The sequence below is a fragment of the Podarcis tiliguerta genome (assembly GCF_965153285.1).
Source record: "Podarcis tiliguerta genome assembly, chromosome: 5".
Classification (NCBI taxonomy): Eukaryota; Metazoa; Chordata; class Lepidosauria; order Squamata; family Lacertidae; genus Podarcis; species Podarcis tiliguerta.
Window position 1 is genome coordinate 4,137,838 of NC_139538.1, and position 71,311 is coordinate 4,209,148.

Genomic DNA, 71,311 nt, shown 5'->3' on the forward strand with positions numbered 1-71,311 from the left:
GCCAGCATGACTAAGCCGCTTCTGGCAAACCAGAGCAGCGCACGGAAACGCCGTTTATCTTCCCGTCGGAGCGGTACCTATTTATCTACTTGCACTTTGACGTGCTTTCGAACTGCTAGGTTGGCAGGAGCAGGGACCGAGCAACGGGAGCTCACCTCGCCGCGGGGATTCGAACCGCCGACCTTTTGATCGGCAAGTCCTAGGCTCTGTGGTTTAACCCACAGCACCACCCGCGTCCCTTTTCTTTCTCTCATAGAATCATATAATTCTAGCATTTCCAAAGATAAACAATGACCTGACATTTAGAAGATATCTGAAGGCAGCCCTGTTTAGGGAAGTTTTTAATGTGTGACATTTTGATCTATTTTAAATCTTCGTTGGATGCCGCCCAGAATGGCTGGGGAAACCCAGCCAGATGGGCGGGGTACAAATAATAAATAATAAATTATTATTAGCATTAACATTAGCAGGGACCCGAAGTGTCATCTAGTCCAACTCCCTGTGATGGAGGGGTCGCAGCTGGGCACTCGGTCAGCAATGCTGTAGCTGGTGTACAACACTTTCCAGATAGCTCATGCTGAACTTCAAAGAATTCAGGTGTTCTTTGGACCTGTATACTCTGGAAATCACAGCTGGCCGATCCCTAGGTAAAGGTAAAGGTACCCCTGCCTGTACGGTCCAGTCTTGACAGACTCTAGGGTTGTGCGCCCATCTCACTCAAGAGGCTGGGGGCCAGCGCTGTCCGAAGACACTTCCGGGTCACGTGGCCAGCGTGACATCGCTGCTCTGGCGAGCCAGAGCCGCACATGGAAACGCCGTTTATCTTCCCGCTAGTAAGCGGTCCCTATTTATCTACTTGCACCCGAGGGTGCTTTCGAACTGCTAGGTTGGCAGGCGCTGGGACCGAACAACAGGAGCGCACCCCGCCGCGGGGGTTCGAACCGCCGACCTTTCGATCGGCAAGCCCTAGGCGCTGAGGCTTTAACCCACAGCGCCACCCGCGTCCCTACCAGAGCAAAAAACACTGTTGAGGTTACATAAACCATAGCTGGTGTTTGGGTGACCCATCAGTTCCCACCATAATAGGATACCCTCCAACACTCCTCAGACCCTCCTCAACCCCCCATTTTTTTTATCCTGTCCCCCCCGAGCATTTACTATCAGAAGAAGAGCGAGGGCCACACCTCTACGGCCAACAGGACACAGGACACACGCCTTCCATTGTCTTAAGAAAACCCCTTGATCCTGATTTTAATCCTGTCACTTGGGACAAGCTCATCGTTCTCCCTGAGCTCAGCGGCGGCAGCACTGGCAGCGGAAATAAGGACATTTCAGGATCAAATCAGACGCTGAGATGGCTTTTGTTATTCCAGGACTGCCCCTAGAAAATCCAGACACTAAAATCCAGGGTATGGAATAAAAGACTAACACTTAGCAGGAAATCAATACATAACTCCTAAGACAAAGCTGTAGTCTCTGTCTAGCAGGTGACAGCATGAGATACTTGCGGAAGCTTATCTGGAAAGTGTCAGAAACTACCATTTTATGGAATAAACAGATTTAACCACTTAAAGGAACCAGGCTTCAGGCACTATAATGGACATTAAAGGCACCCCTCTAATCTCCTTAAAATAACAATAATCTTCTGCAATATGGCAATACAAAGGCTTCAAAGAAAGATTTTGGAGCAGGCTTCCTTTCCAGATTCAGTGTGGTGTTTTTTGAACTTGCCGCCTTTTCCTGCTGCTGTGCAGGCTGAGTTGTCCTGAGACACACTGAGAGCCAGTGTGGTGTAGTGGTTAAGAGCGGTGGACTCGTAATCTGGTGAACCGGGTTTGCTTCCCTGCTCCTCCACCTGCAGCTGCTGGGTGACCTTGGGCCAGTCACACTTCTCTGAAGTCTCTCAGCCCCACTCACCTCACAGAGTGTTTGTTGTGGGGGAGGAAGGGAAAGGAGAATGTGAGCTGCTTTGAGACTCCTGAAGGGGAGTGAAAGGCGGGATATCAAATCCAAACTCTTCCTTTGGTTTTTGGTGTCCCGGCTTCGCCAGTCCAATGCCCAACATCATATGACCTCAGTTGATGGACAGGTGGGCGTGGCCTCACCAGAACAGGTTGCTCCGGTATCACAGCACCCTTGGCAACAGATCAAATGCAAAACAAAATTTAACTGATCAGATTTTCCACAGAAAGGGCGACTTAGATTAAATTGGGAGGAAATGCAGATTGGCATTTTGATGCTAACACTGTGTGGATGCTGCAAAGAGCATGAGCAGCACTCATTGTGCAAAGATACCTGCTTGGAAGCACCCTTGTGTAATAAACAAAATATGCCCTTATTCCCTTATGGGAGACACAAGAGCCCTTATAGAGTCCTTTGTAGGTTCTCCATCGGTTGGAGAAAATAACAGTGGCCAACCAGAGAATATTGAGAAGCAAAGCAGCTAGTAAGCCTGATCTTTATTGATCTGTTGCAACAGGGTGTTCCCCTCACACACAGGAAAGGAGGAGGACCCCGAACAAAGGTGTCCCTGCCCTTATATAGACATTTTAAATTGGCCGCCTGGAGTCCAAGACCACCCCCAGAAACATCATACCTACATCACAGAAAAGGCGGTCTACAACAGAAATCTGAGTGCATTGTTTATCTTGTCTGACAGGTTACCTGTTAATGCTCACTTGATTGGATACCCTGGGGAGCCTGGCCAGTCCTTTGTAATGACAAATACTTAGTTCCTGAGCCAGGTCACAGGCTCACCCTATTCATACACAGGCGATACCCTTAAGACAGGATTTGTGAAGGAAAAGACTGTTAAGTTGTGGGCGAACATAGTAGATGACACAGTGATTTCTCCAGAGCAGCTCTTTATTGTAGCTGGACAGAACTGAACAGCAAACAGCTCAGCCGGCCTGCTTTTATAGGAGCCGGCTGTCAACATTGTATCAACAACAACCCAGGGTTTCCCGCCTAAAATAACTGACGTGGACCTGAGTGAAAACTATCTACAGTATCCCCCTGTTGGCCCAGGGGGAGAGCATCAGTACATAACAAAGACAATGGGGAGGCTTTTCCATTTTCCTTCGACCTTGCAGAGAAATATTTTCAGGACTTTTTCTGTGGGGTTTCAGACATGTGGTTTATACATGCAGTTATGAACATTTATCAACTATATCTATCTATATCTATATCTATATCTATATCTATATCTGTATATCTCCTTAAAAATCTTATAACAGTAACACAAACTTTGTGAGTGCTCACTGGAAGGACAGATCCTGAAGCTGAGGCTCCAATACTTTGGCCACCTCATGAGAAGAGAAGACTCCCTGGAAAAGACCCTGATGTTGGGAAAGATGGAGGGCACAAGGAGAAGGGGACAACAGAGGACAAGATGGTTGGACAGTGTTCTCGAAGCTACCAGCATGAGTTTGACCAAAGTGAGGGAGGCAGTGGAAGACAGGAGTGCCTGGCGTGCTATGGTCCAGGGGGTCACGAAGAATCGGATACGACTAAACAACTAAACAACAACAACACAAGCTTTGAAGCTGGGTTCACATTGAAGAAACTGCCTTAGTGCTTATCCTGACCCCAAGAGAGTTCTTACACTCCGTGGCACGATGGCGGTGGCTGAGGGGTCCCTGATACAGAGACCTGACTTAAACATTTCAGGGATAAGATCCAGCCTTGAAGCCACCCTTTGAGACAAAGAGTGCTCGCATTTTCTGAGGCTGTGATCTGGCAATAAGGAATTAGAAAGGAAGCACATCTCATAGTCACTAGCAAAATACTTGCAACCCATGAAGCAATGGATCTGAAACATAATTTACTCATTTCAAGCAAAAGAAGAAGACCCCTTGTTGTTTCTTTGTTTGATAGGTAGGTTGACGATGATTAGCTGTTGGGTCACTGTCTGGCCAGTGGAGTTTCTCCATCTACCAGATTTCCACAGTGACCCTTGAATTCATCCCAGAAAAGCTCAATTTCTGTGAGGCTTGGTTGGTACATATAGGAACATTTATTATACATATAAGACCTTAATTTTTTTATTACACTCGGTAGCATTTGCAGCTGCTTTAAAGGCGTTCCAAGCCAAACTGCTTTCCTCTGTCCTAACAAGCTTAGTTTTTTCTCCTTTTAATAAAGCTTTGAGACTGAGCCGTTTCCTTCCTAAACCCTGAATCTTTCTGGCTTCACACTGGGGCATTTGTTGCATCGGGCATATTTATTTTCCCATTTGTAATTACCAAGGGGCAACTGGCTCAAGGCGGTTGTGACAGGGTGGAGTGGAGGTTGTCTTTGCGTATGTGATAACTCCTTCTGGAAACTCCTCACAGCTGCCAGTTTGTTCGCTTTTAGAAAACCAAGACCATTTTCTTGTTTCAGGGAATAGCAGAGCTTTGTGCAGCACCCAGTCTCACCTGAAGCAGAGAAAATAGCCAAACCCTGTTTGAGGAGCTGGGATGCTTGGCAGAGAACGAAGAACTGGGAGAAGGCGGGATGGCGAAAACAATGGGCTACTTTTCACCAGGGAGAAAAGTTGGTGGAAGAAGATTGGAAGAAATTTAAAGACTATTTACAGAAATATTGTAAAATCAATGAATGTTAGAATGATGTTGGATTGAGGCTAAGGGTTTTTTAGTAATAATATTATGAAGGAATATGAAAAAATGGATTGTTAACAGGTGAAAATTAAAGTTATAATATATTAAGACCAAGATAAGGATAAAGGTAAAGAGGGAAAGGATTTGCTGAATAAAAAAATTGGAATACAAAGAGGGGAGGTCCGGGAAACAAGCGAATGTAAGATATGTCATGAAAGTTTGAATTGTTTTTAATTGTTTTTTTATTCTTGTATTTTTCTTTTTTCTTTTTTTTCTTTTTGTAATGCTTTGGAAAAATTTAATAAAATATTGTTAAAAAAACAACAATGGGCTACTTTTGACTTGTACTGTCAAGGATACGGTGGAACAGACAGGATGCGTGTCAGCAAATTTCTGGATTTCGTTGGAAGGTGCTCAGATGCTTCTAACCGGTTGGCTGGTTGTCCCAGCGCTGATTTCAAACAGAAAAAGGGGGACTGAGGGCTTTGAAGGATAAAGGGCAGCTGTTTGTGGAAGCCTCTGCCCCTCCCCTGCAAAACACACACACACACACACACACACACACACACACACACACTATGCACTCCTTGTGATTTGCTTCAGGGGGGAAAAAGAACCTAGTGTTATCCGAGTGTGCCAGAGAGCTCCCAGGGGCACCGAAGCTGTGAAAAGCGCAACAGTCTTCGGAGCCAAGCGCCGCTGAATGGAGGCAGTGTGTGGGGATGTTCAAGCACCTTCTGCAAGATGACTCAAGCAGACGGGCAAAGGCGGCTGCAGGGCAGAGAGAACTGCTGTGTTGGGGTTTGCAGATGCAGGCACACCCAGAACCCGGAGAGGGTGAGGAATTAAGGGCAGGGAAGCAGGGGATTAAGAGCTCAAGCAAAGGAGGCACAGTTCTTAAATCACTGCCTGCAAGACAAGCGCATTGCAGGCATTTGGTGCTGAACAGCTATCTTCTAAAGGGTGGTTCCGCTGTTGTAAACAAAATCTGGCCTTCTTCCCGTATGGGGTCTCCAAGAGCCTGTATAGAGTCCTTACGTAGGTTCCCTATCGGTAGGAGAAAATAACAGAGGCCAACCAAAGAATATTGAGAAGCAAAGCAGCTAGTAAGCCTGATCTTTATTGATCTGTTGCAACAGGGTGCTCCCCTCACCCGCAGGAGAGGAGGAGGACCCCGAACAAAGGTGTGTCCGGCCTTATATAGATATTTTAAATTCCCTGCTCTGGAGCTCAAGACCACCCCTCCGTATATCATACATACATCACAGAAGGGGCGTAGCTCAAGACCACCCCCCAGATACATCATACCTACATCACAGAAAGGGCGGTCTACAGCAGAAATCTGAGTGTGTTGTTTATCTCCTGTTGTCATTTACCTCCTGTCTGGCAGGTTACCTGCTTAATGGTCACTTGATTGGATTGCCTGGGGGGCCTGGCCAGTCTTTTGTAATGATAAATACTTAGTTCCTGGGCCATGTCACAGGCTCACACCCTGTGCCCTTAAGATAGGATTTGTGAGGAAAGAGACAATGGGGCGGCTTTTCCATTTTCCTCTGACTTTGCATAGAAAACATTTGGGCAGTTTGGGAGCCAAAATGGCTTCATGGCTGTTTTCCTGTACTGCTTCAGACCTGTGCTACATTGGTAAATTTATGAATATTTAATATATACCCAAGACCTTAAAATTCTTATCACACCACACAGTATGCAAAAGCTAGCCTTGGTTTGACTCAGCAGAAAGAGGCAGTCGATCACAGCTCCCCTGTATGAACCACATCTGGACACCAGAAGAACAGCCCGGCTGGATCAGACCCAGAGCATCCTCTCTCACAGCTGCCCATCCAGATGGCGCAACAGGAAGCCCTCAAGCAAAATGTGAGCATGAGAACCCTCTCCCCTTCTGGGCTATTCAGAAGCATTATTGCCTCCTGCTGTGGAGGCAGAGCAAGTCCTGGCTAGTAGACTTCGATAGCCCTCTCCTCCTCCACGAATTTCTCTTATCTTTCAAAGCCATCCTGTGGACATGAGTTCCGCAGTTTAATTGTCTGCTGCATTGGTCACATTTATTGTTGCTTTTTTTAACAGCACACTCTGAACAGCTTAGGTGTGGCGCTGTGGTTTGCCGATCTGAAGGTCTACGGTTCGAATCCCCACAACGGGATGAGCTCCAGTTGCTCGGTCTCTGCTCCTGCCAACCTAGCAGTTCCAAAGCACGTCAAAGTGCAAGTAGATAAATAGGTACCACTCCGGTGGGAAGGTAAATGGCGTTTCCGTGCACCGCTCTGGTTCGCCAGAAGCGGCTTAGTCATGCTGGCCACATGACCCGGAAAAAACTGTCTGCGGAAGTCGACAAACGCCGGCTCTCTCAGTTTGTAAAGCGAGATGAGCGCCGCGACTGGACTTAACTGTCAGGGGTACCTTTTGTTATTATTTAGTCGTGTCTGCCTCTTGGTGACCCCCTGGACCAGAGCACACCAGGCACTCCTGTCTTCCACTGCCTCCCTCAGTTTGGTCAAACTCATGCTGGTAGCTTCGATAACACTGCCCACCATCTCGTCCTCTGCCGTCCCCTTCTCCTTGTGCCCTCCATCTTTCCCAACATCAGGGTCTTTTCCAGGGAGTCTTCTCTTCTCTTGAGGTGGCCAAAATATTGGAGCCTCAGCTTCAGGATCTGTCCTTCCAGTGAGCACTCAGGGCTGATCTCCTTCAGAATGGATCGGTTTGATCTTCTTGCAGTCCATGGGACTCTCAAGAGTCTCCTCCAGCACCAGAATTCAAAAGCATCCATTCTTTGGCGATCAGCCTTCTTTATGGTCCAGCTCTCACTTCCATACATCACTACTGGGAAAACCATAGCTTTCACTATACGGACCTTTGTTGGCAAGGTGATGTCTCTGCTTTTTAAGATGCTGGGTACATTTACCTTTACCTTTTTACAACTAAGACAAGCAGGGAAGCTGTGGCAGTCTGAATGTTGTTGGACACACACACACACACACACACACACACACACAGAGAGAGAGAGAGATAGATGGTAGATAGATAGATAGATAGATAGATAGATGATAGATAGATAGATAACCCCTTTATACCCCTTTCTCCCCCATCTCTTAAGAATCTGACTTTTTACTATTGCATGCCGTGTTTTAAATTTCTGCTCATAATCATTTTTGCAGGAAGGTTTTCTGTGGGTGGGAATTGGTGAGGATCTGGAAAGCATAACCAAACACGGGTGCCATCTTTTATTCACACAAAAATTGGCACCTTGAACTTGGTTTCTCTGAGCATGGGCAGAGTTCCTTTCCATGAGGTCCAGCAGCAAATACATTTTCCTGGCTGTGAGCACAGAAAGCTGCCCTTTGCTGTGAGGCCACCACTGCGCATAAGCCGGTATTGTCTGCTCTGCGTGGAAGTTGCTCTCCAGGACGATACGCAAAGGACTCCCCCAGATTCTTTACTGATGACGCTGAGGATTAAAACTGAGACCTTACGAATGCAAAGCATGCTTATGCTATGGGTCAGTGGAAATAGGAGAAATGCAATAAGTTAAGAGGATTAGCATGAGCACGGCTATATGAATGCTTTGAAGAGATCTTGCGCTGAGCACCTGCTTCTTGGGCGTATGAACTGGCCATGTTGAGAATCGAACCCAGTACATTCCGCATACCTGTCCCAGTCACAGGCCCTTCCCTACAGACCCCCTCGTAGATCAGCAGAGGTAACGGGGGACTTGGCACGTGGAACTTGGCACCCACAGGAGCTTGGCTAATCTGGGGGACTCTCTTCCCCAGGACGTGTGTCTGGCTCCTTCACTGCGCAGTTTTCTTCATAAGAATTTGCCATGGCCCTTGAAACCTTGATTATTTTTCATACATAAACATAATGAAAAAAGAAAAAGTCGACAATAATAAAGGAAAAAGAATGAAACAGGAAAAAAAGAAAAAGAAAAAAGAATATGAAACATACAATACAACAGATCATCACTTGACTATCACTTAATTAATTAATTAAAATCCATCTTCATAAGCATATTATTTGGCTTCCTCAAATCTCTTCCATCTGAATTTCTTAGTAATTATATATATAGCAGTTTCCAATATCATTATTTCATAAACCATATCACAGTCCTTACTTTTCTTTTGGAACATTTTCTCATTTATATATTTAATCCCAATTTAATCCTAGGCCTAATTTATTATTTCAAGTGATTACATATCTTTAAGATTACAATATTTATTCAAATAGTCTTTAAATTTCTTCTAGTCTTCTTGGTGTTCCTCTTCTTACTGGTCGCGGATTCTCCCGGTGAGATCAGCCAGCTCCATAAACTCCATCATCTTCATCTGCCATTCTACCGTTGGCTCCAAGACTTTGGCCACTTCATGAGAAGAGGAGACTCCCTGGAAAAGACCCTGATGTTGGGAAAGATGGAGGGCACAAGGAGAAGGGGATGACAGAGGACGAGATGGCGGGACAGTGTTCTCGAAGCTACCAGCATGAGTTTGACCAAACTGCGGGAGGCAGTGGAAGACAGGAGTGCCTGGCGTGCTCTGGTCCAGGGGGTCACGAAGAGGCGGACACAACTAAACGACTAAACAACAACACATACAGAGCAGCTGCTGCATCCACTGAGCTGTGTCCCTTCACTATTAGCTTTCTAGAGCGCACCCTTTTAATCATCTTGTTAAAAAAAATATTGCCCCCCAATGCGAAAGACTTCTGGGAAATGATTTATAATGAATTGAAAAAAATGTTGAAATATACATTTCTAAAGAAACCAGAGGCCTTTCTTCTTGGAAAAACAGGTTTGGAATTGCCCAAGAAAGGTGTTAAATTATTTTTGTATGCCACAACTGCTGCTCGAATTTTACTAGCTAAGAACTGGAAGACCCAGGAAATACCAACAGTGGAAGATTAGCAGGTGAAAATGATGGAATTTTCAGAGCTAGCCGACCTGACCGGAAGAGTCCGCAACCAGAAGGAGGAGTTCCAGGAAGAATGGAAGAAATTTAATGACTATTTAGTTAAATATGTTAAGTTAAATTAGTTGGAAAAACCTTGCAAATACCGGACAGGCTTAGGACTACAATATGTATTATGTGATGGATTAATATGTTTAATACGGAATTGGGAAGAAAGAAAGATGTCAAGAGATAAAGTTAATTTTATAAGAACACTGATTTGGAAAACCGTTAAAATGATATATATTGAGGAAGTCACTAAACTATGTTAATTAAATCAAAGTTTATAAAGACTATGATCTATGTTTGTTTGTTTATATGTGTGTATTTGTTTGTTTAAATTTTTGTGAAAAACCAATAAAAATTAAAAATAAAATGAAATAAGATATTGCCTTCTTGGCTTGATATGAGCAAAGAATTTTATGGACTGTATGCAATCACTCTTAAATTACTAAGTGCTTAAGCTGGTGGTAATTAATTCCTGGTGCCTCCCAGCAGAGCCCTATGCATATATTTCCCAAGTGTCCTGCTTTCCTAAGGGGCAATCCCTCTTTCCTGGTTTTTCCCCCTGGCAAATCAATCTTATCGGACTCTCTTTTGTCTTTTAAATTTCCAAGCTCAAATGTATACATTGGGAGATTAGATGGTGCCCATTCATTGCAGATTGAATTTCTGCCTCCCCAGGACATTGTGAAAGGCGCCATTCTCCAATAAAAGGAGGTCCGTGGCGAAATTACTGAATGAGAATTAATTAGCAAATATGTTTAGGATTCAGTGGAGATCAAGTGCTTTCTCTCTCTTTCCCCCACTGCAGGCTGCAAATGGGAGCCCAGCAACAGCTAAGATTTTTATCGCCAAGATTTTGTTACCAGTTCCGTGTTTATCTTTTGTATATTTGAACTTTGCAGAAGTTGTCTCAGAGGGCCTAACTCTTGTACTTCACGACTTTGAGCCCATGCATTATTTTAATAGACTGATTGATAAAATTTATATAGCATTATATGGTTTACAGAAAGAATCGTCCAATCAATGTATCAGTAACAACGACAAAAAGTTAAAAGCAACTATCTAAAACATTAAGAAAATAATTAAAATTAGCTATAAGCTAAGACCAGATTAAAACACCTGCCATCGTTCTACATGTCTGGAGAGGCTTACCTAAACAAAAAATGTTGACAAGTATACAGTGAAGAAGAAGTTTGCCTGGTGTCAAGAGGCAGGGAGTTCCACAGGATGGGTGCTGCCAAGCTAGATTTTTGAATTCTTACAAATACAAACGAGAATTGTGCGGCACCCGTTAGAGTGCTAGTTCCACCAATCAAAGCAGCTGAGTGGGTGCGTATGGGGTGATAAACAGGTCCCAACCTTTGAAGGTTTTCGTGTACTAGTAGTAACCTGCCAGGGTCTCACTATTGGCAGCAACAGCGCTGCAGCATCCTTCACAAATACAGCTTCCAAACCAACTACAAGGCAAAAATAAAATAAATCACCTTTGGCAATATGTTGATATGCACCTCAGCCTCAGCCTTGCATCTCAGGCTTGTAAAAACCATTAGCATTATCTGAAGTGATATTTAATCTTCCTTGAGAAGATGCATATTGCGGTCTTCACCCTCAGGATAATGGCTCTTCCAGATGTCCCGGGCCCTGGCCTCATCCGTATGCATGCCCTTCCTGGAAAAAGAATCTCTTTGTTCATCTATATCAGAGACTGGCTTTAGCATCTGGGAGGGAATCCTGTGGAATTTCCCATCATCCTCTCCCCCTTATCCTGGGTGCAGCCCGGAATACCTAATTAGTCTTGGAGGAATATCTTACTTTTGGGAACTGATTTATCCCAGGTCGGAGCAGAGATGGAGAAAGAAAAGGGCCCATAATCAGAAGAGAACTGGGCTTTGTTTTACAGTTTCATCAGTCATTTGGCTTCCCCCCAAAATATCCAACCCCCTTTTCAGTGTGGTTCTCCCCACCCTCCGTCTCGGCCTCACAACAACCCTAGGCTGAGAGGCAGGACTTGGGGGGTCCAAGGTCACCCTCTGAGTGGAGAATTTAAAAGAAAACTGCCGGAATCACCATTAGACAAATCTATGGTGCAGCCAGGGAGGGAGAACTTTAAAGCGTTAAGATCAGAATGTGGAAAATATGAAAACAACGAGAAGAGGCAGGGATATTGGAGATATTCATCAGAGGGCCAGACTATGGGGAGCCCAGAAAAATTAACAATATGGACTGTAATTTGGTCGTTAATTTTAGTTTATTGTTTTTAATTGGATTATGATGTGGATATGTTGATAGGCTGTTTTTTTGGGGGGAAATCAATAAAAATGATTTATTTTTTTAAAAAAAGACAAATCTATGGTGCAACTGCAGTTTTGGGATATTGTGTGCCGTTCTGGCCGCCTCACCTGAAAAAGGATATTGTAGATTTGGAAGACGTTCAGAAAAAGGCAACCCAAAGGAGCAAGGAGCAATGAAGAAGAGTTGGAGAGTTGGGGACTTTTTAGAGATCCCCGACCGCACGAGTCCTTTGTTTGGGGTCATTGCATGCGTCAGTTGTTGTGCATAAGCCCTCTTCTGTGGCTGAAAACGGCCCGGGCATTGGCAGTGGCACATCAATTGGTAGTTGTGCAACATGGTTGGCGCCTACACTTCATGCAGCTCACAGTTAGACTGTGGAACTCCCTGCCACAGTGATGGCCACCAACCTAGATGGCTTTTGAAGAGGATTAGGCAAATTTGTGGAGGAGGAAAGGGTTATCGATGGTTGCTAGGCAGGATGGCTCTGGCAGCGGCACTTCTGAATCCTAGTTGCTGGAAACCACAGGAAGGGAGGCCTGATCCTGCAACAGGCTCTTCTTCTGTCTGCATGAACGTGGGTCTCTCTCTGCTCGCCCCCTGCCCCATCCTGATCTGACACTGTTGTAAACAAAAATCTGACCTTCTTCCCGTATGGGGTCTCCAAGAGCCTGTATAGAGTCCTTGCGTAGGTTCCCTATTGGTAGGAGAAAATAACAAAGGCCAAGCAGAGAATACTGAGAAGCAAAGCAGCTCGTAAGCCTGATATTTACATGCTGCTTGTGTGGAAATGAAGGGCTAAAAACCGGCGCTGCTCTCCAAAATTATCTGGTCCCTTTTAACTGGTTGACTGAAATCCCTTATTCTGGCTGCTGGTCCCTTATTTTCAAATCTGTAAATTGACAGCTATGCTGCAAATCATCCTCCACATTCCTCCTCATCTACGAGGGGCTGGGAGTGCTTGGACCGCCCCCCCCCCAGCACCATCTCCTGAAGTAGCTGCATTCAGGACGCAGCTGTCATAAGCTCACAGAGCCTGGAAACCACTAGTACTCGTGGAAAGAATTTCTTAATAAGTGCAGGCCCTTTTATTTTTACTGCAATAGGAAATGATAACCACGATTTTTACTGCACCGCTGAGGCACCAAGTCTCCCGGACAGCTCTCCTGCTCCCAGAGCCCCGAAAAGCAGCTCTGTTTGCAGATGTTGACAACGCCCGTCTTCCATCAGGAGAGCCCAGCGGATCAGGCCAGGTGCCCATCTAATGCAGCACCCCCTTCTCACAGTGGAAAACCAGATGCCCATGGGGCACACGCAAAGCAACTGGCATTCCCAAGCGTTGCTGACTCTGTCTGGAGAGGCAGGGCAGAGCCATCTTGGCTAGGAGCCATCAAGAGCATTCTCCTCCGTGAATTTGCCTAATCCTGTTCTGAAGCCATCTAGGTTGGTGGCCATTGCATGTCATGTGGCAGTGAGTTCCATAGTTCAACAGTCCACCATCCCTCTTAAATCCTGTCTTAAAGGCACATTTAAGATATGAATAGGGTGTGAGCCTGTGACCTGGCCCAGGAACGAAGTATTTATCATCACAAAAGATTGGCCAGGCTACCCAGGCAATCCAATCAAGGTAAACTGGCAGACAGGAGATAAACAACGCACTCAAATTTCTGTTGTAGACCGCCTTTTCTGTGATGTAGCTATGATGTATCTGAGGGGTGGTCTTGGGTTACACCCCTTCTGTGATGTATGTATGATGTTTCTGGAGGTGGTCTTGATCTACAGGGTCGCAATTTCAAAAGTCTTTATGAGGCCTTGCACGCCATTGTTCTGGGTTCCTCCTCCTTTCCTGCATGTGAGGGGAGCACCCTGTTGCAACAGATCAGTAAAGATCAGGCTTACTAGCTGCTTTGCTTCTCAATATTCTCTGGTTGGCCTCTGTTATCTTCTCCTACCAATAGGGAACCTATGTAAGGACTCTATGTGGGCTCTTGGATACCCCATAGGTGAAAAGGGCATTTTTTGTTTACAACAGGGGCCAACTCCAAGTTCCCCGGAGCGAAGCAATCTGCTTCAAATGGACCATGGGCCCTTCTCTGAAATTTCGGGGAAGGTAGAATTGATGCTTTTTAAAATAAATAAATAAATAAATAAATAAATAAATAGTAAAGATCCTCTGTGCTTCCCCCACTGGCCTCAAAAGCCAACTTTCAAGCAGGTATGAATCATTTTGCCTGCTAAAGAAAACAAGGCCTTTTGAGTTTCCACCTTTCTATTAAAGGCACAGGACAGGAGCCTTGCCCGAAAAAAGGTTGGCAGCTCAACTGCTTCCTAGTTTACCACGCACATTTTGAAACTAGGCATGCTTTGAAAGCAATAATCCAGAGTATCTGATTAAAATGACACCCAGCAGCCCTAACATTCCTCACAGAATTAAGGATTGAGCAAAATGGATTTCTGGTTTGATAAGGATCCTTTCATTTCATGCTGTGCTTTTGTGTTAACTGAGGAGTTTCAGGTCAGTGTTTTCTGCAGAATTTAGGCAGCAGTCCTGCACCCACTAACCTGCAAGTGAGCGGGACTTACTTCTGAGTAACCAGCCATGCAAGCTAAGCCTGCGGAAGTGAAAATCATAATTTACGAACAAATCTGGTCAGCGGTCTAGAATTAAAATGTTGCCCAGTGTGAGAGATTACCCAGTCTAGATGCTTAAGATGCCAGGGCTACAGGAAGGGGTTAAGAGGATAGATACTTAAAAAACAAATATATATAATGAAATAAAACAGTATGTCTGAGTCGGCTTTCTTTAACAGAAATATATTCAGCAGGTGCTGAGAACAATACAGCAAAAGCAGGGAGTTTGCATAGTACAGGCGCTGTCACACTAAAATACTGATTTTTATCCTGTGTGAAACAAACATTCTACGCATTTTACATTCCACTTGCAAAAGTGGCAGCTCTGCACTTTGCTAAATCTGGTCTCCTGCACAAAATTTGGAATAATCTGGTACTTTAAACAGATTTAATCACTTTGCAATTGCCCTCTGCATTTGTGTGGGGTGGGGATGCACTGGGAAAGAAAGGCACTCTGCACTCCAAGAGGAGCAGGAGTCTCTCAGAATTATTTATCTGCATATACAAACCACAGAGCCTAGGGCTTGCTGGTCAGAAGGTCGGTGGTTCGAATCCCCACAATGGGGTGAGCTCCCGTTGCTCAGACCCTGCTCCTGCCAACCTAGCAGTTCAAAAGCAAGTAGATAAATAGGTACCACTCTGGCGGGAAGGTAAACGGCGTTTCCATGCACTGCCCTGGTTTACCAGAAGCGGCTTAGTCATTCTGGCCACATAACCTGGAAGCTGTATGCCGGCTCCCTTGGCCAATAAAGCGAGATGAGCGCCGCAACCCCAGAGTCAGTCACGACTGGATCTAATGGTCAGGGGTCCCTTTACCTTTACCTTTACTGTCTACCCTGGTCCTGAATTAGGCGAACTCTGTAGAACAGAGCTTTCCAAACTTTTCATGCTGGTGACACACTTTTTAGACGTGCATCATTTCACGACACAGTAATTCTGTTTTACTAGTAAGGAGGAGGTTAAACTAACCCTTCTCCGGCCCCGAGAGGAACTCGTGGAGTGTTCACACGACACAACCACACACTATAGCCGACACACTAATGTATTGTGACACACAGTTTGGGAAGCTCTGCTGTGGGAGTTCTATCAGCAATCGGACCGAGGTCTGAGGCTTTAAATACAGGAACCGTTCCAGGGGGAAAAAACCTGAGGTTAATTTATTACAAAAGTCCACAGATAAAGAAAGCTAAATCCCCACCCAAATTTCTGATTCCCAACACAATGTTTGCTCATTGCATCATACAACACATATAAATCCTGGTCAATCACTAATCTTTAAGCAATGTTTCCTGGTTTGAGTAATAAGACCACAGTTAAAGCTAGATTGATCAGAGACCATTTTAAACAAACTGAGAGACCAGGTTTCTATGCTCTTTTTCTCTCGCTCTCTCATTAAGGATCTCATTAGAACTTTTCCACGGGATCCGGTAATGATCTGGCTGCATGTCAGTCTTTGCTTATTAATTTATATTTTCTTTCTCCCTTTCCACACTGGCCAAGATAGCTAACAAAACGGAAACACAAAACACATATATGGAACACACACACACACACAATCACCGGCCTGTGAAAACGCAGATCTTTAAACAACAACAGGCAAATGAGCCCATCGGGCTAAAGGTCTGTTCAAACCAGTGGTTCCCAAAGTTTTTCGTGCCTCTGACCTCATGGTTCCGAAAATTCATCCACAGAGCCCCCTGCCTGACCCTATAAAAAGCATGATTCAGAATAGTGGTTTGCATGAAGGAAGATGATAACACCATAAAATTCAAAACAGAAACAATTAATTGCACAGTGATTTGAAATCCAATCGAAACTAGTTAGTGTAATTAATCCAACAAAACGGATGAACTTGATCCAGGGATACCAGCTTCTCAAAGTCTGATACTCATTTACCTCTCCAGGTAATCTCACTGCCGCCCAGGGGTTGTACCTCTCACTCTGGGAACCAGTGCTTTAAAAGTCCAAGGCGGATCCTAGTTTGGCTAAAAGAACAAAGTTATTTCCAGTCATGTATAACTGCTGCATTTCAGTTTTGCCTGATACAGATTTCTGAGGATCTAAAAAAATGTGCACACCAAGCTAGACTGGTCCTTTATACATGTATAATTTCAATTTCTGTGTATCCCTGGGACTAAGAAGGTGACGTTGAAGCACTGAGGCTCTTGGCATTGGCTCTTATCTCTCATCCATGAGACCAGAAAACCCCTGCAGATATCATCTTTATCAGAAAGTCTGTTCCATACAATATAGGAATCAAGCCTTTAGTGTGGGACTCCCTCCCATTATCTCTCTATTGTCTTTTATATGTGTCTGTTGAAGATTTTCCTTTCTTCAACAACCCCTTTGAAGTTGGATATTTTATTTGTCCCAAACCATATTTGCATCAGACCAGACCTTGTTTTCACATACGAAATGGCTTTCAATATATGGAATTGTTTAAAGTTGTTTTTACGGTTGACGCTCCATGCAATGCGATTCATAAACTGAACTACTTTTTAAAAAAATAAATAATATTTTGTATCTTCAGGAACTAAATTCTACGCAGAAAGTATTCATAGCTCACGCTGCCTCCAAGCACAAGATTGGAATCCAGTTTCTGGTTCCTGCATATTTTGACCTTGGAATCTGGCCTTGTTACTGTCTCTCTGTAATTAAATCTATTATGAGGACTCTGGGTGGGAAGAGGGAAGTTTCAAATGCTAATGAGTCAAATGACTTGTTCGCAATTCCAACTGTATATGCATATGCTGATTTGACAGCCCGTCAATCACCTCCAAGAAACAAGCCTATTTCTGACAGTACCTTTTAAAAACCGTCCTCTTTTTAGAACTTGCAAATTTTGGCATAATATTGCAGGAAATGCGCCCCGTTCACCCAGAGCTTTTGGTGCTGCACCTTGCTTTCATTAACCTGGAAGAACAGGTTGGGTCATCTGTAAAAATGTTTGTTTGGATACATTGCTGGCTGGATCAGACCCAAAGCCCCATCTAGTGCAGCATTCTGTTCTGACAGTGGCCAGCTTTCCCATGCATTAACTATTTTTACACATACGTATTTATTTTAACTGTGAGAGCTAGACCATAAAGAAGGATGATCACCGAAGAATTGATGCTTTTGAATTATGGTGCGGGAGGAGACTCTTGAGAGTCCCATGGACTGCAAGAAGATCAAACCTCTCCATTCTTAAGGAAATCAGCCCTGAGTGCTCACTGGAAGGACAGATCCTGAAGCTGAGGCTCCAAGACTTTGGCCACCTCATGAGAAGAGAAGACTCCCTGGAAAAGACCCTGATGTTGGGAAAGATGGAGGGCACAAGGAGAAGGGGACGACAGAGGACAAGATGGTGGGACAGTGTTTTCAAAGCTACCAGCATGAGTTTGACCAAACTGCGGGAGGCAGTGGAAGACAGGAGGGCCTGGCGTGCTCTGGTCCAGGGGGTCATGAAGAGTCGGACATGACTAAACGACAACAACAATTTATTTTAACTGACTACAGATGATTTTTCCAACACGGAAAGTGGCATTAGATTAGGAAGAGAACCAGGGCTGATGTTCCTAGACTACAAATCCCATAATCACTGACCCCACTTGCTGGGGCTGATGGGAGCTGGAGTTCAACATCAAGCTGTTTCTCCCCTCCCAGCACTCCCCTCCAACAAGACAAAATCTTAAAAGAGCAAGCAATATATGTGTATATATTTAAAGTCCTCCACCTCCTAACGCAGCCTTTGCCCATATATTTAGGAGTACAACTCCCATTGGCCCCAGAGACACAACTGGAGGGCACTGGGTTGCCCAAGTCTGCAGTAACTCAACCCATTTAGCCGTGATTCCTGCACTGTGAGGGGTTGGCCTAGATGACCTTTGGGTTCCATCCCCACTCTACAATTCTATGATTGATTTTTTGAACAACAACAAAAAAGTCTTTTTGCGATTGTAACCGACGGAACCACCCGCCACTGTAGTCTGACTCCCCTTTCCAGGTATCACGGTGATGTAAAATTGAAAAAAAAAAAAAATCAATTCCAAAACAAGGTTACAATTGCCAGCCAGGCAATTCTACTCCCTGCCGAAGAATGCTGTGTGAGCTGCAAGCTTGCAGCTGGAAGCAGGGTTGGATTTAGGTTTGATGAGGCTCTAAGCTACTGAAGGTAACGGGGCCCTTTATATGTTCAGCTGTCCTTTGTCAACAACAAATTGTTGCTGTTTTTTGTGTTGTAAAGGTAAAGGGACCCCTGACCATTAGGTCCAGCCGTAGCCGACTCTGGGGTTGCGGTGCTCATCTCGCTTTATTGGCCGAGGGAGCCGGCGTACAGCTTCCGGGTCATGTGGCCAGCATGACTAAGCCGCTTCTGGCGAATCAGAGCAGCGCATGGAAACGCCGTTTACCTTCCCGCTGGAGTGATACCTATTTATTTACTTGCACTTTGACGTGCTTTCGAACTGCTAGGTTGACAGGAGCTGGGACCGGGCAACGGGAGCTCACACCGTCGCGGGGATTCAAACTGCCGACCTTCTGATCAGCAAGTCCTAGGCTCTGTGGTTTAATCCACAGCGCCACCCGTGTTCCGTTTTTTGTGATGAATATATGCTATATGGCAATTGATGGACCTAATAGGTACCTAAAGCCATTTGCACATAACAAAACATGTATTTTATCAAAGTATCTGTTGAATTGAAATACAATTAGGAAGAAGTATATTAATAGTGAAATAATTATTAACTTAAAACTAGAGCTTGTTCAGGGAAGTTTTTAATGTGTGACATTTTAATGTATTTTTAATCTTTGTTGGAAGCCGCCCAGAGTGGCTTGGGAAACAAATAATAAATTTATTTATTTATTATTATTATTATTATTATTATTATTATTATTATTATTATTATTATTATTATTATTATACTGTACGTCAATCCGGCACTGCCTGGAAGCTCCTTCCCCGAGATGCGCTCGCTCCAGCAGCCGCCGGGTGGGTGGGCGCGCGCGCGCGCGCACATGGAGCCCCGCAGCGGCGGAAGGGTTAAGCACCTGCGGGCGAGAGGCGCGCTCCTTGCTGGCTCCACCTTTCGGCCGAGCGAGAGGAGGGTCCGGCGGCGGCGGCGGCGGCGGCGAGGCGCTTCTCCTCCGGCTCAGAAGCTGGTCCCATCCCCAGCCGCCGCCTGCGCTCCGCGTGGGGACCCCGAGACGCCTCTCTTTGTGCTCCTCCGACCCAGAGAAACTTCTCCCGGCTCCGAGGCGTCCAGCATGTTCCAGTGGTGAGTGCGGCTCTTTCTCAAAAGAAACCCTTTTGATTTGCACCTTTTCCAGCTGTGCGTTGCTCCAACTCCGAGGGTCCTTTTTGGGCTCTCCAGGACGCGCGCTTCAAGAATCACCTCTTTCCTTCCCATCTTTCGCTGGCTAAACTCAGCATCCCAATTCAAGGCTTCTTCCTTCTTCTTTTTCAGCACGAGTTTTTCCTCATCCTCCCTCCTTCCTTTGCCTCTCATGCTAAAACACCATCCTAGGGGTTGTGATTAAAAGCCTGGAGCAGAGTGGTTTTCTTCAACTCCAGCTCTTGTTTTCAGAGTAACCCACCCCAGTACAGTGGTACCTCGGGTTAAGTACTTAATTCGTTCCGGAGGTCCGTACTTAACCTGAAACGTCTTAACCTGAAGCACCACTTTAGCTAATGGAGCCTCCTGCTGCTGCTGGTGCCGCCGGAGCACGATTTCCATTCTCATCCTGAAGTTCTTAACCCAAGGTACTATTTCTGGGTTAGCGGAGTCTGTAACCTGAAGCGTATGTAACCTGAAGCGCCTGTAACCCGAGGTACCACTGTATTCATCTTTTCTGCGCTTTTTTTCACTCGCCCCCATCCCATTTAATTTTATTTTTTTATGCTCAGGCTTCAGTGTTCTTGTAAAAAAGAAAAGGCGACAAGTTAAGTGGGCCTGGGGGGGGCTGGATGAAGATGTTGAAACTCTGCAGGGTGTAAGTGCAAATTCCATACTAGGGGATTTGTTGAAGAGGAGAGAGATCCGAATCAGAACTGGCGATATCTTAAGGCTGTCCTGGTGGCCAGACCCGGCTCGGAATGCTGTGTGCATTTCTTGGACCTCGAAAAGGCTATTGTGGAGTTGGAAAATGTTCAGAAAAGGGCGACACCCCCTCCGGAAAGGTTGCAGCGTTTGGGAATTCTTAGTTCAGAGAAAAAGCGAATTAAAGGGTTGGGGGGAACAGTGGTAGAGATGTCTGAGATGGTGTGTAGAAAATGGACAGTGAGACGGTTTTCTCCCTCTTTCATAATCCTAGGGCACAGGGTCAGATCTAGGGAAGCTGGAGGATAGGAGATTCAGGACAGAAACAAAGGAAGTTTTCCAGTGGCTTGCTGGCCACAGTGGCGATGTTCTGCCTCCCCTGTCAGGCAGTGCGCCTCTGAATGCCGGTTTTTGGAGCCCACTTGCAGATTCCCTGTGCTGTCTGTCTGCTTGGCCACTGGGAGCACAGGCTACTGGACTCGATTGGCCATTGCATTGCTCCGGCAAAGTTCATATTTTCTTTTACTGGCTGACAGTATATCAATGGGTAGGACTTCTAATGCATTTAGGGAGTTAGGAAATGCAGATCTGAGAGTCATATGCATTGCTCCGGCAAAGTTCTTCATATTTTCTCTTATCAGCTGACAGTATATCTAGCTGACAGTACAGTGGGTTAAGTACTTAACTTGGGTTAAGTACTTAATTTGTTCCAGAGGTCCGTTCTTAACCTGAAACTGTTCTTAACCTGAAGCACCACTTTAGTGATGGGGCCTCCCGCTGCCGCTACGCCGCTGGAGCACGATTTCTGTTCTCATCCTGAAGCAAAGTTCTTAACTCGAGGTACTATTTCTGGGTTAGCGGAGTCTGTAACCTGAAGCATATGTAACCCAAGGTACCACTGTATATCAATGGGTAGGACTTTTAATGCATTTAGGGAGTTAGGAAATGCAGATCTGAGAGAGAGAGAGAGAGAGAGAGAGAGAGAGAGAGAGAGAGAAGTTGGTGGCCAAAGATGCTTGCTAACTGTAGTTTCCTGTAACGGATCCGTCTCAGAAACAACCAATCTTTCCATCCCAGCCTTGCATTTTCTCGGTTTGAGGTTTTCATCCTGAAATCAAAAGGTTAATGAGACCTACGATTTATGGTGTGATCCTGTGTCTGATGATTACGCAGCAGTCTTCCTATATTTAGTGGGGGTTACTCCCGAGTAATTGGATCACAGGTGTGTGGGGGGGGGGGCTTGTGTTCAAGCCTCTTTTCACCCAAAGGGCTCTGTGGATGACTTGGTGCTGAGCGTCACACGCTTTCAACCCAAGCTACCTCGCAGAGTCGTCGTAAGGCTAGCCCATCCCTTGAGCAACTTGCGAATCAAAATATGATGCTGATTGTTTGCAGGGGTGGTTGGAGTGAAGGACAAGTGGCCAAACTCTTATTTATTCCTTCATTATTACTATTTTTTTAAAGAGAGACTAGGAGACTAGTCCACTGGTGTGTTGCACATCTGCAGAGCCAGGAGTGTGGATCCAGTTTAACAACTGAGCTGCCACTGATTTTCTGCTCGGCGAGTATGAAACTCTTGCTTTGAAACATGAGCAATTGCTTGCAGGATCAAATCAAGGTCCATTTAGGGGGTCTGCTAGAACACTGGCCAGTGGTGTGTTCATGAACTACAACAGACCTTCTGTTCATCGTGGCTAAAGATAAGAAGAGACCACTGGCACCAACCTTTTTGCAAGCTCCCTTGCACAGGATAAGTTTGGTCCATCGAGTTCAGTATTGTACGTTAGCAATATCAAAAGCAACACGATGGCCAGAAACAATTGCAATGTTTTGAATTATTTCATAAAGTTTTTCACATTGTAATTGTTTCTGGCCACCGTGTTGCAGTGGCGTAGCGTGGGTTGTCAGCACCCGGGGCAAGGCAAGTAATTTGCGCCTCCTAAACCGTGGATTTGCGCCCCCTAACCCTAACCCCCAGATGTTGCGCCCGGTGCGGCTGGCCCCCCCTGCACCCCCCACGCTACGCCACTGCCGTGTTGCTTTTGATATTGCTGACTCATATTTTGCAGCACAGGGGTTGGTTTGTTTACTCAGTGTTGTACGTTGACAGCTAACTCTCCAGGGTTTATAGACAGGGGGCACCCCAAGTCCTACCAGGAAATGCCAGGGACTCACCATCTTGTGTTACCTGTTGGGAAAGATGGAAGCTGCCTTAGATGTCAGGCTGCTGGTGTATCTTGGCTCCTGGGTCTTTTTTAGCTCTAGGTGAATTTGCAGCAAAATCTGCATCTTCCTCCTGTAACAAAGGGGCGAGTTGGTTTGGGACAAGTTCGCACAACCTCCAGAAATCGGAAGGATTGAGAGCGGAGGAAGATCTCCATTTCTGCACCATCTCTGTATGGCGCTCCGGAGAAGTTGGTGGCTATTTTTGTGAGGGGTTCGGTCACCTGCCACACAGTCAGGTTGCATCATAATCATCATTTTTTATTGAATTTTACAAGAAAAGAAAAGGAAAAAGAAACAAAAAACAATACATAGCACTGTAAACACATTTATATACATGTTTTCCAAAATGCAAACAAACAAAGAAAATACTTTTTATAACCAATAATATTACCAAATTCATGCTTCAAGCATTACAATATATAAATCTTAGTTAAAATATTATAAAAGACTTTCAGCGCACGTCTCTTAGTTATCTTGCTCGCCTTTACATCTGTTCTTCAATCACTTCCCTTCCTTAGATTCTTTCATAATCAGTCAAATATTTATGTTCTCTATATTCTTCGCAAGGTTAGTCTAGGCACAACCAAACTTCCATATTTGAGCTCTGCTTGTATAAATATTCGTTTAAGCATTCCCATTGTTTCTGAATTATAATTTTTGAATTATGCCTTATTAAATCCGTCAGTTTTGCTAACTCCAGGTACTCACATAGTTTACTTAGCCATTCCCCTTTCGTTGGGAAATAATTTCCTTTCCAGTGACTGGCTACCAACGTTCTCGCTGCTGTTGCATCATTAAATAGCTGGTTGGGAGAGTCTTGTGCAACAAACCTGCTTCCCCGGAAGATCAGACTTTTCGCGATAAGGAAAGTGAAGATGTGAAAAGGATAAGGGAAAGGGCAGTGCGGAGGGAACGCTCGCTTTGGACACACCATCCCTCTAACCTCGCCGCAAACATATAAGAATTGTTGTTGTTATGTCGTTTAGTCGTGTCCGACTCTTCATGACCAGAGCAAGCCAGGCACTCCTGTCTTCCACTGCCTCCCGCAGTTTGGTCAGACTCATGCTGGTAGCTTCGAGAACACTGTCCCACCATCTCGTCCTCTGTCGTCCCCTTCTCCTTGTGCCCTCCATCTTTCCCAACATCAGGGTCTTTTCCAGGGAGTCTTCTCTTCTCATGAGGTGGCCAAAGTATTGGAGCTTCAAGATCTGTCCTTCCAGTGAGCACTCTGGAGCTGATTTCCTTTAGAATGGATAGGTTATATAGATATAAGAATTAAGGTAAAGGTAAAGGGAACCCCGACTGTTAAGTCCAGTCGTGGACTCTGACTCTGGGGTTGCGGTGCTCATCTCGCTTTACTGGCCCAGGGAGCCGGCGTACAGCTTCCAGGTCATGTGGCCAGCATGACTAAGCCGCTTCTGGCGAACCAGAAGCACACGGAAACACCGATTACCTTCCCACCAGAGCGGTACCTATTTATCTACTTGCACTTTGACATGCTTTTGAACTGCTAGATTGGCAGGAGCAGGGACCGAGCAACGGGAGCTCACCCCGTCGCTGGGATTCAAACTGCTGACCTTCTGATCGGCAAGCCCTAGGCTCTGTGGTTTAACCCACAGCACCCACAGCTCATCAAATAGAACGAACACACAGTCTAATCTCCTTGCAACAAATGAAGATGGGTGTTCAATAACTAGGTTGTCTGGATGTGTCTTTGGACACCTCCTATTTAATTATTTTACTGCATTTTCATCCCACCTTTTCCTCCAAGGGGTTCAGAGTGGTGTAGATGGTTCCCTCCTCATTTAATCCCTACAATAACCCTGTGAGGAAGGTTAGGCTGAGAGGCAGTGACTGGCCCGAGGCGAGACCTTCATGACCAAGTGGGGAGTTGAACCTTCATGTCCCAGGTCTTAGTCCGATGCTCTAACCACTACACCACACTGTCGCTCCTAAATATCTCCTTTAAAGATCTGCTGTCACTTAATTTGGACCGCTGCTGCTTCCACGGATGAGAATCCACAGCCTGTTTTATAGCTGAAAGCTTCTGAGCGGGTGACTTACGTTTTTTTCTGTTTTCTTTTGTTCTTTTTGCATAGAGCAACAGGAAATGGCAGATCTGCCACAGGGGAGATTTTGTGCATTGGGATCTAAACTGCTGGCTGAAAACAGAGGTTGGAGGGTCATCCGCCATGGATGCTTTAGCCGAGATTCCTGCATTGCAGGGGGTTGGACTAGATGACCCCTTGGGTACCCCCTCGACTACAATTCTGTGGTTCTATGAAGGGCTTCTCCTTTTTTTAATCTTAATTTTTATTAAGTTTTCCGTATTTCATTACATTTTCATTACACAAATCCATGACTTAAAGCATTGCTCAAGCAGAGCATTAACCTCCTTCCCTCCCTCTTTCTGACTTCCAAACTCTTTTACCAATTCTTCGCATTTCCATAGCCACTTTTTTACCTTATATCTTCTTTTGACATTCACCTCCTTATATGTAAATCAGCTCCTTATTTTCACACTACCAAACATTTCAACTCAGACCTACAAAAGTTTTCAAACCTTTACACTTTTCTTTCATATAAGAGATAAATTTGCTCCAGTCCTTTTGAAACAGTTTGTCACGCTGATTCCGGATCTTCCCCGTCAGCTTTGCCAATGCCACGTATTCAACCATCTTCATCTGCCAATCTCCCAATGTAGGAAGGTCCTGCTGCTTCCATTTCTGGGCCAGTAGTATTCTTGCAGCCGTTGTGGTGTACATGAACAAATTTACATCTTTTTAAAAAATTTCCTCACCAGTTAACCTCAACAAAAAAGCCTCTGGTTTTTTACCAAAATTATACTTAAATACCTTTTTCAATTCATTATATATAACATCCCAGAAGGCTTTCACCTTAGTACAAGTCCACCACATATGGAGGAAATTCCCCTTACAAAGGGCTTTCCCTTATCTCCCCCTTGCACAAGATTTAGCCTTTTTAGGTTTCATTTCATCGTTCCAGGCTGAAGTTTCGTTTATTTCTTTCCAAGCATCAGCCGTAACGCATTAGGCCTGAGGGTCACAATTTCACTTTTGATGGAAAGAAAGTGTTAATTTCACAACTGGGGAGAAAGCCACACACCTGCGGCTGGGTCAGGGCAGCAGCCAGGAACTGTATGAGTAAGCTCTAGCTATTTAGCTGCCTGTTCCTCTTGTGTAATTTCCAGAATTGGCAGCATTCAGAAGAGTAATCTAGTAACGTGCTGGAAAGGTGGATTTCCCCACCGAAATAAAAATAAAAATAATTTATCTTTTGTGTCGTCAGAGCCTGTGTGGTGTTGTGGTTAGAGCATTGGACTAGGATCTGGGAGACCAAATGCCCACTCAGCCTGTGGGGATAGTTCAGTCGGCAGAGCATGAGACACTTAATCCCAGGGTTGTGGGTTCGAATCCTACATTGGGATTGCAGGAAGTTGGACCCTTGTTCCAACTGTGATTCTATGAAGCTGGGGTCACATGGGATGCCCTTGGGCTGCCTCTTTCAGCCTAACGTACCTCACAGGATTGTTGTGGGGATTAAATGAAGAGGGGGAGAACCTGGAAATGAAGGAGAGATATAGACGCAGCAAGTAAAAGTACCGTATTTTTCGCTCTATAGGACGTACCAGACCATAAGACACACCTCATTTTTGGAGGAGGAAAACAAGAAAAAAAATATTCTGAATCTCAGAAGCCAGAACAACAAGAGGGATCGCTGCGCAGCGAAAGCAGCAATCCCTCTTGCTGTTCTGGCTTCTGGGATAGCTGCGCAGCCTGCATTCGCTCCATAAGATGCACACACATTTCCCCTTACTTTTTAGGAGGGAAAAAGTGAGTCTTATAGAGCAAAAAAATACGGTAGATAAATATGCAGAACTGACCTCCGTTCAAAATTCTCCAGCTGATCAGCTGTAGCAATAAGAACAAATAATGGCAGGTTGGATTTCATAGGGGCACTTAAATGACGTGTTGAAAACAAGACTAACTTGTCTTTGAAAAAAAGTTGGTTAGCTTAGCATACCAGTTAAAAAATGACCGCGGACAGAGTTTGCATTAAGACTTGACAAGGAGTCACATGCCACAGATTTAATTGATAAACCAAAGCAGAGTCCAGTTTTTAGAACTATCAAGAGCGGGGCGGTGGTGAGTCCTGCACTGGTTTAAAATAAATTGGCATTCTTACCTTGTTTCCAAATGCCAGGCTTTAGACTGTGTGACGTTGAGGGTGCCTCGAACCATGCACAAAGTGTTTTTTACATCTCTGCAGAGTATGCTTCCACACCCAGATGTTGGGCTTCAGGTCAGGGTTCGCAGTTTTGCGGCAAGCTCAAATGCTGGCAGCCGCTCCCCCGCTTTTTATTAAAAATCTGTTGCTGCAGGACACGAGTCACAGTTGGTCAAAGAGCTCTTAGGTGCTGCTGGAGAGAGTGGCAGGGGCACAAAGAGCGATCTCTGTTCTGCCGCAAACCGACTGGGTGCTGGTGATCTACTGTATTTTTCGCTCTATAAGACGCACCAGACCACAAGACGCACCTAGTTTTTGGAGGAGGAAAACAAGAAAAAAAATATTCTGAATCTCAGAAGCCAGGACAGCAAGAGGGATCACTGCGCAGCGAAAGCAGCAATCGCTCTTGCTGTTCTGGCCTCTGGGATAGCTGCGCAGCCTGCATTCGCTCCATAAGACGCACACACATTTTCCCTTACTTTCTAGGAGGGAAAAAGTGAGTCTTATAGAGCAAAAAATACGGTATTCTCTTGCCCTCAGCTTCTCTTCCGAAACATGGGGATTACAGCATTGGCCTACCTTACAAGGTTGTTGTAAAGAGTATTTATTTATTTCATGCAATTTAAATACTGCTTGATTGTAAGAAGAAGAAGAAACCTCGAAGCTCTTTATTGGGATAATGGAACATGCTGCGCTTTTAAATCCCTGGAAATGCACTACAGAAAGGTTCTCTGGAATAAGTTGCCAACTTAAATTATACAATTGGTTGACCACAAATTTGACATGAGCCAACAGTGTGACGCGGCAGCTAAAAAAGCCAGTGCAATTCTGGGCTGCATCAATAGTATAGCATCTAGATCAAGGGAAGTAATAGTGCCACTGTATTCTGCTCTGGTCAGACCTCACCTGGAGTACTGTGTCCAGTTCTGGGCACCACAGTTCAAGAAGGACACTGACAAACTGGAACGTGTCCAGAGGAGGGCAACCAAAATGGTCAAAGGCCTGGAAACGATGCCTTATGAGGAACGGCTAAGGGAGCTGGGCATGTTTAGCTGGAGAAGAGGAGGTCAAGGGGTGATATGATAGCCATGTTCAAATATATAAAAGGATGTCACATAGAGGAGGGAGAAAGGTTGTTTTCTGCTGCTCCAGAGAAGCGGACACGGAGCAATGGATCCAAACTACAAGAAAGAAGATTCCACCTAAACATTAGGAAGAACTTCCTGACAGTAAGAGCTGTTCAACTGTGGAATTTGCTGCCCAGGAGTGTGGTGGAGTCTCCTTCTTTGGAGGTCTTTAAGCAGAGGCTTGACAACCGTATGTCAGGAGTGCTCTGATGGTGTTTCCTGCTTGGCAGGGGGTTGGACTCGATGGCCCTTGTGGTCTCTTCCAACTCTATGATTCTATGATTCTAAGAGCTGAGCACCTTGGTATTTGGGACAGTCGCTTTTGTTTCAGAAGGCGATCCCTGAAGGATGGCTCAGGGCGCTTCCAGACTGTCGCTATTCCCGTTTCGGCAAATCCCGGCTGCACAGTTGTGGGTGACAGAGAGGTCTTGCGCAAGGAACTCGCATCCCCGACAAGATAATACGTTTTGCGATAAGGAAAGTGGTCGGGGAAATTGCCAGTGTGGGAAGAATGAGAGTGACACTTGACCTGACGCAACGCCCATCTAATCTCCCCAGAAGCAACTACCAGAAAAATTCACTGGAAAGTGTAATATAACATTTGCTTAACGCAACACTATCTTATCTTCCCTTGAAGCAGAGCAGGATGAATGCCAAGCAAACAGGTCACCTGGTTACAGCCACAGACATTTTAGGAAATATTGTACAACTGTAGATACGGCTTTATTGCTTTTCATTTTCTGACTGCATCGCCTTTTGCAGTTTACCTTATTTTTATTGTTTTGCACATCTTATTGTTTGCACATTATAAATCTTCAAAGTGGGGGTGGGGGAGAAAAATTGGATAGCACCTCCCTTATGCTTTAGGGCAGATTTTCCTGGGCTTGTAGTTTTCCTTTCCCATTCCTTCTCATTTTGCCAGGCTGCAGCCTAACGTAACGCGGGCCGATGGCCTGATCAAGCCACAGTGAAGCCCCAAGTCTTGTTGAAAACCAGCAGCGCTTGACTTTGGCTGCATCACAGACCGTGTCTCTGCAACCTCTGTAATTTTCTTCACTGGATGAAACATAGTGGTATGTTGTTGCTTTTTCAAAAAAATAATTTTAAAAAAAAATGTTGGCACAAAGCTTGCTAGTCTAAAGTTGTGCCTTCCATATTCATCTTGTATTTGACGTGCTGCAGCGTACAAGAGTCCCTCTGTTTTAAACTCTTGCATCTAGCTCACAGAGTCTTCTCGCAAGCAGGAATTGCTTGCTCAATGAGAAAAAGTTCAGATTGTGTGGATAGCCCTCCTGCTGAATCAAGGGCCCCTTCAGACCAGTAGGGTGGGTTTTCCTTTTTTTACAGGCGTATTCTGCATTGCGTCATTGATGCAATGGTTCTGCTTTGTTGTTGTTGTTTAATCGTTTAGTCGTGTCCGACTCTTCGTGACCCCCTGGACCAGAGCACGCCAGGCACTCCTGTATTCCACTGCCTCCAGCAGTTTGGTCAAACTCATGTTCGTAGCTTCGAGAACACTGCCCCACCTTCTCATCCTCTGTCGTCCCCTTCTCCTTGTGCCCTCCATCTTTCCCAACATCAGGGTCTTTTCCAGGGAGTCTTCTCTTCTCATGAGGTGGCCAAAGTCTTGGAGCCTCAGCTTCAGGATCTGTCCTTTCAGTGAGCCCTCAGGGCTGATTTCCTTAAGAATGGAGAAGTTGGATCTTCTTGCAGTCCATGGGACTCTCAAGAGTCTCCTCCAGTACCATAATTCAAAAGCATCAATTCTTCGGCGATCAGCGGCGTTAGCGGTGGATATATGTTGGACCGTCCACAAGTCAATCTGCTTTATCAGTTGTTCTGTGATGCTGCTGCAACGCTGTTGCAGGATTGCCGTCTGGAGGGGAGCTCTCACACGATAGAGGAACAGAAGCAGGACAAAAATTAAGAATAATCCCAGAACGTTTGCTGTAAGAAAAGTTACAGGATTTTAGCAGGAAGTTGCCGTATGTCTGCCCTGAAACTTCTGCAAGAGCAAAAAAAAAAATGAAAACAAGGTCATGTGTGGCATAAATGCACATCTGGAGGGCTCCTAGACTGGCCAGAGGCCTCCCAAAATGCCACAAGCACGACCTAGAATCAAACTCACTCTATCTTCAATTTTTAAAAAAATATTTTATGTATTAAATTTATACGCTGCTCTTCATCAAAAGATCTCACGGTGGTTAACAGAATAAATTACAATGTGACAACCCTTCAGATACTTGATGATGGCTCTCATATCTTCTCTTAGTTTCCTCTTCTCCAGGCTAAACATATCCAGCTCCTTCAACCATTCCTCATATGGCTTGGTTTCCAGACCCTTGTTAATCTTGGTCTCACTCTTCTGCACACCTTCCAGCTTGTCGACATCCTTCTTAAATTGTGGTGCCCAGAACTGGACATGGTATTCCAGGTGTGCTCTGACCAAGGCAGAATAGAATTGGACTATGACTTCCCCTGATCTGGACACTTGACGTCTGTTGAAGTAGCCTAGAATAGTATTAGCTTTTTTTGCTGCTGCATCACACTGTGGACTCAAGTTTGAGCCTGCTAAGACCCCCTAGAAGATAAATGACTTATGCTCAGATGACTGCTGCTGCTATCCCTGACGTCTTCTTGCTTCTTCCTGACTAGCTAGTCATGACAGCGAAATGGAACCTCCATATTCATACATGGTGTATCTCCAGATACCGATTCTTGCAGGAAAAATCAACGGGGAGGGTCATCGCTTTCCTGCTTTGCTTGTGGGCCTTTTGGGAGCACCTAGTTGGTGCGGGTGGCGCTGTGGGTAAAAGCCTCAGCGCCTAGTGCTTGCCGATCGAAAGGTCGGCGGTTCGAATCCCCGCGGCGGGGTGCGCTCCCGTTGTTCGGTCCCAGCGTCTGCCAACCTAGCAGTTCGAAAGCACTCCCGGGTGCAAGTAGATAAATAGGGACCGCTTACTAGCGGGAAGGTAAACGGCGTTTCCGTGTGCGGCTCTGGCTCGCCAGAATGCAGCTTGTCACGCTGGCCACGTGACCCGGAAGTGTCTCCGGACAGCGCTGGCCCCCGGCCTCTTGAGTGAGATGGGCGCACAACCCTAGAGTCTGTCAAGACTGGCCAGTACGGGCAGGGGTACCTTTACCTTTACTTAGTTGGCCACTGTTGGAAACAGGATGCTAGAGTAGGTGCTCTCAGGCTCACATTCTAAAAAGTACAGCACAAGACGAAAAGAGGTTGGGAGGGAGGAGGGAAAAAGCAAACTCAGACATTAGTTCTTGGATCCAAAGTTCTTAGAAATGACCAGCTGGAATTGAAACCGACCAAGGAGAGGAGAAATCAGAAGGTGCTGATTTCTCAGCTGAGCTGATGGAGTGACTCTGCTCCTCTTCTTTCCCTCCGCCGTGGGCAGTTTTATCTTTCTCATTCCAGCTGCCTCTTTTCTGATTGTTGAATTCTCAGTTTTCAGAGGCTCTTGAAAAGGGGAGCCTTGCTGGTTTAGAACAAGGGTCCGCCTAGTCTAAAGAGTCTGCTACTCGCAGTAGCCCAGTGCAGACCATCGGAAGACTCGCCACGTAGCAATGGAGAGCTCACACGCAGGCTGAAAATGTTCCGTTTTGAGTTTGCAAATGTTACCTTTAGAGGTGTGGAGAAAGTTGCGAGATAAAATGTTAAGCATGTCCCAAAATAAAGGGGTTGTGATGGCCCTGCATAATTTTGATTCCCCCCTCCCTTTTTCTGCAATTCAAATATTGATAAGGAAAAGGACAGCAGTCGGGGAGCCACTACAGAAAAGGCCACTCTCCAAATCTCTCTGGGATGGGGGAAATAAGGGAAGGGTCTCAGATGGCAAGCGCAGGGTCCAAGTGGGTTTATATGGGGAGAGGCGGTCCTGAAGATATTGAGGTCCTGAGCCACATACCGTATTTTTCGCTCTATAGGACGCACTTTTCCCCCTCCAAAAATGAAGGGGGAAATCTGGGTGCGTCCTAGGGGGCGAATGCAGGCTTTCGCTGAAGCTTGGAGAGCGAGAGGGGTCGGTGCGCACCGACCCCTCTCGCTCTCCAGGCTTCAGGAAGACATCTGCAGCCTAGGCAGTCCTGCAGGGATGTCTAGGCTGCGGATAGCAGAGCGCCCCTCGCGCCAGGCAGACATCCGCAGCGTGGGGAGCCCTCCAGGAGTTCCCCGCAGGGCTCCCCACGCTGCGGATAGCAGCCTGCCGCCCGGCGGGCGGGGCGCCTTGAATCAGAGCGCCCCTCGCGCCGGGCAGACATCGGCCAGCCCCACAAGCTCGGGGGGACAGCAGGGAGGCGCAGCGCCGCCACCCCGCTGTTCCTCGACCTGGTTCGGTTTCCCTGACCTGCTTTTGGGGGGGAAATAAAGGGAAAAATTTTTTCCTTTATTTCCCCCCAAAAAAACTAGGTGCGTCCTATGGGACGGAGCGTCCTATGGGACGAAAAATAAGGTAAGCCTTTTTTTCACATGTTTAGAGATATCTCTAAAACACTGAAAAAACCTAGCTGCAGTCCTAAGTCTGGATTTTGGAATTTCAAAGGTGGAATTGATGGGGCTTTGTCCTGGATCTTAGAGAAGTCAACTGAATAATCATTTTTCTTGGGTGTTCTTGTAAAAAGTAAAAAAAAAAAGCTCAACAAAAATAAATCTGGTCTATATTGCTCCAAGTTTGAGTAAGAGCCAAACTTGATCTTTGCATTTAGGTATTTGCAGTGCTATTGTTCTAAAAAAATTTAAATGTTGTGGGGTACTCTCATTTTCCTACTCATATTGAAATACTGCCTCTCAAGGAGGCCAAACTTTGATTCACAAAATGTTTAGGGGTAGCGTCCCCCCCAGGAAAAAGCACTGGGTATTTGAAACCTGCAGGTATTTGAGAAATGCAAATTGCACCAGCTGTGTGGGGAACCCTTGAATCAGAGCAGGTGAGAAATATAACCCTTTTCTCTCCTGCTGAAGTCCTGGGGGATTATCTCTTCCCTGAAGCAGCTAATGGAGGAATTCCACCCCCCCCCAGCAAATATGCTACTTCAGGAGATCACCTAGCAGAGGAGAAAAGGGTTATATGTCCCTTGACTCAGTCTACAGATCTGTGAGGCGGCTGGCCTTGTGAAGGTTTACAAAGTCCGAGTAGGCAATCAGCTCTTGTTTGAGCCCCACATCATATCGAGGAGGAGAACGATAGGGACACACCTTTATTTATTTCCTGCCCTGCCTTCCAAAGGAGCCCAGGGTGGAAAAGGCTTCAGTAATCAAAAAATAAAATTGTTTAAATACAATCAAGCGCCATAAAATGTCTGAAGCATGTGGTTGTTTGCCAGGATTAGTAGCAGAATACACGTCAAGTGCTGCATTACGTATTAAATTTGTTTGCTAAGATTAGACCTTCCCCTTGAACGCATGCTGCAGAAGTTTCACTGAGCGCAGTGGCCCAGGTCAAATGCAATGGTTTCTTGGCCTGATATGCTCTTCTTCCCCCTTCCTTTTTTTCACCAGGTCTATCAAACCATAGTTTACTTCATATGGAGGCCACACTAAACTCTGGTTCCCTCAAACTGTGGAAGGAAGGAATCTGAAGAGATTTGCACACAAGCCCAAAGCCCATTCACAATGCCCAACAGTTTTGTTACAGCACAGGTGGGGAATCTGTGGCTCTCCAGGTGTTGCAGGATTGTACCCCCCCCCCACTCCTGGCAATTGGCCGTGTTCACTGGGGCTGCTGAGAGTCAGAGTCTAGCAACACTTGAACGGCCATAGATTCCCCATCCTCGAAGTGTCTTCCATTATCTGAATTGATTTAGTGATCCTCTTAAAAGGAGACTCTTGGAATTCGCAGAGGTGGCAAAACTGATGGCCCTGATAAAAGATAGAATCTTTTAAAGAAGACTGGAAATTGAAGCGTCAGAAAATAGCAGAGCATATTAAGAAACATGTTAGAGAGGATGTAATTAGATAAGATGGAACCTGAAAATGCAATTGTACGTAAAAGGTAAAGGTAAAGGTACCCCTGCCCGTACGGGCCAGTCTTGACAGACTCTAGGGTTGTGCGCTCATCTCGCTCAAAGAGGCCAAGGGCCAGCGCTGTCCGGAGACACTTCCAAGTCACGTGGCCAGTGTGACATCGCTGCTCTGGCAAGCCAGAGCCGCACACGGAAACGCCGTTTACCTTCCCGCTAGTAAGCGGTCCCTATTTATCTACTTGCACCCGGGGGTGCTTTTGAACTGCTAGGTTGGCAGGCGCTGGGATCGAACAGCGGGAGCGCACCCCGCTGCGGGGATTCGAACCGCCGACCTTTCGATCGGCAAGCCCTAGGCACTGAGGCTTTAACCCACAGCGCCACCCGCGTCCCACGCAATTGTACGTAATTTGGGTTATAAACACCAGTGTTGGGTGAGCAGAAAGTCACTAGTTTTGTTGAATTGGAATAGAGTTGTTGAGTAACAAATGTCTGGAAAAAAGAATAAAGCATTATTATAAAAAAGGTGGCTCTTGGGAACATGGAACTATTCTTGTAGTTCCCAGGCCCAACGGATGGAAACTGCCCTTCTGAATTGCTCCAGCCACTGGGCAGGAGGGATTTCAGTTCTTGATAAGATCTGACACTAGGCTGATGCCCTCTGGGCACTTGAAAGCATCAGCTTTTGAAACCTAGAGGAGAAATGCCTCGCCTTTGCTCTACCTGGAAATTTGAGCCAAACTGGTCTGTCCCGTCCCAACCAGGAGAGCCAGGCTGATAAAATGATCCCCGTTCTTCTACTGCAAACATTTGCACATTTAATGTGTTTCTGAGTGTGAACAGCTTTGCCTAAAGGATCCTGGGAAATGTGGCTTTCAGAGAGGCTGACGGCTGCTATCCCAAACTAACAATAAAAGAAGAATATCAGAGCGGCTTGCTGGATCCGTCCAGCATCCCATACGTCTTATCCAGGGGTCAGCAAACTTTTTCAGCAGGGGGCTGGTCCAGCAGGGGGGATACAAAAAATGGGGGCTTCAGGAGGGTCTGAGGAGTGTTGGAGGGTATCCTATTATGGTGGGAACTGACAGGTCACCCAAACACCAGCTATGGCTTATGTAACCGCAACAGTGTTTTTTACTCTGGTAGGGATGGGCCCAGTGGCGTAGCATGGGTTGTCAGCACCCAGGGCAAGGCAAGTAATTTGCGCCCCCCCCCGCTTCACTGTCCCTCCCCCAGATAGTCCCTCGCTCTTTCTCCGCACCGCACCGCATGCCTGGCACCCTCCCCTCCACAGTGGGCGGCAACCCGGCGGCTCGGATCGGATTCGCACAGCCAGCACTGCAGTGAGAGAGAGTGAGTGAGCCAGGTAGGGGCAGAGAGCTGTGAGTGCGAGCGCACCCCCCCCAGATGTTGCGCCCAGTGCAGCCTGCCCCCCCACGCTACGCCACTGGATGGGCCAGCTGTGATTTCCAGAGTATACAGGTCCAAAGAACACCTGAATTATTTGAAGTTCAGCATGAGCTATCTGGAAAGTGTTGTACACCAGCTACAGCAGGAGTCATTGCTGACCGAGTGCCCAGCTGCGACCCCTCCATCATAGGGAGTTGGACTAGATGACACTTCGGGTCCCTGCTAATGCTAGAATTATATGATTCTATGAGAGAAAGAGAGGGAGAAGGCATAAAAACAGGGGTCAGCAACCTTTTTCAGCTGTGAACCAGTCCACGTTCTCTCAGAACTTGTGGGGGGGCCAGACTATATTTTTTGGGGGGGGGGAATGAACAAATTCCTGTGCCCCACAAATAACCCACAGATGCATTTTAAATAAAAGGACACATTCTACTCATTTAAAAACACACTGATTCCTGGACCATCCGCGGGTCGGATTGAGAAGGTGATGGGGCCGCATCCAGCCCACGGGCCTTAGGTTGACTACCCATGGTCTCACCTTTCAAATGATGGACTGGTTGTGACTGATCCACAGTTAAACATTCTACTAATTCAGATGACAACCTTGAGCATGGTTAATAACTTTGAGAACTAAAAGAAGAAAAGTCCCTTGATCCAGGGACAGCCCATGTATATATTGGATTATTCCTACCTCTTTTTCTTAAGGTACCATTCATAATGTAACAATATTCTTCACAGCTGGGAGCAGGGCAGTGCGGTGGGGGACGTTGAGACAAGCGACAACAATTAAAGTTGTTCATTGCTCTTGATAAGGTTGCCAGAAAAAGCTTTTCGGTTCCTGAAATTGGTTCCGATCATGCTGATAAAATATAATGGATAGAATTCTACGGGATGTGGTATTAGTGTGTAAAAACAGTCCAGATTCAATGATCCCCGGATGGCGGAGATAGAATCATAGAATAGAATCATAGAATCAGAGTTGGAAGAGACCACAAGGGCCATCAAGTCCAACCCCCTGCCAAGCAGGAAACACCATCAGAGCACTCCTGACATATGGTTGTCAAGCCTCTGCTTAAAGACCTCCAAAGAAGGAGACTCCACCACACTCCATGGCAGCAAATTCCACTGCTCTTACTGTCAGGAAGTTCTTCCTAATGTGCTATCCTGACACCCGGGCATCTTCACTTGGTTGCAAGTGGCTGGACGCCAGGGGCAAATACAACTGGTGCCTGGCTAATTCCAAACGGGACGCGGGTGGTGCTGTGGGTTAAACCACAGAGCCTAGGACCTGCCGATCAGAAGGTCGGCGGTTCAAATCCCCGCGACGGGGTGAGCTCCCGTTGCTCGGTCCCTGCTCCTGCCAACCTAGTATCGAAAACATGAAGTGCAAGTAGATAAATAGGTACTGCTCCGGCGGGAAGGTAAATGGCGTTTCCGTGTGCTGCTCTGGTTCGCCAGAAGCGGCTTAGTCATGCTGGCCACATGACCCGGAAGCTGTACGCCGGCTTCCTCTGCCAGTAAAGCGAGATGAGCGCCGCAACCCCAGAGTCGGCCACGACTGGACCTAATGGTCAGGGGCCCCTTTACCTTTACCTTTAAATTCCAAACACTGCTGGGATACCATTGCTCCAAGAAACTAGGGACTCCTCCCCGCTTCCCTGTTGCCCTGTGCTTTCTCCCCCCCTTTTTTCTATTTGAACAATTTATTAGTTTGCCTGTTTTTACAAGTTTAGAAAAAGAATCCCAGGATTTTTCCCCTGTGTGTTTTCGCCTAGCTTCCTCATGGTCCATGATGCCAGCTGAAGTTGTCAGCACAATGTACCCAAACTGGTGTGAAGGTAGCAGGTTGTTCCGCCACTTTTCCAAATCCTTCAGTTGGACATCAGATCACACCACACTTGTTGAGTCTGAATGTGAGATTAACAACAATCTTCCCAGTATGGTATAGTGGTTAAGAGCAGTGGACTCGTAATCTGGGGAACCGGGTTCGCTTCCCCGCTCCTCCATATGCAGCTGCTGGGTGACCTTGGGCCAGTCACACTTCTCTGAAGTCTCTCAGCCTCACTCACCTCACAGAGTGTTTGTTGTGGGGAGGAAGGGAAAGGAGAATGTTAGCCGCTTTGAGACTCCTTAAAGAGAGTGAAAGGCGGGATATCAAATCCAAACTCTTCTTCTTCTTCTTCTTCTTTTTCTCTGTGATCATCAATGATCTCAAATTCACCTATGTAACCATGCTTCATCATCACAGTTAAGAACCGGATGATAACTTTGGAGCACGGTCTGATGAGAACTTGATGTTTTCTATGCTTCTCAGCATTGTTGATGCTTTTAAGAGCATCTGCCAGAATGTTCACACGCACCATGATGCCAGTGCAGCAATATGGCGGAAAAAGGCTTTCTAAGGCACAGATCCACGCTGTCCCGGCCTGGGCTGGGCGCTCCCCCTAACCCCTGCCCCTTTCCCCAGGAAAACCTGCTCTTTAACGCTGAATTGGAACAAACAGCAGTTCGGGTTTTCTGCAGATTGCCCTGTTCGGCGGGAAAGAGCTGTTTTTCGCATGGAAAGCGCCAGGCAGAACCGAAATAAGAAGAAAAGTGCTCTAACCCAGACCTGGAAAGCCTGGCCCGCTGTCTAGAAATGCAGAGCGAAGGTGGTTGTGCGTGAGCCCCAGATTCTAGTCTTCCCTTTCTTTGTGTGTGTTCTGCTAGCAATTGCAGGTGTTCCCGTTTAAACCAGCTTCTGCCTCTGTTGCTGCTTAGGGTGCTGTTATGGGTGCCGCCCTTCCTGGCGTTGTCGTTTTCTTGCTGGTGTTTTTAGTTTGGTAGTTTTGTGTCCCCTTGGTTGTGTTTTTGTGTTGTCATTGACATCTGCAAGTTGCTTTGAGCAACACATTGTAGAGAAAGGATATTGTGCAGGAGAGGAGCCGGGATACCTGGCAGTGAATGAAGAATCATAATACAGTGGAACCTCGGGTTAAGAACTTAATTCATTCCGGAGGTCCGTTCTTAACCTGAAACTGTTCTTAACCTGAAGCACCACTTTAGCTAATGGGGCCTCCTGCTTCCGCTGTGCCATCGGAGCACGATTTCTGTTCTTATCCTGAAGCAAAGTTCTTAACCCAAGGTACTATTTCTGGGTTAGCGGAGTCTGTAACCTGAAGCGTATGTAACCCGAGGTACCACTGTACCGTTATACGGAGCTATGGTACGATCACATTTGAAAGACCGTTGCGCACTTCTGGTCACCACACCCAAAAAAGGATATTGCAGAGTCGGATAAGGTTCAGAAAAGGGCCACCAAAATTATCAAAGGGATGCAGTGAGCCTCTGCATGAGGAAATATTTGCAGGGCTTAGGACTCTTTAAGTTCAGCGAAAATGCAAGTGGTGACATGACAGAAGAAGGATATGAAATAATCCATAGCTTGGAGAAAGTGGAAAGAGAAAACATTTTCTCCCTTTATTACAACACTCGAATTGCTGGAACTGCTAGCATCCTCTTCTCACGGTTGCCACTCAGATGACTGTGAGAAATCAGCAACCAGGATTCGACCACAAGAGCAGGATTCGAACTCCCCTCCTGCAATACAGAAGCATTGCTGCCTCCCAACTGTGGAGGCAGAGCAATAGCCATCCTGGGTAGTAGCCATTGATAGCCCTCTCCTCCTCCATGAATTTGTCTAATCCTCTTTTCAAGCCGCCCAAGTTGGTGATCATCCCTGCCTCATGTGGCAGGGAGTTCCACAGTTTAAACTGTGCACTGCAAGAAGAACTCTCTTTTACAAGAAAGGAGGTTCTGACGAAACATCAGGAAGAACTTTCTGACAGCAAGAGCTGCTTGACAGGGGAACTGACTTCCTCAGAAGGGGGTAGACTCTTTTTTCATGCTTTAGTTGCGATTCCTGCATTGCGGGGGTTGGACTAGATGACCCTCCGGGTCCCAACTCCACAATTCTAGGATTGGATGTCCATGAGAGAGGCAGAAAGGCTTACACACACCGTATTTTTCCGTGTATAAGATGTCCCCATGTATAAGACGCCCCCTATTTGGGGGGGACTAAATTTAAAGAAAATGAAGGGAGATGCCCCAAAGTTGTTGGGCTTTGTTTAAAGGGGGAATTGCACGCACGCCGTTGCTGGGGGTTGGCAAAGTGGCCAGCCACTCCCCCCCCCCCACTGTGGGCAGGAAGCTCCCTAGACTGTGGGCCACCAACCAGCTGGCTGGCGGCGCACAGCCCCCCTCCCCATGCCACTATCCGTGTATAGGATGACCCCAGTTTTTTGACATGATTTTTGAGTCAAAAAAAAACCCTTGTCTAATACACGGGAAAGTGTGTGTGTGTGTGTGCGTGTGCGCGTGTGCGCGCACGCATGTACATGTATATATTATAATACAGTGGTACCTTGGGTTAAGTACTTAATTCCTTCTGGGGGTCTGTTCTTAACCTGAAACTGTTCTTAACCTGAAGCACCACTTTAGCTAATGGGGCCTCCTGCTGCCGCAGCGCCGCCGGAGCACGATTTCTGTTCTCATCCTGAAGCAAAGTTCTTAACCCGAGGTACTATTTCTGGGTTAGTGGAGTCTGTAACCTGAAGCGTATGTAACCCCAGGTACCACTGTACAGTGGTACCTTTAGTTGCGAACGGGATCCGTTCCCGAGCCCCGTTCGCAACATGAGCAGAACGCAACCCACATCTGTGCATGCGCGTGACCTCGTTTTTTAGCGTCTGCGCAAGCGGCGAAACCCGGAAGTAACCCTTTCCACTACTTCTGGGTCGCTGCGGGACGCAACCTGAAAAGACGTAAGCTGAACCGAACGTAACAAGAGGTATGGCTGTATATTAAAGATTTCTTGGTTTACAAAAGTGTGTGCAAGGTCTCTTTTTTTCAAGTTACATTTTCTACAGATCAGTTCCGTTTCTTGAGACGTTCGTGTTACATTAGGAAGAAAAGGGGGAAAGAGGTGGAGGGGGAACGGTGGGTGGGGTGGGGTTGGGGGGGCAATGCTTCTATTTTCTCTCAGATTGACTCTTGTAATAACAAATTTAAGGTCTTATATATAAAATAAATGTTCATAAATGTGCCAACCAAGATGTGTGGACCACATGTCTGGAGCAGCACAGGAGGACCACCCTGAAACCATTTTGACTCCCAAACTGACCAAACGTTTTCTCTGCAAGGAGGGAGGGGGTGAGGGAACCTTCCCATTGTCTCAGGAATTGGGAAATCACCATCTCAAATGAATGGAAAGACAATCAGATAAGGCATGATCAGATAACTTGGCAGGCAGGAAAAACAACAACGTTCAAATTTCTGCTGTAGACCGCCTTTTCTGTGATGTAGGTATGATGTTTGTGGGCTGGTGGTCTTGGGTTACACCCCTTCTGTGATGTATGTATGATGTATGGAGGGGTGGTCTGGAGCTCCAGGGAATTTAAAATGTCTATATAAGGGCGGACACACCTTGGTTCTGGGTCTTCCTCCTTTCCTGCGTGTGGGGGGAGCACCCTGTTGCAACAGTTCAATCAAAATCAGGATTACTAGCTGCTTTGCCTCTCAATATTCTCTGCTTGGCCTCTGTTATTTTTGCCAGCCTTCTCCTCCTTGGTTTAACCTTGCCAGGCGATGCTTTGATTAAGATAGCGGGCAGACGAGAGAGGAGCAGGGGAGGTTATGGCAGTTGCAGAGGGAAAACCTCCAGTTCCTGTCTGGCCGGAGTGATGGGAGGCGTGTGCCTCTCTGAACATTGCGCACTTATTCGATGCAACAAGCATCAAAGAGCCCTAATGATGAACTCCCTGTTTCTCCCCCCCACCCCGGCCCTTCCCCGCTTCGGTCTTGCTTTGAGGGTGAAGAATGTCCTCTGTAGACCCCGAGGCCGGCAAACAGACCTCCTTCTATTCAGGGAAGGCCCCATTCCGCAAACAGAAACTTGACTGCTGCCTTTGCCCCCCCCTTCCCTTTGCCGATGGAGAGAGCCCAGGTGACTGGAATGTGAGGGATTTGGAAACACAGGGAGGGGTGTGTGTGTGTAAGCCTGCGGAAATTGGACACTGCCCTGGGTAGAAGTTCAGTTTTTTGCTAATGGAATAAATTTTGGCTGCTGACGTCTCTGGTGGGATGTCTCAGGTCGGGCGGAAAGTACTGAAAACTTGCGGCGATTCCCCAGCACTTTGGGACCATTTTATTCCATCGGCAAAACCGCACTTAGGTTGTCGGTCCTTTCCTGTTATTTTCTCCTGCTTGGTTTTCATAGCTAAACTTGAATTTCTTCAAACCTGCGTGGAAATGACTGATCAAACCTATCTGTGGCTCCTCTTGGCTTTTCACTCCTTATCTCTGTAAGCCTTTTTGGCTAAAGCAAGGGTTTGGCGCCGCGGGTTAAACCACAGAGCCTTGAACTTGCCGATCAGAAGGTCGGCAGTTTGAATCCCCGTGACGGGGTGAGCTCCCGTTGCTCGGTCCCTGCTCCTGCCAACCTAGCAGTTCGAAAGGACGTCAAAGTGCAAGTAGATAAATAGGTACCGCTCCGGCAGGAAGGTAAACGCCGTTTCCGTGCACTGCTCTGGTTCGCCAGAAGCGGCTTAGTCATGCTGGCCACATGACCCGGAAGCTGTACGCCGGCTCCCTCAGCCAATAAAGCGAGATGAGCGCCGCAACCCCAGAGTCGGCCATGAAGGGGTCCCTTTACCTTTACCTAGGGTTTTGCCAGACATTACCAGGATTTCAAAGGCAGAATCGACGTCCGGGGGATTTCTGAAATGTGTTGCTTTGTCCTGGATCTCAATCGAAAATTCATGTTTTTGTAAAAAGAAGCTCAATAACTTTGGGGGTTGTCTAAGAAAAGCACAACAATTTTGGGGTCTTCCTAAAAAACTTTGCAACATTTGGGATTTTTTCCCCTCTCGTTTTGAGCCGTGTTTCCCAAACTTGGGTATTCAGTTGTTTTTGGACTACAACTCCCATCATCCCTAGCTAGCATGATGGGAAGTGTAGTGCAGAAAAAATAAAATCTGGAGACTCAAGTTTGGGAAACACTGGTTTAGAGAAAAGGTAAGTGAGAAATGACATGACAGAAGTTTATGAGAAAAGCTTTCCTCCCTCTCTCATAATGCCTAGAACTCAGGCACATCCCCTGAAGCTGAATGTTGGAAGATTCAGAACAGATAAAATAAAAGTCCTATACTTGGGACAGCAGGTTAGTTTAGGAGGTCCAGGGTGAGCAAGGTGGCAAACAGAACTCTTGTCTTCTAGTTGAAGGGATTGGCTTGGGAGAAACAGCTAGGAGTGGGTGGGTGCTGTGTCTGCTCTCAGCACCTGCTGCCTGAAGCAAACTCCTCACTTTGACCAACAGTAGGGCTGGCACATCCCTTCCTACTTAATGTACCTCGCACATGTCTGCCCAGAACACCTGGAGAAGGATATCAATGTACATCAGTGTGAGCAGGGCTCGTAAATAATTAGACCGATACGACGTCACCATTTTCTTATTTCAAGGATTTTTATAGCCTGCTTCCCAGCCGTAAGCAACTTCACAAAGAGATTTAGGGTAATATTAAATCAAAGCACTCATCAGGAGGTCACAGAATAAAGATCAGCAGTGCGGGATTGCAGAAACTCTTATAAGAGCAGATAAAACCATAGTTATGAGTTAAGGAACAAATGGGACAATTTTGATGCAACAAGCGATAGTTTTTGGAAACCTGTCTGGGCTATCTAATCTCCATTAATATCTTTTCTGAGTAAAGTTTTTAACTTGCTCCCACCCCCCACCCCCCATTTTTGAAAGCTGTCATTCAAATGGATGTACCTGTGAGATTGTTAAAAAGAACAGAACAAATCAGAACAAATCTGACACCAACGCTATGTAGAGAATAGCCAAAGTTTGCCATCTATATGTATTCAGCAGTCAGTTACAGTATTTTAATATTTTTTGGGAAGCCACCCAGAGTGGCTGGGGAAGCCAGCCAGATGGGCGGGGTACAAATAATAAATAATAAATTTATTATTATTATTATCATCATCATCATCATCATCATCATCATCTAATCATATCCTTTCTCCAAGAAGATGATTAGAGTGTGTTAGTATTGTTAGTGCCAAGTGCCTTCTGGTGGTTCCCTCCCTGCGAGAAGTGAGGTTACAGGGAGCCAGGCAGAGGGCCTTCTCGGTGGTGGCACCCACCCTGTGGAATGCCCTCCCCTCAGATGTCACGGAAATTAACAACTATCTGACTTTTAGAAGACATCTAAAGGCAGCCCTGTTTGGGGAAGTTTTTAATGTTTGGTGTTTTTAATATTCTGTTGGGGGCCACCCAGAGAGACTGGGGAAACCCAGCCAGATGGGCGGGGTATAAATAATAAATTATTATTATTATTGTGTTGCCCCCCAGCTTTGACCCCTTGCTTTGTTTTTACCACAGGAAGAAAACCCTCTACAGAAGCGTCTTCCTCTCCTTCCTGCTGGTGGTGACGGTGACGGTTTTGCAGCGGGGCATGGCACCCAGCCAGTTGCTCCAGGGCCAGGCGCAAAAAGAGCTTGCGGTCCAGGAGTCCGTGAAAGCTCAGAAGCGGGACGGAGTGCTCCCCGTCGCCAGCGACTTCTGGAAGAAGCAGGGCCCGGCTCTCAAGGCCGCGGAAGCGACGGAGAAGGCGGTGCGGTCTTGGGACGTCACCTCCGTCAACTGCTCTGCCAACCAGAACTTCAGCAAGGAGGACTGGTTCAAAGGCCTGGAGCCCAACTTCCGGCAGTTCATGCTCTACCGCCACTGCCGCTATTTCCCCATGCTGATCAACCACGCGGAGAAGTGCCGCGGAGACATCCACCTGCTGATCGTGGTCAAGTCCATCATCACCCAGCACGACCGGCGAGAGGCCATCCGCAGGACGTGGGGCCAGGAGAGAGAGATGGAGGGCAGGAAGGTGCGAACCCTCTTCCTCCTGGGCGTGGCCTCCAAGGAAGAGGAGCGGGCCAATTACCAGAAGCTCCTCGACTATGAGGACCGCATCTACGGGGACATCTTGCAGTGGGACTTCCTGGACAGCTTCTTCAACCTCACCCTCAAGGAAGTCCACTTCCTCAAGTGGTTCAACATCTACTGCGACCACGTGAGGTACATCTTCAAGGGTGACGACGACGTCTACGTCAGCCCCAGCAACATCCTGGAGTTCCTGCAGGACCAGAAGGCGGACAACCTGTTTGTGGGGGATGTCCTCTTCAAGGCCCGGCCCATTCGCAAGAAGGAGAACAAGTACTACATTCCCAACGCTTTGTACAACAAGAACACCTACCCGCCTTATGCAGGCGGTGGTGGCTTTGTCATGGATGGCCCCCTGGCGAAGAAGCTCCACAGAGTCTCGGAGAGCCTGGAGCTCTACCCCATCGATGACGTCTTCTTGGGCATGTGCTTGGAGGTCCTCAAGGTGACGCCTGTGGCCCATGCCGGCTTCAAGACATTTGGCATCGTGAAAAACAAGAACAGCAAGATGAACAAAGAGCCTTGCTTCTACCAGAGCATGCTGGTGGTCCATAAACTCCTCCCCTCAGAGCTGCTGGCCATGTGGGATCTAGTCCACAGTAACTTGACGTGCTCCAGAAAGCTCCAAATCCTTTAGCTCTCCCTGTTATCTCTGTCTGAGGGGAAAACGCTTAAGGGGAAGACATTTGTTACTCAGAGCTGCGAGCCAACACCCAGCACTGTTTTTTCCAATGGTGTTGAAGGTGGAACCATATATTTTTGGGAAGGGGGTGTTTGAAGGGGGACGAAGCTCTGAAATGTTGATTTTGGGGGGTATTTTATTCCCCTTTGGGTGGTTTTTTTTGGATGCTGCGGAAGAGAGTTTGACAAAGATGGGCTGTTCAGCCCTGGAGGTTCTTCTACCAGCTTTCTTGCAGAGATACCGGAAGGTTCTCTGTGGTGACCAGACCAAAGTAGGGCAGAGATGCCCCTATTGTTGCTGTTTGTTTTGTGACATACTTTTCAGCTGAGGGCTGGTCCCGCAGCTAAGACACAACTCTGTGTGTACATTTGTGTATGTGCGAAAGAGCGGACCGTTCAAAAGAGAGCGGAACGAGTTTTTGAACCAACACTTGAAATATGAACTCTTCCTCTCCCTTCCTTGCTGTTTGTCGCGGGGAATTTCAGAGAAAGAACGGTTTGGAAATTGCTCTGCTTGGGGTGGAAGGTGATGTTGCTAACAGGCCGGCGTGCATCTCCTTCGGGCATGGCTGGCTGTAGAAGTGCCTGTGCGTCTTTCTCACAGAAATTCCTTCACGAGGGAAAGACCAGCCCTCTCTAAGCTGTGTAACACTCGATTGCCATCTTTGCCAACCTGGTGCCCCGATGTGTTGGCACTATAACTCCCAGCGGCACTGGCTGCGGCTGACAGAAATTGTTGTCCAAAACATCTATCGAAACGACACCGTCTATAACCCGAGGCCAGTTTTGCTTTTTTTTAAGAAAAAAAAAGTGTCACCATGAGGGGAGAGGGATTTTTGTGTGTGTGTTTTCTCTCTGTGTGGTAACTTAAAACAAGAAACGCATCCAAAATTGAAAGGAAGAAAGCCCATCCAACAACTGTCTTCCAGTTGGGGGGGGGAGCAAGTCTACCCCCCCCGGCTGGCTGTATCACATGGGGGTATATTTAACTTTTAAAAGTTAAGTTATGGTTGAATAAGAATGCATTTCTTACCTAGAGTTTTCCCTGTAAGGCAGGGATCTGTCAGTGTGTTCCAGATGCATTTTTATCCTTGTGATCTGTTTGGGGCAACAGCCGATCCCAGGACCTCGAGCCGGCTCTATTATTGGGCGGAACGTACATCGGGCACCATGTGCCTCTTTGATAGAAATTACGAGGTGAGCAACAGCTTCCTCCAACACCCTGGTGCGAAACTGGGCAAGATTTGCACACACAGGTACGTTTGTACGCTGTTCCAGCCCCTGGCTACCCACCCACCCTTTAGTCCTATCCCAATTCCATATTTTAAGTCCATACTTAAAAAAGAACAGAATCCAAAGTAATAAAATAAGATTGATCCAACAGGGGACAAACGCTTCTGACAAATTATAAGGAACTCCAAAATTCAACAAAGGAAGATTATTTAGATAAGGGAAAAGCCATGAGGTGTTTTTGATTGCCTGCCAATTGTAACTTAGCCGTTGCCATTTCTCCCCCAGTATTGACAAGGCCCTAATCAGCCAACCTCTTGCTGTTGAAACTACAATCTCCAATTAAACGCTACCTCGAATTTTGCTGTAATTGACTCTCACCTACTTCCCTTGATGTTGGGCAGGGGCGGCCCATCCTGTTTTGCCACCTGAGGCGAAATGGGAATTGGCATCTCCTGCCCTGCTCCCTTTTGCATCCCACCACTTCTGCTGCCACCGCCGCACCCTGGTTCTTGCCGAAATCAGTGGGAGCCCTGGCACTCTTCAAAGTGTCGCCGCTTGGCTTCTCCCCTGGGGACAGAAAAGATGAGTGGCACTGCCATGCGCCAGGACAGCTCCCTCGCCGGCAGAGCGCCGCCTCTCGCACTTGTACCGCCTGAGGCAGGCGCCTCCTCCCGGCCCTGGTGTTGGGCGACCACCTCATCTTGCTTGATCCCCTACAAGTGGTAAATTGGGCAAAAGATGCCGCCTCTCTCGTCCTGTCCCATCTCACCCCAGCTGTACCAGATGTTTGGTTCCTGCTGTGGCAGAGTTGGCTGTCTTCATTTTAAGCACATCCTTATCCAAGAAGTAAATAATATACATTTGGCAAGCCGGTCCTTAAGACATCTTCAGTTTCACTTGATTTTAATTAAAAGTGTCCCTCTAATGTTGCTGAAATTCAGGAATCTTCGTTTTATTTGGAAGGAGTGCGAAGAGATCCTTTGGGCGCGATTTGCTGCGTTGCAAAGGGGGCTTGGATGAGTTGGGAGAGGCATGGGGCGATTCTGACCCACATCCCTTCATGCTGATTGGAGAAGATTTGGAAAGTTTTAGGATGTGGGCGGTTGCATGAACTGGTGGAAGGCAGAATGTTTCAGAGAGGGGTTTGAACATGTGCCAACCAGCCCACAGCGTGATGGAGGACTTAATATTGAGCGATGCCACAGCCAGGAACAAAACATCTGGTACAGCTGGGGTGAGATGAGCATTGCTCATTGGCTGTTCTCCGTAGCCAACTGCATGATGTTTCCCTCTTTCCTTAGTGTGGCAGTTGCATAGACAAGTTGTTCACGCTCCCCAACGACAGAGCCGGCTCCAGGAAATGGCTTCTTGTGCTGTGGGTGGTTCCAATGGCAAAGACTCCGGTCAGACTTTTGAGTGATGTTTATTACTGTGAAACTTTTAATTTATGATGATTATTTTTTTCCCAAGGGGGAGGGGAGAAGGGACACCTGCCCCTCCCTCCAAGAAGCAACTGACTTTTTTATTCCTGCTCAGTTTCACTTCCAGTGGGAACGGCTGGCACGGTATCTCATCCCGGGCTGCGCCTGACGACCATCGCCTGCGGTGGAAATCCTTCTGCGATCTCTATTTATGAGAAGACACACGTGCTATAATTTATATGTGTCTGCAGTGTCTCTGAATGTCTATTATTTATAGCAGGTTCCGTTGCACACTCAGAAACAGTGTGGATACTTGCAGATATCTCTCTCTCTCTGTGTTGCTTTGACATAGTGGAGTTGTACATATGATTGCCATAAGATTTATGGATATTTTTGGGGTTTCTAAATAAAGGTTTGTGCTAAAAAGAAGAAAGGAGATTGGTTGCAAATGTGAGAGCGCCGGCGTGGAAATGCAAAGCATGATTCCGCTGGGTGTTTGGAAAGGGGGGTTGTTTATTCATACCCAAAAGTTCCCTGCAGGTTTTACGCCACAATTCTGTGTTCGTGTAACAAGAAAATCTGTTGGATCTCATAAGACGCATGTAGCAGGATGAGGCAAATAAAACCACGTGCAGCACTTAGGACTGCAGTCAGTCAGTCAATAGACCTGGTTGAATGCTCCCCCAGTATCAAGTAAGTGGACACCCACCCACACCCCTGCCCTACCCCGCAAGTAGAAAACTAGTGCATCAGTGTGAGAGAGTCTGTATGATTATGATCTGCCAGAACTTTCTGACGGTAAGAGTTGTTTGACTGTGGAACGGACTCCCTTGGAAAGTGGTGGACTTCTTGCAAGTTTTAAGCAGAGATTTTGTGGCCACCTGTCAGGGATTATTTAGTTGTGATTCCTGCATTGCAGGGAGTTGGGCTAGAGGATCTTTGGAGTTACTGCTCCAGTGTGGTGTAGTGGTTAAGAGCAGTAGTCTCGTTATCTGGGGAACCGGGTTCGATTCCCCGCTCCTCCACATGCAGCTGCTGGGTGACCTTGGGCCAGTCACACTTCTTTGAAGTCTCTCAGCCCCACTCACCTCACAGAGTGTTTGTTGTGGGGGAGGAAGGGAAAGGAGAATGTGAGCCGCTTTGAGACTCCTGAAGGGGAGTGAAAGGCAGAATATCAAGTCCAAACTCCTCCTCCTCCTCCTCCTCCTCCTCCTCTTCTTCTTCTTCTTCTTCTTCTTCTTCTTCTTCTTTACTAAAATTGTATACTGCCCTATGCACGTAGATCTCAGGGTGATTCACAACACAAAACCACAACATACAAAACACAAGATAAAGGTAAAGGGACCCCTGACCATTAGGTCCAGTCGTGGCCGACTCTGGGCTTGCAGTGCTCATCTCGCTTTATTGGCCGAGGGAGCCGGCGTACAGCTTCCGGGTCATGTGTCCAGCATGACTTAAGCTGCTTCTGGCAAACCAGAGCAGCGAACGGAAACGCCATTTACCTTCCCGCCAGAGCGGTACCTATTTATCTACTTGCACTTTGATGTGCTTTCAAACTGCTAGGTTGGCAGGAGCAGGGAACGAGCAACAGGAGCTCACCCCGGCACGGAGATTCGAACCGCCGACCTTCCGATCGGCAAGTCCTAGGCTCTGTGGTTTAACCCACAGCACCAACCGCGTCCCACAGCACCACCCGTGTCCCTACACAAAATTCAACAATTGATTCACAACACAAAACCACAACATAAAAAGCACAAAATATATAATCAAAATAAGAACAACCCAATAATTCCTTGTTCCACAACACAAAGGACATTGGATGTGAACCAGCAAAAGGCCTGGTTAAAGAGGAGCATTTTCACCTGGTGTATTCAATTTGTATATCAAATACAAAGGAGCCCGGGCTAGCAAACATCAAAAGGCTAATGCAATGCAACTGAAAATTAAACGAAACCTATTTAATGGCATGGAAACCATCTGAAACATTTTTTTTTAAAAAAAATCACACGCCTTCCTTCCCAGTTGCTAATTTCAAGGTTGTGGTGGGCAGCTGTCAAGTGTTTGGTATGAACAGGAAGCTATTGAAATTTCTCCCAAAAATCAGTAGAGAGAAGAACGTGCCTCACCACAAATGGGGAACCACCACTGAAAAAGCCCTGTCAGGGGGTCAATGGCAACCGGGCAGCAGTTTGAGGAGATACCACCAACAGGGCATAGTTATTTAGCTGGGAGGGGACAGTTCAAAGTGGCAACATCTCCTTCGACTTCATCTAGAGGTCAGGAACATGAGATGTCGCAGCACCTCTAGAAATACATACTCTACATCTATGCAGCCTGCCCATTCGTCTATCACAGGGTGGACTCAGACCAAGTGAAAGGACTTTGGCACAGAAGCCGCAGACCACACCCTGAATTAAATTTCCATGTCATAAAGTGTTCACAGGACATTTAATATACACAGTATATTTAATTAAATATAAGGTGTGACCAGAAAGTTCGGTGAATGGCCACAGAAATAGGACAGCGAGAAATATTTGAACATACAAGTGGCGTCGGAAACCCACGAAATGGAACTTGAAAGGCAGTGTATGAATGGTTTAAACGTTTCCGTGAAGGGTGGCAAACCATTGAAGATGACCCTCAGTCTGGCAGAATGATGGCGGAAGAATTGCATATTCCGCGTGGAATCGTTCCTGAGGTGACTGACTTGTCCCACTCTCCATATTCACCTGATCTGTTCCAATCGGATTTTTTTCTTTTTCCGAAACGGAAATCTGCACTGAAAGGGCACAGATTTTCCAACATTTCACACATCCAAGCTGCTGTGAGGAGGGAACTGAAAGCAATAGAAAAAGAGGGACTTCAGAAGTTTCCAGCAGTTCTACGAATGTTGTCAACGGTGCGTTGTATCAGAGGGGCCACACTTTGAAGGCCTGTAAGGTGTGTATGTTTGAATATTTCTTGCTGTCCGATTTCTGTGGCCATTCACCAAACTTTCCAGTCACACCTTGTATATAGTGAAACACACATTTAAGAGATTTAATGATTAAACTAAGGCACAAACAGATGTATGCTTGTTAAACGCAGGACACAAAACTTGATTTCAAAAGGCTTTTAAGATGTTTTTTCTTGAATGCTGCGGAGGGCCTCCAAAACAGGATTGGACCACCCTGATCTTGTCTGCCCTGACTGGGCGTAGCTCTCAAAGACTTCAGAATGGGTCTCTTCTGCATGCAAAAGTGATGCTCCACCACTGAGCTGAGTCGACTGGCAGCTTTACAGCCTCTTAACAGTCTTGATCGACACTTAAATGAAACGGGTAAGACTAGAAACCGAACAGGTAAGAAGGGCAACTGAAAAATGGCAGGTAAGTTAACTGACTAGACCACACCTGTTCCGGGCTCATGATCTGTTGATGATGATGCTCAAATAACTTCAGGTGGAAGATGGAGGCAGGGAACAGGCTTGTTTTCTGCTGCTCCAAAGGGCAGGACCCGACCGAACCAATGGATTCGGATTTTGAGAAAGGAGATTCCCACTGAACCTTAGAAAGGGCTTTCTGACAGAGCTGTCTGACAGTGGAATGGTCTCCCTCGGGAAGTGGGAGGTTTTTCCTTAGAGGTTTTTAAGCTGAGGTAGGATGGCCATCTCTCAGGGATGCTTTAGCTGAGATTCCTGCATTGCAGGGGGCTGGACTATAATAATAATAATATAATAATAAAGGTAAAGGCACCCCTGACCATTAGGTCCAGTAACGGATGACTCTGGGGTTGCGGTGCTCATCTCGCTTTATTGGCTGAGGGAGCCGGCGTACAGCTTCCGGGTCATGTGGCCAGCATGACTAAACCGCTTCTGGCAAACCAGAGCAGCGCACGGAAACGCCGTTTACCTTCCCGCCAGAGTGGTACCTATTTATCTACTTGCACTTGGATGTGCTTTCGAACTGCTAGATTGGCAGGAGCAGGGACCGAGCAACGGGCGCTCACTCCATCACAGGGATTCGACCTGCTGACCACCTGATCGGCAAGTCCTAGGCTCTGTGGTTTAACCCACAGCGCCACCCGCGTCCCTATTATAATAATAATTTATTTATACCCCGCCCATCTGGCTGAGTTTCCCCAGCCACTCCGGGCGGCTTCCAACCAAATATTAAAAACAATACAGCATCAGACATTAAAAACTTCCCTAAACAGAGCCGCCTTCAGTTGTCTTTTAAAAGTAAAATAGTTCTTTATTGCCTTGGCATCTGCTGGGAGGGCGTCCCCTGAGGAATCAGTTCTCTGGTTCTACATGAATTGAACTGAGACAATCACTGCGATCTACTCACAGTATAAAAAAACTGGCAGTGATCTACCCAAAGTCATGGAGCAAAGTTGGGGTTTTGTTTTTTTCTTTTTCGTAAGGAGATTACTGAAGGGCCAGAGATCGACCAGGATCTACCAGGAACACCCCGCTATCTACCAGTAGATCGCGATCTACCTGTTGGACATGCCTGGCTGTAATCCAACTGTACTAGGCTGACCGGTGAACGAGGTGCTGCAGGAATCGCTTAGAATCATAGAATCATAGAGTTGGAAGAGACCACAAGGGCCATCGAGTCCAACCCCCTGCCAAGCAGGAAACACCATCAGAGCACTACTGACATATGGTTGTCAAGCCTCTGCTTGCTGGATTCCTGGACTTGAAAAAGCCGCGTGGCCACCAGCAATGATTTTGGTTGTCAAAGTTTTCCCAGATACGTGCCAAGAATACATTAATCAACTGGAATTTGACCTCCATCCAGGAATAAATATTGAACCACCTGAAAGCTGGAGGGCTTGGGTACACAAACCTACCTCGAAGCAATCCCACAAGCGGTGTCTGCATTTTGAGCTCTGCCTTGAATAATTTTGCAATTCTTCAGCCCAGAAGCTCCCTGGGTGATATTGGGCCAGTCACAGTCTTTCAGCTTAACCTGTCTCGCCAGGTTGTTGTGAAGATGGCACGGAGAGGAGGTGGGGGGTGGGGAAGAACCATGAGCTCCTTGTAGGATATCTCTTTGGCAATTGCTTGTAGCTGAGTAAGATTGTCTTCCATAAAGGCTGTTCTCCAACTGGAGATCTCGCAGACCAGTGTTTCCCAATTGTCGGTGTTTATACTACATTTTTAAAAATTTGCCCTGAGACAGTCTTTAAACCTCTTTTGTTGACCACCAGCATTACGCTTTCCATTTTTAAGTTTGGAATAGAGTAGCTGCTTTGGAAGACGATCATCAGGCATCCGCACAACATGACCAGTCCAACAAAGTTGATGTTGAAGAATCATTGCTTCAACACTGGTGATCTTTGCTTCTTCCAGTACACTAATATTAGTTCACCTGTCTTCCTAAGTGATGTGTAAAATTTTTCGGAGACACTGTTGGTGGAATCTTTCCAGGAGTTGGAGATGGCATTTATCAGTGGTCCATGTTTCACAAGCATACAGTAAAGTTGGTAGGACAATAGCTTTGTAAACAGGCTTTCGCTGCGAATGTCCCCGTCCTCAAACACTCTGCACTTCAGTCAGGAGAAAGCTGCACTCAGAGAGATAAGGAGATGCTGGATTTCGGCATCAATGTCGGCCCTTGTGGAAATATACAAGCTCCTTGTAGGATATAAAGTAGTAACAAAAATACTTTGGGCACAGCAAGACAGGGCAGCCAGGTTAGAGTATCTTTCACTGTTTAGCTGCAGACATTTTATCTTTCAGGACAGATAAAAGAAAGTGCTTCTTGAATTCTGAAGCAGAATTTCCGCCTTCAAATGCTACCATTTTGTCCCGAGCAGGCGCAGGGAATGGCTTTGCTTTGCACAGGTGGGCCAAATCTTGTATCTCCCCTCCACAGACCCACTTGAAAGGTGGGCAGGGCAGAAAAGAAGAACACTGGCAGGTGGTGTCTGGAGGAGGGCAGGCTAGGCCAAAATGGCCTCGGCCCAGTATACCTGAAGGAGCGTCTCCACCCCCATCGTTCTGCCCAGACACTGAGGTCCAGCGCCGAGGGCCTTCTGGCGGTTCCCTCACTGAGAGAAGTGAGGTTACAAGGAACCAGGCAGAGGGCCTTCTTGGTGGTGGCGCCCGCCCTGTGGAACGTCCTCCCATCAGATGTCAAGGAAATAAACAACTACCTGACATTTAGAAGACATCTGAAGGCAGCCCTGTTCAGGGAAGTTTTTAATGTGTGACATTTTAATGTATTTCAATCTTTGTTGGAAGCCGTCCAGAGTGGCTGGGGAAATATTATTATAGTGGGGCAGCCAGCACCCCATTCATCCTCATGGACCAGCTCCCATATTGCTTCTTTTTCTTATGGGTTTCCTCTCAGATTCCTGCAAGGCTTTTGGTGCGAGTTGCCTTGAACCAAAGCCTGACCAGCAGTACATCCTTGACCAAGTGATATATTCAGGTCAGAGAACATGAAACTTCCCAGTATTTATAGATCTCTTGATTGCTTAAATGTTTAGGATCTAATCTGATTTTCAACAGCGTGTTTTTAAGGGTTCGTTAACTGCCCTGTGCTCTGTATGAAGGCAGGATGCAAGAAATAATTAACAACAATAATAAATAACCACAGCAAATCATCAGGAGGGATAGTGGGCGAGCTAGATCTCTGTATCAAATATACATGTGTGTATATATTTAAGGAAGCACAAATGTTAGGAAATTCTACACCTACAAGCGGCCTCCATCCAACGACTGCCAAACTCAGGGAAGTTCTTGCTTCCCAGAACTGTGGGGTTTGCGAGGCGCAAGACTTCATTCTTCTCACTGGAGCCGGAATTGCTTCTTCTTTTTGCTTTGTGACAGCTGTCTAGGTTGAGACAGGCACAGGAGCCTCAAGAGAGCACAATGTTGGCAACTCAAGGAGGCAGAAGGCAGGCAACCCAGATTGCTCTTCTGCATCTCCAGCTAGCCTTCCCTGCCTCAAACTCCCTGGCGCTACAGAACATCTGTAGCGGAGAAGATGGACTTTGAAATATGTGAGAAGTGTCTGTGGTCCACGGAGGGCAAGTGATGTCAGTCTAAGTGGCCTCCCTTTAGAGGAGGGGTCAGCAAACTTTTTCAGCCGTGGGCTGGTCCACCGTCCCTCTGACCATGTGGGGGCCGGACTATATTTTGAATTTTTTTAAAAAATGAACAAATTCCTATGCCCCACAAATAACCCAGAGATGCATTTTAAATAAAAGGACACATTCTACTCATGTAAAAACACACAGATTCCTGGATTGACTACAGGCCAGGCTGAGAAGGCAATAGGGCTGGATCCGTTCCTTTGGGTACTGCTGCCACCTAGTGCTCAGCCCACAGAACAACACATTTTCTACCATTTCAAGAGGGTCTCTGCTAACAGCTTCCAAAATGGCTGAGTCTCGCTGCCAGCGCTCTTTAACACACACGAGGTGTGGATCAGAACTAGGAATTGGGTCATTTGCTCCCACAGCTCTCATTCATACTATTAATGGGTTGGCAGCTGCTTTTTCTCATGAGGTGGTAGAGGGCTGCCCCCCAATGGCATTGGGTTTTGCATGCAGCTCACGTATAATTCCTGGCATCATCTCGAGGGAAGGGCTGGGAACATCCAGCCTGAAACCCTGGAGAGCCATTCAGCAGCTGGTTTAGACCAGGGAACCTTTGACCCTCCGGGTGTTGCTAAACTACAACTCCCATCGGCCTCAGCAAGCCTGGCCAAACAGCAGGTCTGGTGGGACTTGAAGACACAATGTTCTGGCTTCCCTAACTTGGGACTCTACACCTTGTCTTGGTCAATCCCTCCTCCCTTATTGCATCCACTTTTTGCCCCTGTAAGCTTCCCTTGTTGCCCTCTGAATTCCAAGTTTTAAAGACATTAGCCGCTTCTCTTTCTGGAGAAAAACCACCAGCAGCCCAGACTTCCTCCCTGCTTCCTGTCCCCCCCCCCCCAATGGCCACAAGAACCATTTTATTTGTTTCGGCATGCTAAAGCCTTCCTTGTTGCTTTGTCTGAAGCCATGGGCTCCCATAGACTACAAAGAAAACACCTAAACTTATCAGGCCACCCGAAGGGCAGAGACTGCCTGCTGCATTGAGGCCAACCAGCAGCATTTAATGCGCTAAAAGCCTAAAGCACATTTCTTTAGCTGCTACTAATGCAAAAAGCCCAAGGAGATACCTGCACAAAGTAACCAGGGCAGGAAAAGCAATGCCCCCCCCCCTTGCTATTTTGCCTCTGAAGAAGTTGGGAATATATTCTCAACTTTGCAGGCCAACCAGAGCATCACCGCATACATACAGTCCTCACTAGGTTTTTGTTTGTGCAGGAGTCAAGCAGCTTTCAACATACACTGAAGTTCAATTTATTATTTAACTGTGATTTCTATCCTGCCTTTTGCAGCTGTACTTCTTCAAGCTCCCCCCCGCCCCCAAACAACCCTGGGAAAATGGGACCTGCCCAAGGCTGTTATAAGTGAAGATTGCCCAACAGAACCAGGCCAAGCAGTAGCACGCTGCAAATCATATACTTTCTTCATACTCACAAGAAACAAAAAAATGCCCACAGTATTAGGTTTTAATAGGAGCAGCCAACCAGGATTTATAAGCCCTTCTTAGCAAACTCCTACTTAAAAGGCTCTAGCACACAGCTACATCACTCTCTAACTTTGGTTCCAGAGAAATAGTTAGGCAAAGACCAAGGTAGAAATTCAGAGCAGGAATTTTCCCATCTCAGTTGAGACGCCACCAAACGTAAACAGAACATCTGACCCCAATCTAGTCCTGCTTAAAGCTGGTTTCCACCCATTTGTGTATGTTGCACCATGCTTGAGAAAAAAGCGAGTAAATTTTCACTTTTGAGAATATTTCTGAGAACTCTGCCACCCGAGAATAAAATTATTTGCCTGCTTTGAAAAATGAATTGGGTATAGTAAAGAATCACTGATGGAATCTCTGCCTGTGATGGCAGCTTAAGCACAAATTCAGGTGTGGTGGATACAAATGTCTGGAGCAGTTTGTGGATTCCCCTGTAACTTTGCTGAGAAACACACAAGAAATCTGTTTAGGCCCTTTAATCTGTCCAAGACAGTGTGCCAAGACACAAATGATAAAACATTTTTGCATTTTTACAGCAAATAAACAAAAAAACAAAAAAGGAAAAACCCTACAGAAATGTATAAGGAAGTTAATTTTGTACATGGGGTAAAACGTTATAAATTCAGGACAAATGCACTGACACAGGTCAACTCCCACATTTCTTGTTGCTTTTTAAAAGTTCATATGCGTGGCCAGGCAGTCAGATGGCTGTTTCTTCATTGAAAGGAATTTTTCCAAGTAGCTCTTAAGAGGGACTGCAACGCATCTTGGAATGTCCTCAGAAGGCTCCGTCATATTGGTAGTGACAGAATTAAAAACCCCAGAGTCCTTTCAGATATAGGGACAAGCCACTCAGTCATCAAATTTTATCTTTTTCCCTTGTGGTTTGTGGTCGCCACCTCCTCCTCTGCCTCCCCTGAAGCCGCCTCCTCTGCCTAAAAGAGATAAAGAGAGAGTAATTTTTAAAAATCCCAGCTTTTCACACACTGCCATTATTCAAATATGAAAGGATTATCAGCACAAATACCTCCAAATCCTCTGCCACCACCCCGTCCGCCGAAGCCTCCTCTGCCACCCCGGCCTCCTCTGCCGCCACGACCGAAGCCGCCACCGCCACCGCGTTGCCCATCGCCCTTGGGCTTGGCAAAGTCAAGGGTCACTTTGTTTCCATCAATCTCTCCATCCTCCATGGCTTCCTTTGCTGCTTTGGCTTCTTCGGGGGAGCTGAAGTCCACAAAGCCAAATCTAGGAAAGAGCAGGGGACAGCTTCAACACTCTACCCTGTTGCTGAAGAACCGATTCAGATGGAGGGGTCTTTAATACCTGCAATCATCATTACAACTCCCTTTGGAGGAATTCTGGGTAGAAAGAGGACTCAGACTGTCCCAAGTTATTTGCAATACACCCCTGAGGCATCTAATTTCCTAGCCCACCTTCCTGCCAAAGGGACTCAAGGGATGTTAAACTCAGTTTGCCGACAGAACATGCCTGCTCAAACAGGACCTTCAACCCTAAATGCAGGTAAGCACCAGCTAATAGGGACGCAGGTGGCGCTGTGGGTTAAATCACAGAGCCTAGGACTTGCCGATCAGAAGGTCAGCAGTTTGAATCTCCGCGACAGGGTGAGTTCCCGTTGTTTGGTCCCAGCTCCTGCCAACCTAGCAGTTCGGAAGCACGTCAAAGTGCAAGTAGATAAATAGGTACCACTCTGGCGGGAAGGTAAACGGTGTTTCCGTGCGCTGCTGTGGTTCGCCAGAAGCAGCTTAGTCATGCTGGCCACATGACCCAGAAGCTGTCTGCGGACAATTGCCAGCTCCCTTGGTCTATAGAGTGAGATGAGCGCTGCAACCCCAGAGTCGGTCGCGACTGGACCTAATGGTCAGGGGTCCCTTTTACCTTTAAGCGCCAGCTAAGGTTATGCTCAAAGTCAATTGAACTACAATAAATATTACATTTAATGCTGGTGTGGTAGTTCTGATTTCTGCATGGCTACACAATGCTGCTCAAATGCCCTGGCCCTGAAATGAAGGAATATTTCCCCCTAACCTTGAGACTAAGATTCTCCTGCTCTACTCTCCAAGCTTCTGACATCAACAGGCTACACTTGTGAAAGCCACATAGATGGGGATTATGCCCGTCCTAGATGTAGATATCCACAAACTTAACTGCAGGCTGCACTGCATGCTATGAATCTGCAGGCAGGCAAGTTGCAGGGTTGTCCCACAGCAATGACAGTTGCTCATCTGAAGCAGACAAGGCACCCAAGGTCAGGGCTGCAGTTTTACTCTTCTTCTCGTGCGAATCCATAGCCTGCCACTGGATTATCAGCAGGAAGGAGCTCATTGAGAAGGCAGGAAGGTTCCTGAGTTTACATAGAGAAGCTCAAAGCAGAGGCCTAGTGGAGGGTGGGTTCAAGGGGAGGTGAGCAGCAGTGAGACTTTTGTGCTTGCCATCATGTCAAAAACTCTGGGACAGAGGCAGCTTTACACCTACCCTTTGGACGAGCCAGTATCTCTGTCAGTGACTATTCTTGCAGTAACGGAGCCTTCAAACGACTCTTTCAAGGTTTCTTCTGTTGTTTCCTCAGACAAGCCTTTGACAAACAGTGTTTTGCTTTGCTCTGAATAAAAAACAAACATAAATTTTTAGCCCTGTTGATACAGCAAGGGCTAATTAAAACACCACCCCCACCCTCAAATGATTTTACGTTAGGGCACGGACAAAGACTTACGTCCAAATCCTCCTCTAGCATTGAAATTCCTGTTTTGTCCCCCTGGCGTGCTGAATTCCAGCCTGATTGTCCGGCCTTCAATTTCTGTGTTGTTGAAGGAATTCATTGCTTCTTTTGCATCCTCAGTTGTGGGGAAGTCTATAAATGCGTACCTGCACAAAGAGAAGCCAGAATCAAGTTAAGAAACTGAGTCACAGCGGTAGATGGGGAAATAGCTTCAGCTCAAGCCAATGGTGGGTGCAGCCAGAGGCAAAAGCGAGCCCAACAATGCATGCTATTTCCTTCGTTTAGCAGCCTAGCTTCTAACCCACCCACTCCGTCCTCCAGCTAAACAAGCATCAATCATTATCTGAATCCAAAGGCACACTTCAGCCAGGCAAGTCTTAAGGAGTTCTAACTTCCTAGGGAAATGGCATTTCATGTTCAGAGGGGTTGCCTAGTCAAGAGAGAGGATTTAATCCTCAGGTCACCACACGCCTGCTCCTACATACCCTTTTGGCCTCCCCTGGTTGTTCTGTGGGATCCTGATTGCTGCCGCTTTCTCAAAGACTTCCTGGAGAGATTCTTCTGTCGCATCATATGAGAGGTTGTTCACAACAAGGGTCTTTGACTCTCCACCTGCAGAAAAGAAAGGTTCATTCTAGGGTCACTCCAATATTTTCCACTGATTCTTATTCTTATCATTCTCCTCCATCTATTAACAAGAAACAGAACTGCCTTTGACAAACTGTCAAAGAAGAAAGAACATTTTGGTTAGACTAGTTCCAGATGGGGTGCAGGTGTTTGTTGTTAGCTTCCCTGGTTGCCCATGCTAACATGCAATGGCTCTTGTGGAATTTTATGTACGGTTCAGAAAGCGCTGGCAGCTGAGGAAGGCTAAAGAAATGTTTCCAGGAAAGGAAAACACAAACACCCACCCACACTTACAATAAGGTAAGCTGAAGCCCCACAGCAACCAAAAGTCTAAAGGGTCATCAGAAGGAAGCTTCTTTTTTCAAGGCAAGATGCCTTTTGAGAATTGGGAGTACAGTGGTACCTCGGGTTACATACGCTTCAGGTTACAGACTCCGCTAACCCAGAAATAGTACCTCGGGTTAAGAACTTTGCTTCAGGATGAGAACAGAAACCGTGCTCCGGTGGCGCAGCTGCAGCAGGAGGCCCCATTAGCTAAAGTGGTCTTCAGCTTAAGAACAGACCTCCGGAAAGAATGAAGTACTTAACCTGAGGTACCACTGTATGTCACTGTAATGACCGCAGCTTCTCTGCTTCTCACCTTTCAGTGTTTTGTCATGCCAAGCCAATTCCAACACCAGATAACAAGCAGATTACCTGGCTGTCCTCCTTTACTGAATTTTCTGCCATCCACCTGGCTCTTCTCACCAGTGTAGTCAAGCATGATGGCACGGCCCTCAATCTCCATCCCTTGCTTTTCCTCCATCGCTTTCTCTGCGTCTGCCTCGGATTTAAACTCAATGTAGGCAATCCTGAGGGATGGGGAGAACACAAAAACGGCACGTTTGTTCTGAAAGTCTTGGGGAGATAATTCTCTAGAAGAAAATAGCTAGCAATGATATTGAACACCATCCCAAAGGTACGTTCATTACAATGAACCTTGCAGGGGAGTGAAAAAACTCCTACAGACAGATACAGCCCTGTTGTAGTACAACAAATTTGAAATCATGTTGGATAGGAGGGTCAGAACTTTTAGGATTTCCTGGATAGAAACGCATATGCAGAGTAGCTGGGGAATTCTGCTGCTGAATGGCAGGGTTCACAGCAATGCAGCCCACAGTCTCGTGCTAATGGAGGTACATACCCTTTGCTATTTCCATCCTTGGACACCAGCCTGACTTCCAGGGCATTGTCAAAGACTTCTTGCAGGTCTTCTTGGGTTATACTGTAAGAAAGATTCTTCACAAAGATAGTCCTTGCATCTCTCTCTAAAAAGCAAACAGCACAAGAGGTTATAGACCCAGAGAAAAGTACTTTGAACACTCACACTCTGTGGCATCTACAGTGGTGCCCCGCAAGACGGAAAACCCACTAGACGAAAGGGTTTTCCGTTTTCAGAGGTGCTTCGCAGGACGAATTTCTCTATGGGCTTCCTTCGCAATGTCTTGCGATTCTTGAGGTTTTTTTCCGCTCCCCACCCCCTTTTTCTAAGGCGCTAAGCTGCTAATAGCCTTTTAGCAGCTAATCTGCTAATCACTTAAGCCTTTAATAGCCGCTAAACCGCTAATAGCGCTAATCCGCTAATAGGGTTGCTTCGCAAGACGAAAAAACCGCTAGACGAAGAGACTCGCGGAACGGATTAATTTCGTCTTGCGAGGCACCACTGTATTTGGAAACTTCACTCTATCAGGAGGGCCACAGGAACATGTACAGTCAAAGGCTGCTTTAAAGTCCTTCGTCCATGAGCAACAATAAGAGGGCCCAAGAATACCAAGCTTGTACTAAAAAGAGAGCTTACCTTTCTTGTTCTCTTGGATGCACTCCCTGGTCTTTGCTTTTTCCAGTTTTATTTCCAAGCCCAATAATTTCTTTCCATTTAGCTTAAGAGCTTTATCCACATCAGCTTCCGATGAGAAATCCACATATCCAAACCTCCTGCAAAACAGAAGGTTTATTTTCAGTGCTCAAACCAAATATCCACAAGGTAACCAAAGTAAACAACAGCCTTAATGTGGCATCTAAAAACTAGCAAGTCTACCCAATGGATACACTAGGCTGAACATGTGCAGTATTTGCAAGGGGACACAGAAACTTTGTCACATTTTAGGTGATGACTGCTTGCAGAGCTTTAAAAGTTAACATGTTTTACAGCAGAAAGATGTTCTAAAGTTTTTACTTTTAAAGAAGTCTTAAGATTTCATAATATACACAAGTAAACTTAGTTCTTACTTTGAGTTTCCAATTCTGACTTCTTGCACTTCAAGGTCCTTTTTGGCAAAGAAATCCTTGACAGCAACTTTCAGTTCCTCAAAGTCTTTGTTTCCATTCAGGTTGCCCATGAAGATGGAGAAGGCAGCTTCTAAAAAGTTAATGGAAGATTACATGAGTTATGCAAAAACATCTAGGAAATGACTACTGTAAGGGCTGGTGGAGCCACCTGTGCAAAACTCTTAGTGCACCAAGCCTGGGAATCTCCCAACATTAGCTGTCATTTCCACTGGTAACTATGCTACACTAAGGGTATACTGCACATTCACTGGAGCAGTGCAACAAGGACCTTCCGCTCTCCCCAACACTTACCAAAAGAACCAGCCCTTATCCTTCCTTTACCCACCTCTTCTACTCTCTTTTCCTCTTAATTCTCATGTTCCATAGAACCCTTTTAAAGCCTTACATTTTAACAGGCAGCGTGCTAATAAGTAAAAGAATCCTATGGGATCCCTGAGATGTGTCACAAACAGTATGTGGGCGCTAGACTTGGCTTCAGCACCCCAAAAATCAAACCCTCTCGTACTTGAAGAGGCATATCCTTGGATTTACCTTTTAGGTTAGGTGTTGGAAATTGGCTTTACTCTGCACAGAGGCATTATGGGATAGGTTACCATACTTTTTCAAGGGCCAATCTAAAGAACAAGTGAAAACATGGTGGATTTCTCACCTTCAACTTTCTTTTTCTTGGCATCTGGGGCTCCTTTCTGCTTGGCCATTTCCTTCTTTCTTTTTCCAGACATTTCTTGCACGTTCTCTGTAGTGGGAAGAGAAGCAAAGGAGGTGTCAGAAAGATCCCAGGGGATCCCACGAAGCACATCAGAAGGGGGCAGCTGGATCAGGACTTGACTATCTTTAGGATGTGTTCATATGTGATTGGTACCACATCAGCTCAGCGAGGATTCATCATTTCCAGCTCTAGGACCAAAGCAGAAGGCAAGACAACTGCAATCTTTTGAGAGGTCTGAGGGACTTCAGAGATGGCCAACTCACCTTCCTCCTCTTCATCGTCCTCTTCGTCGTCGTCATCCTCCTCTTCGTCATCATCTTCCTCATCCTCAGAATCTTCTTTGGCGGCTTTAGCAGGTGTGACTTTTACTGGTGCCGTTTTTGCCAGCACAGCTTTTTTCCCTTTAGCTGGGGTGATCTCCATGGGCTCGTCTTCAGATTCTAGAACCACAGGGAGCTTTTAAGTAACACTCTCAGTGCATAGCCACTGTATCAAAGAGATGCACTCAAAAACAACTCCTCTTGCTCACTTTGACTCCTTTAAAAAATTATGGTTGTTACTACAAAACGATGCTTATGAACATGAGAGTCACAAGCCTCAGTGATGTCACTGTGCAACATCAGACAACTCAAAAAGCAAGAACTGTGCAAACCACAGTTTGGAATGTGAGTCAGGCCAGCCTAACACTACCTGGGCCTCCATTTTGATGTGCCAGTGTGTCCAGATTTAAGTTTATTGTGTCCTGATTCAGCTGGGAAGCAGGATTAGTATGTCCCCGCTATGGGCGCTGTTTATACATCCAACACATCAGCTCATACTAGAGACATCACAAGATCAGTATTAAGTCCCAATAATCATCATCTGTGCTGGTATCTAGGCTCAAACAAGGCAGCAAGTTATCTCAACCTATTCTGCTTTTTCCAACCCAACTATTTATTCTGAAACTGGATGACTCAGAATAATCCCTACATGTGCTTCTCATAAAGGAAAGAGCCTTACCGTCCTCCTCCTCATCATCTTCGTCATCTTCATCATCCTCAGACTCTTGTTTGGCTGATATAGCAGCTACAGCGGCTACAGGCTTTTTCCCTGCTGCCTGCACAGCTTTCCTTACTGGTACTGCCGGCTCCTCCTCAGATTCATCTGCATGAAGTAATTAATCAGTAGTTGTTGAAAGATCAATACTGGAACATTTATAAAGGCCTACTGAACCAGAAACCATGATTCAAGACCTAACTACCTAAAGGATTGAAATGAATCATATGTTTCATGCACGGCAGCACTGACTCCAAATGGTGACCATCTTGTACTATAAAATTTAGCAGAACACACACACACACACACACACACACACACACACACACACTAGAATATAATATGCAAGAAATATCACGCTTGCTTTGAATGATTTGCTGTAAAAGCCAGAAACCTTTCTGAATCTGGCAATAGCAATTTCAGTTTGCTAAAGTAATTTACCCCACCAAATTCACCTTCATCCTCCTCGCTATCCTCCTCCTCATCTTCCTCCTCTTCACTCTCTTCTTTCTTGGCGTTCTTCCCATTTTTTGCTCCTTTGGCAGGAACCGGTGTCTTCTTCAGTGGAGTAGCGGCTTTCTTTGCTGGGGTAGCCACAGCTTTTTTGGCTGGGGTAGCCACTATCTTCTTACCAGGAGTTGCTTTTTTGTTGGGAGTAGCTACAGCTGCTGCTTTTGCTGGGGTAACTGCTTTCTTCTGGGGGACCATCTGCGGGAAGAGAAATATTCCAGTCAACAAGACACCATGCAATCTAAGATGGATGCAAAACTGAGAATAATGTTATGATTCATGCTCCCTTACCTGGGAGTTAGCCAGCAAGGCTTGTTTAAAAGTCAACATGCATAGGATTGCATGGTACAACCATCTCTAACCACTAGTTTGCTCCACAAATTAACACAGTTGGATCTCCTTAGCAATTACCACTAAGAACTGCTATGAGGTAACATATATAGATGGGACATAGGAAGAGAAATTAACTTAAGACCTTGACCTCTGCCCCTAGGAGTGCCTTCCATTTCATGAAATCTTTTTTTCTCTGCCCAAAACTTGATTTTTCAGCTAATGAGCTACTTTAACCCTATTAATAGTAATATAATATATAAAATATTCATTATTTATACCCTGGCCATCTGGCTCGGTTTCCCCAGCCACTGTGGGTGGCTCACAGCATACATAGAAACATAAAACATTAAAAACTTCCCGATACAGGCCTGCCTTCTTCTAAAAGTCAGATAGTTTATTTCCTTGATATCTGAAGCGAGGGTGTTTAACAATAATATTATTTATTATCATTCATACACATTGCTTACAACTGCTTTCCAGTCTCATGGATGGGAACCTCCAGACAAATATTTGTAAGGATTTAGGCAGGAAAGCAAGATTTGGCTCACTGTACTGTACTTTATCATTTACACAACTTCAGGCTAAATATTGACAAGCATCTTAAGACATTGGATTTAAGGTTACACTGACTGGCTTCAAGCACCAAAGGCCAAATTCTTACCTCTTCCTCACTGCTCTCCTCCTCTTCTGAGGATTCCTCCTCTTCACTGTCATCCACATCCTTTGGAGGAGGGGCCATTTTCTTCTGTTTAGGCTGGCTTTTAACGTTCTGGTAGGAGACAGAGTAAGAGTTGGAAGTCTGTTTTTCCCAATGCTCAAAATTCCTGCTATCAGGACACACTTATAATATACCTTCCTCTTTTTCATACAGGAGATCTGCCCATTTGGATGGGAATGTTTAACTAATTAACATTAAACATTCCAGCCTTGCTTCCCTCTTACTACTACTGCCACAATCCAACCACAGGCAGGCAATGCAAAGCCCCACTGATAACTAGCACATGGCAGTTAAGTCCCACTGATCTCACTGGAACTTGGGGCCATGTGCTTAGTTATACATATTACGAACATCAGCAGGCCTCTGAACTATACTCCATTAATACAGACACATTCTGCACAACCATATGCAAGCTCACTGTGCCACAGGAGCAAATGCCCCACCACCACTGAAGCATCACGTACAAGCACTTCAGACGGCATGAGGGATTCACTCTCTAGGTTATTAAGCAATTATAAAATGTTATTTGCTCCCGCCCGCTTTACAGCTTTACTCCCTCGAGGGAGGACGTGTTTTTGCGCCTGTCGGAAGATCAATCTGGTGCTGCATAGAGATACCCAATATCCCTACGAGAGAGGGGACTCCAGACTGGTCAGCTGGCTTCAGGATTCCCGTCCGAGCCTGTCTGAGGTACGAGGGCCGGCGAAAAAAACCCCTCAGCGGCCGCTTCCCCCGGGAGCCTCGTGGGCGCAAAGCGCAGTCCCAGCTCCGCTTTCCCCGCCACCAGCTGACCCGTTGCTCGGTTTCGTTTCTAAAGATAGATTGCGCTTTAAACTAGCGATGTTTCCCTCCGCAGCCGCGTGGCCGGAGGGACCAGACCCGGGCGGCGGCGAAGGCCGCAAGGCCCGCGATGCTGCACCACGTGGAACCCCCCTGGAGAGCGGCTTCCTTCCCCCTCCCACGTGCTCCGCTACGCACGGCCGGGATCACGTGGCCACGGCGCGGCGACGGCGAAGCGCGCGCGGCGCCCGCTCCCAACGCCCCCCTCCCTCCTCTCGAAAACCGCTCGCGCGCCCGCAAAGCTAGGCTACGCTAAGCTAAGCTCGGTTGACCCGCGTATGCGCGGCCCCCCCCCCGCCCGTGGGACGTACGTCGAGCGCGTTTAAAAGATTCCGGCTGAGGCGGAGCGGAGGGCGCCTAGAAACTCCTCGTGTGGAGCGCGCGCGCCCTCTCGATCCCGTTGGAAGAGAAAGGGCGATGGGCCTCTAGAAACCGCCCGACGTTCTACTACCGCGGCGCGCGCGCGCCGCTTTGAGAGGCCGTTGGTTAGTGGGGGGCCTTGAAACCGCAGCCTCTTCCAATTCCCTTTCTTCCCCCGCTTAATTCCCCCTCAGTGAAACCTACGGGAGGCCTGGAAACCGCCGCGCGCGCGCCAGGCCGCCGTCACGCCGCCCTCGTTTTTCCCCTCCCTCAGAATTCCGCGCGGGACAAAGAAAGGGGCCTCCATGTTGTGGGCCTTTCTCTCCCTTCCCGCCATGTAGGCCGCCGCGCTCACCTTGGCGAGCTTCACCATAATGGCGGCGGGGTTGTCCGGATGTGTAGAGCGTCGAAAGAAGCCTCCGCTCGCTCCTGGCGCCTCGCTCGAGTCTCGGCCCGAACCGAAAAGAGTGAGGTCGAGGACTAGCTTAACTCTTTCTCCCGCCCCGCGGCGCTGCCTTAGCCAATCGGCGCTCGCGGAGCCCACCGCCCGCCCCCTCGCCGAGATGAGGAGCCACTCCTCGGGCTCTTTCGGAGTAGGCGGAGGGAGCCAATACAGCAAGGCCCGCCCCGCCCAATCAGAAACCGCGCCTAATTCGGAGGCGGGTCGAAGAGCCGCAACCAATAGGGCGGCAGCGCTGGTAAGTGCGAGAGCTGCGATAGGCCCGCGGTGACGGGCGGAAGTGGCGGAGTGAAGGAAGAGGAGCACGTGGCGCTGGTCTGTCTTCAACCATGTGGGGTTGCCCATTTTGTGTGCTGGTTTCTCGTGGGGGGGGGGGGGTTGGGAAACTGCCTAGCGAGGTGGGAGGCAAGGATCCAGCACTCTGCAGACTTATCTGGCAGTAAGCCCCCTAGATCACAGCGCTGTAAAGATGTGTTGGTGGAGAAGCGGGTGCTTTAGGAATTGGGCTTCATCTATGCATGACTATTAACTGGGTTCAGTGGGGTTTACTTCCCGGAAAGCACGCGCGTGCTTGCAAGCATCTAGGTGAAGCAGAGATTTGGAGAGGCTGGAGGGGGATTAGGGACCCGCTGGGTTGAGGGACGCGTGTGCGTTTCTCATCCTCGGTTGGAGAGTCAAAACCGAAATACATTAGGTCAAGCCTGGACACAGGCAATCAGTATTTATTCTGTAGCTATCTGCTGCATGGTTCTAGTATGGTTCTAGCACACAGTGTTCCGGACTGAAGAGGCTGATCTAGGGTAGTTGGCCAGGGGCAGGAATAAACGGGGGTGGGGGGCATGTGTAGTAGATACCATGCCTAAGCCTGGGATCAGAAGGAATTGTATCCTAGGCAAAGCATTCAGGCACGTTTTTCTTCCAGAAGTGCGACAAAATTATGCCTTCTCCACAATGGGTGATCCTTTCTTTGAAAGGAAGCAGCTTTGGGGGAAGACCATGTGGTAGACCATGTGCTTTGCATGTAAAAAGTTCCAGGTTTGATGCCAAGCCCTTCCAGGTAGGGCTGGAGAAATCCCCTGTTTGAAATACTGCCAGTCAGCATAGATGGCACTGAGTTAGATACATAGACCATGATCTGACTTTTCATAAGACTGCTTCCTTTATTCCAACATGTTGGGGAAATATTGTGCATTTAAGGCTGTGTACACGCCATACATTTAAAGCACATCCCCCCCTCCCCAAAGAGTCATTGGAATGGTAGTTTGTTAAGGGTGCTGGGAATTGTAGTGCAGTGAGGGCTAAACTATAGTTTCTGGGAGCCTTTGGGGGTGGTGGGTGGTGAATATGCAGCTTAGGCAATGTGAATTTATTTGGAGATTGTATTAACATATAGGATTTGGGAATTCAGTTTCAATCTCCTTTTTCCTCTTTGAGTCATTAGATGGAATATGGAGTTCTGGGCACCTTTAATTTGATCTGTGCTGAAAATATTCCAAAGCCATCAGCTCATGGGAAATATCTAGGGTGAATGTATTCTGTGTGCTGCTGCTGCTAAAGAATGCTGGGTAGAAAACAAGCAGAATCCGCCTGCTGGAAATTCTACACAGTTTAGCTGACCACACTGTGAAATCTATTTGTCAAGGCAAACATTTCGCTTTGCTAACAGATGGTGTACCTTTTCTCCCTCCTCCCAGCAAGTAAAATAATACCACTTCAGAATTGTTTTAAATGTTTCAACAAGTTTCATTTTCAGTCTTCTTTTAATTGCAACTCTTCTCTCGTCATCTGAAGCTTGCAAAATTGAGGTGGTTACTGTTCACTTTTAAAAATGAATCTGAAGTTGCTTCCCTGCCCTTCCCCCCCTCCCCCATCCACATGGGGAATCCTCAGCAAGGCAAAGAAGTTGTTGGGTGATTTTAATAGAATCATATAATTGGAAAGGACCATCAAGTCCAGCCCCCGTCAATGCAGGAATATTTTGCACAACGTGGGGCTTGAACACACGACCCTGCAATTATTATTTCAGTATCCTATTCAGTGCCGGATTTACGTACTATATAAGCTAAAGCTTAGAACCCCACTCCAAAAAAACCACAAAACCTGGATGTACATTTCCAAAATATAAGATAAAAAGCAAATAAAACCAACTGAGAAAGAGGGAAAGGATTTGCTGAACCAGTTAATTTGAATTAGAATACAAAACAGGGAGGTGCGAGGAAGTCGAGGAAACAAGCAAATGAAAGATAAAGATATGAAATTTGGATGTGTTTTTAAATGTTTTTGTTTTTGTTGTTTTGTTGTATTGTTTCTTTTTTATTTTTGATGTATTGTTTGTTGAATTTTTGTATTTCTTTTTACTTTTTTCTTTTTGTAACTATAAAACATCTAATAAATATTACTTAAAAAAATAAAATAAAAAGCAAATAAAACCTACATACAGCAACAGTGTTTTGTGTGGTGTAGGCTCCTATGATGTAAGTAATGGGCCTCGCCTGCTAGCCTGCTCCCTAAAACATCACTGGTTTGCTCATTTCTATATACAGTTGTACCTCGGGTTACAGACGCTTCAGGTTACAGACTCTGCTAACCCAGAAATAGTACTTCAGGTTAAGAACTTTGCTTCAGAATGAGAACAGAAATCATGTGGTGGGTTAAGAACAGACCTCTGGAACGAATTCAGTTCTTAACCAGAGGTACTGCTGTTTAGGGTGCCTACATTCTGCATGAAGGTCGGCGGTTCGAATCCTTGCGACGGGGTGAGTTCCCGTTGCTCGGTCCCTGCTCCTGCCAACCTAGCAGTTTGAAAGCACATAGTGCAAGTAGATAAATAGGTACCACTCCAGCGGGAAGGTAAACGGTGTTTCCTGTGTGCTGCTCTGGTTCACCAGAAGCGGCTTAGTCATGCTGGCCACATGACCCGGAAGCTGTACGCCAGTAAAGCGAGATGAGCGCCTGAACCCCAGAGTTGTCTGCAACTGGACCTAATGATCAGGGGCCCCTTTGCATTCTGCATGGACTTTTCAACAATTACTTTGATAAAATACATATTTTGTTATGTGCAAATGGCTTGAGATACCTATTAGGTCCATCAATTACTATATAGCATATATTCCGCACAAAAAACAGCGACAATTTGTTGTTGACAAAGGACAGCTGCACATATAAAGGGCCCCGTTATCACCAGTAGCTTAGGGCCTCATCAAACCTAAATCTGGCCCTGATCCTATAATTAGAGAGTTCAAAGGATTGCATGTGTAAAGTTGTAATTCATGTTCTTAAGAACAGGCAAGGCTTGGCCATTTGATGCTTCCTTAACAGTGGATCGTTTCCAGGCAGGCACACGTGTATATGTATATGTTTATCTTTACCTGCTACCTGTTCCTTTTAGCTGTAGATGCCAGGTATTGAACCTAGAACCTTCTGTACACAGAGTACATTATTTATTTATGGTGTGGGCAGAAGGCAGGTGAGAATTGACTGTCAATTCTGGGTGATTGGAAGCAGGCTGGTGAGGGCTTCTGGCTCACAGCCACCCGCCACTGCCAGAAACTGGGTAGCTAACAATGGAGAAGTATTCCCAGTCTGTGAAGGGGTCAAGCCAGTACCTTACCTTGGGCTGCAAGCAGAACGATGTGATGTGCCCGTATAATCCAGTCTCAGTTGACTAGCAGCCATTGACGACAATACATGAGGTTTCTATAATGTTTTTTGAAGGGCAGCCCCATGCAGAAAGCACTGCAGTATTCAAAAAGGGAGTTTACTATACCAGGGATGGAGAACCGAGGCAAAGCTAGCTCTCCTTGCCCAGGTAGGGGCTAATAGCCATGATGGCTAAACCTATGTCCCCACTGGGGAAGGACGTGTGGATCCAGAATAGGCCTCCACTGTCACTTACGGACTCGCTGTTAAGACCGTATTCATGGAAGACCATCTTTCTTGAGCTAGAGTCATAATCCACCAACGAATTTGGGATGTGGAACTTCAATGCCACGTGAGCTAGATGAATAAACACCCAGCAATAAAAGATAACGGGAGAGGATGGGAAGACACAAGAGCTACCCACCCGGGAAGAATGGCAGATGAAACTGATGGACTACATGGAAATGGCGGAAATGACTGGCAGAATCCGAGACCAGGGAGAAGAGTCGATGGAGGAAGATTGGAAAAATTTAAAGTATATTTACAGAAATATTGCAAAATTAATGAATGTTAGAAGAATATTGGAATGAAGTTATAAGGTTTTAGCAGAAGTGTTATTAAGAATTATATGAATATT

General features: G+C 46.5%; 2 protein-coding genes across 4 annotated transcripts; one reads left to right on the forward strand and one right to left on the reverse strand.

Moving 5' to 3' along the window:
• Positions 1 to 19,572: 19,572 nt before the first annotated feature.
• Positions 19,573 to 48,231, forward strand: B3GNT7 (UDP-GlcNAc:betaGal beta-1,3-N-acetylglucosaminyltransferase 7). 3 transcript variants are annotated; one of them, XR_014511746.1, is made up of 3 exons: positions 19,640 to 19,743; positions 43,909 to 47,780; positions 47,914 to 48,231. XR_014511746.1 is itself a non-coding variant. In XM_083442355.1 (2 exons), exons 1-2 carry the CDS (start codon positions 19,733 to 19,735, stop codon positions 45,098 to 45,100), a joined length of 1,203 nt encoding a protein of 400 aa, XP_083298481.1. In that variant the 5' UTR covers positions 19,573 to 19,732; the 3' UTR covers positions 45,101 to 48,231. The 3 variants fall into 3 exon arrangements, 1 of the variants encoding a protein (XP_083298481.1); XR_014511747.1 differs by having other exon boundaries at positions 43,909 to 46,341; positions 47,679 to 48,231; XM_083442355.1 differs by having other exon boundaries at positions 19,573 to 19,743; positions 43,909 to 48,231.
• Positions 48,232 to 56,839: 8,608 nt separating this feature from the next.
• On the reverse strand, positions 56,840 to 67,169 carry NCL (nucleolin). Its single transcript, XM_083442144.1, has 15 exons — positions 66,931 to 67,169; positions 65,319 to 65,426; positions 64,270 to 64,522; positions 63,779 to 63,922; positions 63,043 to 63,219; positions 62,720 to 62,806; positions 62,011 to 62,140; positions 61,580 to 61,716; positions 60,926 to 61,049; positions 60,439 to 60,593; positions 59,601 to 59,727; positions 59,110 to 59,261; positions 58,872 to 58,998; positions 57,406 to 57,623; positions 56,840 to 57,313 (listed from the first exon to the last, which is right to left on the reverse strand). Exons 1-15 carry the CDS (start codon positions 66,946 to 66,948, stop codon positions 57,231 to 57,233), a joined length of 2,040 nt encoding a protein of 679 aa, XP_083298270.1. The 5' UTR covers positions 66,949 to 67,169; the 3' UTR covers positions 56,840 to 57,230.
• Between the last annotated feature and the right edge of the window lie 4,142 nt (positions 67,170 to 71,311).

Bases quoted from the DNA above. Each gene is read 5' to 3' on its own strand.
- NCL (XM_083442144.1), bottom strand. The intron at 58,999-59,109 runs GTAAGTCTTTGT...TTTTTTATTCAG, and splicing joins TGCTAGAGGAGGATTTGGAC to AGCAAAGCAAAACACTGTTT. The intron at 57,314-57,405 runs GTATTTGTGCTG...TATCTCTTTTAG, and splicing joins TGGTGGCAGAGGATTTGGAG to GCAGAGGAGGCGGCTTCAGG.